Source organism: Zosterops lateralis (assembly GCF_965231275.1).
Source record: "Zosterops lateralis genome assembly, chromosome: Z".
Taxonomy (NCBI): Eukaryota; Metazoa; Chordata; class Aves; order Passeriformes; family Zosteropidae; genus Zosterops; species Zosterops lateralis.
This window is the reverse complement of record NC_139800.1, coordinates 55,413,919-55,479,923: the sequence shown is the minus strand read 5'-3', so window position 1 is coordinate 55,479,923 and position 66,005 is coordinate 55,413,919. Positions and strand designations below refer to the sequence as shown.

The 66,005-nt window shown below is 37.1% G+C and overlaps 1 protein-coding gene across 8 annotated transcripts; it reads right to left on the bottom strand.

Moving 5' to 3' along the window:
- Positions 1-6,125: 6,125 nt before the first annotated feature.
- LOC310922471 (uncharacterized protein) lies at positions 6,126-35,520 on the bottom strand. 8 transcript variants are annotated; one of them, XR_014592434.1, is made up of 4 exons: positions 35,418-35,509; positions 27,831-27,967; positions 9,781-9,886; positions 6,126-7,578 (listed from the first exon to the last, which is right to left on the bottom strand). XR_014592434.1 is itself a non-coding variant. In XM_083883053.1 (4 exons), exons 1-4 carry the CDS (start codon positions 35,434-35,436, stop codon positions 7,332-7,334), a joined length of 447 nt encoding a protein of 148 aa, XP_083739179.1. In that variant the 5' UTR covers positions 35,437-35,496; the 3' UTR covers positions 6,126-7,331. The 8 variants fall into 8 exon arrangements, 2 of the variants coding, with proteins under 2 accessions (XP_083739179.1, XP_083739178.1); XR_014592435.1 differs by having other exon boundaries at positions 9,792-9,886; XM_083883053.1 differs by lacking the exon at positions 9,781-9,886 and adding an exon at positions 28,538-28,579 and having other exon boundaries at positions 27,831-27,969; positions 35,418-35,496.
- Positions 35,521-66,005: the final 30,485 nt, after the last annotated feature.

The window sequence follows — 66,005 nt, the reverse complement described above, 5'->3', positions numbered from 1 at the left end:
CGGGTGAGGAGACAGCTGAAGTCTTGTCCAATCACTCGAGGCCCTCACTGGAACTTTCCAGACTTTTGGGAGAGACCCCAAAGTGACAGACAAGACTCAGGGGCTGGATAACTTATGATTGACATAACATTGGGGTTGGGGTGAAACCAATGAGGGTGGAACATGGGTGGCATGGAAAAAACCATTACAACTTATAAAAAGAATATAAAACAAGGAACAAGTACATACATAAAACTGATAAAACCAAAACCACACCACTACACATATCTTGGACAATGACTTTTATTCTAAAATTTTAAACTTTGGATTAAGGATCCTGCTTGGATTGTTCATCCTGTATGAGTATTTACCTTAGATGCTAGATGCTAGCTGTCCTTAGCTTGGCACTTCTGCATTAAATAATGTCTGAGATGAGGCCTCTTGCTCTGTGTTCTATGTTGGATCTCAGACCTTCACCTGTCTTGCATATTGCATCTTCTCTGTGGTTTGCTAATGATAAGGTGACTTTGAAGGTGATCAAAGCTAGAATTTTTTAAAATAATCTGAATTCTGAGTGCGATTTCTGAAGCGTATTTCTATATGAATGAGTAACCCTGCAACTCTGTATGCTGTATTTCTCAAGAGAGTGCTAAATGTTCCAGCACTACAGTGATGGGCAATGTGTAAAAAACCCAGTCAGCTGAGATAGCTATAATTTTTTCTCAATTAAGCTACTAAAAAAAAAGAGTTTTTAAGAAAAGTAACCAGAAGTGCTGAACTTGGTAGCATCAAGTGTAGGCTTTCTTCAGAGAGGACTATAGTGTTTTAATTTTAAGGTGATTCTTGGGATGTATTGGTTGAGGGAGATGCTTGTGATTTCAGTGACAGAATCAAGCATTCTTAAATGCTCAACAGGCTTTGCAATCTCAAAATTTAGTTTTAGTCTCAGTGGCTGAAACATCTCTCAGTGATCTGGTGCTCCTTTTGGAGAGGCTGTTTTGGCAGACACCATAGTTACTTGCATTGTTTTACATCTAGATTTGCTTGCTCCATGGTGGTCTAAATCCTGCTTGTTTTCAGCAGTAAAGTTTTAATGGGCCTGTTGCTTTTTTTTTGTTTGTTTGTTTTGTTTTGTTTTGTTTTGTTTTTGTTTTTAAAATTGTGTTCTAACTGTAACTTCCGCAAAGTCAGTAGAGTTATCTGGAAGTAAAAGCAGAAGAGCATAATTGTGAATTGGAGAAGCACAGGAACATCTATTTCGCTCATTAAATTCCCAATTAAACACATCATTGGTCCAAATCATTTGCAAAGGCCAGTGCAAGGTCATGTACTTAGGCAGAATAGTTTATAGTTGGCATATCTGTCCTGCTGAGCAGATGATATTCAAATAGGAAATATCTAAGAATTTTAAGGGGCCCAAGCAAAATACACAGGAATGCTTTAGGCTGAAGAAACTCATTAGGATTTGGCACATAATACATGTTTAGAGACTGTTTCCTTCCCCTTCCCCTTCCCCTTCCCCTTCCCCTTCCCCTTCCCCTTCCCCTTCCCCTTCCCTTCCCTTCCCTTCCCTCCCCTCCCCTCCCCTCCCCTCCCCTCCCCTCCCCTCCCCTCCCCTTCCCTTCCCTTCCCTTCCCTTCCCTTCCCTTCCCTTCCCTTCCCTTCCCTTCCCTTCCCTTCCCTTCCCTTCCCTTCCCTTCCCTTCCCTTCCCTTCCCTTCCCTTCCCTTCCCTTCCCTTCCCTTCCCTTCCCTTCCCTTCCCTTCCCTTCCCTTCCCTTCCCTTCCCTTCCCTTCTCTCCTTTACCCTGCACTTCTTCTTTTTCTTTTTCTTTTTCTTTTTCTTTTTCTTTTTCTTTTTCTTTTTCTTTTTCTTTTTCTTTTTCTTTTTCTTTTTCTTTTTCTTTTTCTTTTTCTTTTTCTTTTTCTTTTTTTCTTTTTTTCTTTTTCTTCTTTTTCTCCCCCTTCTTACCCTCTCCTTTTCTTTCAAACTTATATACTTCTATGGATATTCATAACACTTTTAGTATGTCATGGCTTATATACTCACAGTTTTATGCTAAAATCACAATGAAATTTATAAAGTAGAATTAGTGAATATGTGACGTATCCACTTTCTGCATTAGCTATTGTGTTTGAATGGTGTAGCTCACTGAGTTCACTGAGAATTTGCACAGACAAAACCAAATTAGGAACTGAGTTAATCCAAATGAAATTATATTATACATGAGTTTAAAACTGGACCTCCTGCATCTTGGCCATTAACACCTGTCTCTTTGATTCAAAAGTAGCTTCATCTATATTATGAAGTGTTTCAGCTAGAAGGGATAATCTATGTGGAGTTACAGAAGCTTAGAAGTAATAATGCAACATAAAACTCCAGGGTGTTTGTACTGCTGCTTTGTCCAAGAGACACTAGTAGGGATGAATTTACTAGTGGTAAATTCATGGGGTTTTGCGGGGTGCTTTAACGTGCTGCAGCTTCATGTTGCAGCCTTTTGCTGGTCACTGTGCCCCTTTGCAGAGGCTGCAGGAGGGTCCACAAGTGCATTGCTGAGCAGCCTGGAGGATTGTCCTTGGCTGCAACACGAACCCCTGCGGTGCAGCCGTGACCTCCCGGCTGGGGTCAAGGCACCACTTCTTGAGCACCAACGAGTCTGGCAGGGCAGCTCACGCACCGCTGCTCACAGCAGAGCTGCCGAGCCCCAGGGGCACAATAGCAGCTGACAAAGCTGTTTGAAAGTCCTCCTGCCTTCTCTGTGCAGGCTGCCCCATGAATGGCACGTTACAACCGTAAAGGCTTCTGACATTTGCATTTACTCTAATGCAAGTGTGGCTATTGACTTGCATATATTAAGATTACGTTGCACTGGGACCAACATTGTTTGGGCTTTTTTTGATTTTCACTTCATGCTTTACAGAGAATATTTTTTACTCTGCTTTAATTAGTTTGTTCTTCTGTTTGGTTTAGGAGGTAAATGATGTATTTTTCTAGCAGCAAGCATAAGTTCTGTATACTCCAGAATGTCGTAGCCAATCCACAGCATTTAATTTTCTAAACTCACTTTTGAGGGGGAAAAGAAAGCATAAAAACAAACATCAAACAACAAACCTTTCTACCTTGCAAAAAGAAATAAGACCAACCTAAACTCAAGATAGTTGAAATTATGATCTACTCAGATTAAGTGGGTGAAGGAAAAGCTGCTCTACTGGCATGCCCTTATTCCACCTCCTCTTATCATTAGTAATTCTATTCCATTCTTATCTGATTATGCGGGGACATATTAACTCACTGGCAAATGAAAACGCTATGGAAAAAACTCCCTCAAATGCAAATTAAACACGAGTTGCTGATACTGAACACAAGGAAGCTTCTTGTACTCCTACCCGTCTGCTGACAAGGAGCTGCCAGCCACCCTTCCTACAAAAATAAAAGCCATAATCTAGCAAATATTGCAGAAATTATGTCTTTCTCATCTCCTTGGTTGAAATCTGATATTCAGTAAACTCTTAACATTCACACTTATTACTTATCTGACATTATGCTTTTGAAATGCCACATTCCAACCTTTAAAATAAAGCAAAGAGCAAGAATTAGGTTGCATGTTTGCATCAAGAACAGTTGTTGAAACCATAGACACACTTGGGACTCAGAGTTGCATGATTTTTCAAGGGGTTTGTTGATGTCAGGGGGCCAGGGGGCTCTGGCTAACCCAAACACCAAGGGGATAACACGAACAAACCATAACTCATCAAAACTTATCAAAAACCCACCACCACAGTTTGTCATCTCTCCCACATCAGATCAATAACAACAGTAAAACTTGGGCATCTTGCAGGGTCTGACAGATAGGACAAGAACCAAAAATTTTATGTATTTTTCAGGGATTTCACTCTAGCCATCTTTATGAAGTTCACTAACACTCCTTCTCTTGATCTTTAAGTATAGAAAGTGTCATATGTAGAAGAAAAATGGCAATCAAAACAAAGAGGAAAAATGACACGAAAAGTTTAAAGATAATTCCAAGTAGACTATACATCAAAATGCACACTGGAAAATTACTTGTATCTTTTTCAATTTTACTATTATTCAGTTTTTATTTTTGGCCCAGGACAAAGTCATGCTTAAGTTGTTTTTAGAACTATACTAGGTAATTTATAATTTATTTTTTTTAGTCAACCAGTGATTTCATGGTGAGCATACCACCATATTTTAGAAAAATGACACTTACTATTATTTTTTCATAGGGTGAAGGTTCAGGTGGGCAGGAGAACATGTGATGTAACATGTATGCATTTCTAGGCTGAGTACTTACTAGGTCTGATTTACAGGCAAAACAAGAATTGCCTCAAGCCAATGTGTGCAAAGCACACTCATTATTCAGGAATATTTGGTTTTGAAAATACATGCAGGTCTTTATGTTCATAAGCCATTTGTGTTAAGCAGATACTCATGTTGTAGAGAACTACACCCATTGAGACAGCCAAAACCCACTGAATATGTTGCCAGGTTCACAGTCAAAACTCCTATTTTGTATCTACAATACAAAGCATTTAGGTAGCAAGCATAGAAGATGAAAAAACAAACAAACAAAAAAAAAAAAAACCCAAAAAAAAAAAAAAAAACCAAGTTACAAATTGCTTGTGTTCTTTGAACTGATTTCAGGAAAAATAAGCTGATTTGCTGAGGTTCTATGTAAACTCACTGAGTGAAAAAAATTATTTACTGTTTTCTATATGTCATGTCACATTACTCATACCTCTTTATTTTGTTATGTTTTATCTAGCATAGCTGTACTTTACTTCATCCTTCAAATTAAAGCAATGAAAGCTAAGAACTGGCACAGTATGAACTTACAATTTGTTTAATACTTTGACTTTCCAGAGCTCAAATACCTCTGATACATTTGTTTCATGTTGTTAGTTGGCTTAACCTTTTTAGATTTCTCCAAACAAAATAGCTTGAGCTGCAGCAAGCTGTTTGCCAGGGATTTGAACTCTGTAAAGAATGGGGAAAAAAACTCACTTAGCTCCTTAGTGTGTTGAAGAAAATATATTTACTCTCATTTGTATGTTAGTCTCTTGCTCACCTGGCTTCACTGTTGTAACTATGTCAATTCTGCCTGTACAATATGCTCCCACTTCTCTCACTAATCCTGGCAACTGCTTCTTGAAATGTACAGGGCATTAATTAAAATAATAGCAAAAATAGTATTCAATATGAATGCCCTTCTTCTATAAGGTGAAGTGTTAATATAACAATATAAATACAGAATATAATCCTTATTTATTCAGTGGAAAAACTATTGAAGGTATGGTAACTGCATGAAAGGATCTCCTGTATTTGCTCACTCAGTTTCTTTACACATAGTCTTTTAAAGCACGGCTTATTTCATTTTGACACAACACTATGGCTTTTCTTTTTCCAACAAAAGGAAGGAGAAAAGAACCAGACATACCATATAGCAATTCAGCTCGGAACAAATAATAGAAGCCAGTATTTCAGGGTAGAGGACTTCAGAAGCTCTGAAAATGAGTGGAGGCCTATGGGGAATAGTCGACTGAATAACAAGGCTGGGTGATTATCAAATAAGGTTCAAGATATTTTTAGTAGGATAGTTTGTATAGGAGCACTGTGTTCAAGTAAGCTGTTGATATTTCAGAGAAAATGCAGAAAGAATTAGAAGACAAATTGAAGGACTGGCCTCATTGTGTAAGTTTTGGGGTTTGCTGTCAGTTTTATTTATCACAGAGAAGTTGAATGAGAGTGTTGGTCGTAGGCACAAATTCCTATATGGAATCAGAAATTTGATAATATGGTACTCCATTAGAGATATAACTGCATGGAATGTATTTGTGATAAACTTAGGTAAACTCTGATCACTTCAGTGCCATCTTGATAGGCAGCATTCCTTCTAAAAATAAAGGTCATTAACTATTTTTACCCTATGTGAAGACTTGATAGCTTCTCCCTTGCTGGTCCAAGCACTCTGGCCCAAGCAATGAGAAGAATATGTTCCCAGTTCTAGTCATGACTTACAACCACTTTATTTGGCTTTCTTCCTCCAGGCTTCCTGGTCTACATCACATCATCAGTGTGCTGCATGACGTCTCTTTCAGAGCAGCAGTGACCTGATAAAACCGTCTTCTCAAGGCAGAAAGTGCCAGTGATCACATAGCACATGCCTTTCTAGAATAGAGGTGGGGAATGGCAAGGGGTGATGCAGGGATTGCCAGCATATCCTGGCCCTGCTGCCACCAAGAGCAGCCCTCACTGCCGTCCACAGCCTGGCAGTACCCACGGGGACCTGGCAGGGCTGGGGAAAGTGCGGCATGATGCTGGATCCAGGATGTGCTGTGTTTGTCGTCCTAAGGCAGCGGTTCTCCCACCCTGAGACCAGCAGCATTAGCTTCTGTGGAGGTGGTCTAGCAATCACCCAGTCCTTGCATCAGCCCGGGGAAACAACAGGTGTGTTTCTTGCCTGTGTTTTAGTTTAGTTTTTCTCTGATACAGATAAATGACTGAGAGAAAAAAGAAAGAAAAAACCATCAAACAAAAGAGCACCAATTCATTTTATATGAGTCAGTAGGCAGTCTTCAAGTCGTGATGGCGTTGAAATACTAGTGACCCTGCTGGGATAAACTCAGCTTCTAAATGAAATGCCCATGTTATTTGAACATCTTTTTGGACAGCTTCATTTAAAATGGGCTGTCTTCAAACTATCAGTGCCATTCAAGAGCTCAACCTAAGTCTCCATATTATCTTCGGGTCAAATTACAAACCTCATTCAGCCGGTCATTGTGGCTGGCTTAGGGCAACGAAAGTTACAGTCAGAGTAATAGGAAATAATTTCAAATAATATCTTATTACTTCGATGAATTCTGAGGTTTTGGTTTTCTGAAATATATGTAAATATAAAAACATGCTCACATGAAAAGGGAGACTCTGTCAAACATAACATTTGGTATGTTTTCCAGCCTTTTACAGCTCCAGAAATATTCTGTGGAAGATTTTATGGTGAGTGTTTGCCAATATAGCTTAGTTATAGCAACTGAATATTTGACCCGTTTTCCTTGGAGGAGTATTTTCAATGGATCCTTATTCAGCAACAGTCTGTCTATTCTTGTGAAAACTGTGGGTTTGGGCTTAGGTTTTTTGTTTTGTTTGTTGGCTTTTTAAATTTTCTCTTTTTTTAAATTTAATGACTGCCACATTCCACTGCAAAAACATTATCACTGCACTCCTCTTTCTCCCTTACGTCTCTGCTCCTTTTCATTTCAGGTGGGTGATGTAAAGTCTTATTAATGAAGAAGCAATCTGTGATCGGCATCTGAGAGCTCTTTATACCCTGTGCTAACAATGTTTTGATATAGTCTCCCTGCTCTCCCTCCCTCCCTCCCCCAGCCGGCTTCCCGTGTGCGGTGGAGCCCTTGCTGGCAGCCTGCCCGGCCAGCAGCGCTCCTGTAGATTCCAGCCTCTCTCCAGGAGCTGCCTGCCTGCAGCATAATGGGCAACATTGAAAGCAGCAAGGCGTTCGGTCGGCAAGGTCAGAGTGCCTTTCATTCCTGCAATAATCAACCAGTGTAGCTCTTCCTCAGACCTGGGGAGAGAGAAGATAGAGGTCAAAAGAGCAATTACATTTCACGTTGACTCCAGGAAAGGCTTGGAACACAAAACTGAAAAGAAAACAGCGTAGAGCCTCCCTCTCCCACATTCCTTTTCCTGGTCGTTATTAGAACAGTGCAGCAACCATGTCCATTATAAACGCTATAACATGAAGAACCATTTTCCTCCGGTGGATGAGATCTTTCTTCTCAGATGTTTAGTGCTGTCAGCATCTTGCAAAGGAATGTAAATGAGAAACACCATGTATAACCAGAGACAGAGAGTAAAAGCTATTACATTTAAATTTTAACACTAGCCAACTCTGGAGCAAGTAGTTACCCTAGTTTCCATCTGTAAGCTGACTTTGAATCGTCGTCTCTTTATTTATTTAGTGTTAAGATGATAATTTAGGGAATATAATTTAGATGAAAATATCAGTAATTTTCATTTGCCATATTGTCATTTACAGAGCTGTCTTTATTTGACCCTACAGCTGCTGGGCCTAATTACTTTAATGGCATTAATTGTAGTGACCATTGAGGTACTTTAGCTTTTAATTGCTATTACTCCACAGCCAAAATCATTGCAAAATCATAATGTTTGTTTCACAGACATCTTCTGTTGCTTGCTTGTATTTTGAAAGCATAACCTGCCTGAGATTTAGAAAAATTAAAAAAAAAAAAATCCCTGTGAAACATAAATTTTAGACAGCCCTTTCAACAGAGCCACCTGTAAACTCTAATGCTAATGTAGTGCAATAGTAGAAGAATGTAACTGATCCATTTACTCATTGCCCTACCCTGTCTTTATGAAAGCTGAATTAGCTCAGTATTGACAAAGGATTAAGAAACTTGGTAGTGACATTCCTCACAGTAAACAAAGCCTCTCTCACTCCACATTTCACACTGAAGGCAGCCACTTCAAGAGTATACACTTCTTTGTTTCCAGCTATAGAGTGCAAACATGGCTTTATTCCATGGTTTCCTATGAAACGAAATGTGAGTACAATGTCTCTATCCCACAGAACACCTGGTATTATTCACTCCTCTGTTGAAAGCACTGTATCACTAACGGATTGAAAAACATATTTATTTTATCAACCATGGACATTTTTCCTTTTTTTTTTTTTTGGTGGGTTTTTTTTTTTGTTGTTGTTTTTTTTTGGTTTTTTTTTTTTTTGTTTTTTTTTTTTTTTTGTTTTTTGGGGGGGGAGAGGGGTGGGTGGGTGGGTTTGTTTGTTTGTTTTTTGTTTGGTTTTTTTTGAGGTACTGTTGCATGGCGAGAGGAAAAGAGACAAAATTTTGTGAAAGATCTTTTGAGTTCAGGTCTCTTCAAGTACAATACAATTAGCAGCCAGCACTTAAAAATCACATGAAAACAGAGCATTGCTCTAGGCAAGGTCCTAAAACTTAGACCTCACCAAGGCAAAACAAACTGAGGATTCAAGAGCAGCTGAATCAACATGAAATAGGGATTTGTTTAGATGGTGGAAGCTGTTCACACCCCAGTGGACTGAACTGCTCTAGCCCTACTGGTTCTGACATCTCCCTGGCCATGTCAACATTTGACCCATTGGGAACAGTGGTTAAAATCAGTTGTGTGAATTTGAACCATTTTTTCTTTCATTGCAGTGACGTCTGCTAGAAACAAATGCTGTTCAAATGGTTCACATAAGCTTTTGCAACTGTGGGTGGTGTTGTTCTCTGTTTATTTGGTCGGATTTGTTTGTTTGTTTTCCAGTGGCTATCATTTGCTAGAAGAATAATTACGAAGTGGGAGTTCTGCAATGTGTATCATCACGGTGTATCACTGTGAAAGACAGGGCCTTAAAAGGAAGCTTTAGGATGCTATTGTAATAGAAAATTCTGTTCTTTTCCCTTCCCTTAAGTACAAGTGAACTTTACTGGTCTTTCCTGGACAGGTCATGGGAAATAAGGCATTTGTAAAAACATTCCACTGGTAACAATCCTCCAATTATAATCAGCTAGATAGTCTGTGTGGAGAAAGATACAGGAATATAAATGTTAACTTTCTCATTACTCTTCTACTATTTGCACACAATCCTTTCAGAATATGACAAGATGTATCAGTTTTCCCTTTCTGAAGATGTTTCCCTACCATGATGACTTTTTTGTGAATTAGTAGAAGTATACATGATGAAAACCTTCTCTGTTGAACAGATATATAGATTGCTCACCTCGGCATTACCTGGGATAATCTTGAGAAAGAAGATCCTGCATCCATGTATTATCTTTACTGTGTATCGATTCTGTCATTAAAACAGGTCATAAGAAAAAGCCCTCCTGTACAACAAAGAAGAGATTAATAAAGAGGGGGCTTAACTGAATGGCTTAGTGCTGTGAACAGAGACAGAAAGGAGAAAAATGTAAATGGTAAATTATTGCTAAGTCTGTGTTGCCTGTGTGTTTCCATTCCTAGTTTATTTATAAGTTCTGTACCAGTAGTATACAGAATTTTTCAGTCATAACTAATTCATAAGACAAAAGAATCCATGGAACCTTTGTGTCACGAAGCCTCATAATTTTTTGACAATCTTAGGCTGCAGGATTAGGCACCTGTAAACTGGTAGTGCTGCCAAAATCACAGCCATTCCCATGCACACCTCGTATTGCCCATTCCCTCCACTCTGCTGACCAGCCTGCCAGAAGCAGCACTTGTGAAGCAGAGATTAAAGCAGATAAAGAAACTGATCCATCTGAAACACATGGAGACAGACATGGGCTGTCTCTGAGCTGTATCAGTTTCCTGATCCCAGCTCACGGCACAAGCACATAAGCACTTGTGGTGGCTCTGGCTGCAAGGTGACACTAGTCTGGAGAGGATCACCCAGCAGCTGAGAGGGCAGAGACCTCTGCAACAGCAGGAGTGGCATATGGACCTCATAGTACAGCTTTAACCTTCTGACATACTTCTGTGATCTCTTCCCTCAACTCTTCTCTATTTAAGGGAAGCTGACATTACAGCAAACAAAATCCAGTGTGTAATTGGCTAAGTGTATCTGACCAGAGCATTAGAACTGCTCAGAGATACATTCATGGCTGTGATTCACCTTGCCTAACTTCATCCCTTACGAGATGTAGTTTTCTGAAAAGTGCATCCTACTTTATATGTCTCATGGTGAAAGTGGAGGCATTCAAACTGGTGATCTCAGTGCATGAAGAGATGACAAGCAAGGCCTTGATGTGGACTAGCCACAGGAAGGGCAGGTGTCCCAGCTGACCTCAGTGACTGTAGCAGAGCTCCAGGGAGACCTCATTTACTGAAATGAGCTTTTGGGATAGCTGACTGACAAAAGTACTTCTTCCTAACAAGAAAGTCTATTAAAGTCTACTTATAAGGAATAGCTTAAAAAAGTGCCAATCTCTGCAATCGCACAAGATGTAGTTCAGTCTTAAAAAAAACCCCAAAAAAACAGTAAACCAAAAAAAAAAAAACCAGCCCAAAAACTTTCCTATAAAAGTCAGGAAAAAACCTCTCATCGACATTGTTCAGAACAGGAGAAAGATCAATAGTCTGTAAAATGTGTGTATGTGCTCTGTTTATGGAAAGCTAAGCAATATAAAACATATGGAAATGCCACATGGAGAGAAATGTTTCAAAAAATATTTACTACAGGAATAAGCCTGTTGAGGGAGGAGTTAGTGATGGAGCTCTTTATATAATGTTAAACATTTCAATCCAGACTTGACCTCATTTTGTACCTTCATCTCTTCGTGATTGGAATTATTTATTTAATTCCATTTTATTTTATTTCCTGGTAACTCTCCAGACTTCTTGGAATCCTCTAAAGTTTAATACTCAATCAGAAAATGTAGCATTTCCCAGTATAACCCCTTATTCATTAAATTGCCTATTATGAATTTTCCTGTTGACAGATTCTCAGAGACTCCTGAAAAAGGTCTGGCAATAGCACATCGTAAAAAAGCAGGAAAGTCTCCTATAATCTTCAGCTCATTCTCTTACAATCTTCCAGACTTGCTAAATACCTACAAAAGTTAAGAAGGACTTTGTGGCATGCCCCAATAAATGTACAGTATGGGATGTGGAAGAAACTAGTGGGCTAAACTTCTGCAAAGTCCAGTCTTTTATTGTAGGAAGCTGCATTTGAAACTGAAATTACTGCCTTTCAGACTGATTTTTACCTGACTATGACAACCTATACAAAACTAGGATGGGAAATTTTCCTTGAGGATGACTCCAAAACAATTCAATGTGGGCAATCCCTAAATCTCCAGCGATGTCTTTCCAATATCTCGGTCTCCATAAATTGCATCAAGACTTCCTTTAACAATGCCAGTTGCCAGTGTTGGTTCCCACTGCTGTAGTTCAAATGGATTCCTGACCTCTGATCACATGGAAGAAGACGCAGCATCTAAGAACACAAGTCTGGGAGCACTATAATAAACAGGATATGCTCACACTGAACCTTCTCTGCCATTTCACCTGCATATTGTCAGCAAGCAAAGTTCCACCTCCACTGTACAGACTAAAATAGAAAATGGCCTAGCTTCTGCTGTCACAACATTTATTTCAGTGCTTCAAGTCATGGCTTCATGTCTTCTCATGTTTGCCTCACTGAAGTTAAAAGACAGGGTAACCTGCATATACTACAGCTTGGAATTACATTGCATGTTTGATGGTGAAACAAGCTGAGATGTTCTTCCCTCCATCCTTGTCTTGGCTGTCCTTGGCTGCTTGCTTATACTTTCACACAAGCAGGAAATTACAATAATAACAAAAAAAAAAAAAAATACTGTTTAGAGGACATTTCCAATATTTAGATGAAGAAATTGCCTTCAGATTCATTGCTGTAAAAAAACAGTGGTTTGGGATGAAGAGAACTGCTGAGGAAAAGTGCCATGAAAACCTAGAAGAAAATGTATGTAGGGAAAAATCTGCATATTGTGTCCCAGCATACTTTGTAATATTTCTGTTAATTTAAGGCTGTTTGATGAAAAGCAATATACATTTTAAATAAATTAATTCACAAGTGGTGTATCAAGGAAAGTTCTGATTAATTTTCTCTGGTGGTTTTGTTCATCTTAATAGACAGTTATGACCTTTCAAAAATAGATTTCCATATACTATTGTTTTTCCCAAATTATAGAATAAGAGATTGTTATGAATTCTGCTGGAGCTATTATGGACACTAGGAAGTCCAGAGAAATAAGTAACAGCCCAGTTCTTACACCATGAAGTGCAGTTACCTCAAATATCAGTCAGGACAAAAGATTTTAATTTATTAGAAATAAAAGCAGTGAATCAGCAAAGTCTTGGAGAAAATGAAAAAGCTGTGGAAGAATAGTGTCTAGATGAACACCACAATGCCTGAGAACAGACACTATTACTTTTTTCCTAATAAATGTAGGCATGCAAATGATTCAGAGGGGGTGAGCAAAGATGCTAAAGTCTTTTCAGTGACTCCATATATGGTTGCCAAAATTTCTGCAGCTTCTTCTTTGTCCTGATTTCTCTCAGTCAGCATTCTTTAGTCCCAAATGAAATCTTTCTAAAGACTTTATAAAATCCAGGAATAATATAATTCACTTTTTATGTGCAAAGGCTAGAGGTGCCTCTCAGCATGGCTCCTCAAAAGTGTGACTTGGATGTCAGGCAAGAGTATCCTGCTGGGCATTGAATCCTGAGCTTTCCAGAATGTGAAGGGGAGGTTTTCTCAGACTCAATGGACATTCATCTAATCCCTAAACCAATGAATGAAAAACACAAAGATAAAATTGATATGCATACTAATAATTTTTATTTTACTGTTTGTTTCTAGATCATATTTTGATATAACTATATTTAATTTATTATTTCTTAGTTAAATATTTTCATTATTAGCTTACTCATTTTAATATAAATGTAAATAATTAATAATAAAGCTAGTTAAAATAATTTGAGGGATTTTTCTTTTTGGAAGACAAATCTTGCTGGAGACATCATCTGAAGAAAGCCTCAGTGGTTCTTTAAAGCATTTCCTGAGACTGAAAATACTGCAGTAGAATTTATTATGTTGATTTGTTCCATTTTTTTTAGCAATAAAATGTCCAGAATTGAATTTTTTGTTCCATATTGCTGTTTACAAGACTATTATTGAAACATCTTGAACAAGAAGCAATTGAAACAGCAATTAATGTCTGAGTGTATCTGCCATCTTCAAATTTTCTATGCTTTACTCAAGAGGAGAAGTAGAATTGAAAATACATCACAAAATGTGCAATGAAGCTTGGTCTGCTCATTTAGAAATTCAAGCTTGTGGTATGATTTCCTCACCTCCTGGATTCAATAGCATCACAGACAAAATTGTCTATGATGGATGGTACTCAGTCTAAAAACTTGGAATGGTCATTTTCCTCCTCTTTCAGTATATAAGTGACAGAAAGACAAGAAAAGAAACTTCAAGATAATTTCTTCAGGTGAGTTTTAACAATCACAGAGTGGAAAGGTATTTCTCCAATTTCCTTCAACAATTTTCTTGTAACTTTTGAAAAAACTGAATCATTATCCACAGAGTAGGTGGTGTAATTTTCATTATTATCCACATTTGCTCTTTTGCTTAATAGGTGGATGTAAGACTCATCTTATCAGACAAAGCCAATCCTTCTTTTAACAATGAAATCACTAATGGCCTGAGAATTTTTCATAAATGTTTTAATTGCTCTCCTATTCTCTTTAGCGCCTTTCTTATTGTTTACAGCTTTTGGCTTTTATAGCTTTGCTTTTCTGTATTATTTTCAGTTTTCTACTTTGTCCTTTCTTTCTGACTAAATGTCTTCTGATGCTCCCTGGTACTCTCATCAGTTTGCAATTAGCTTTACCTCTCTATATTTCTCCTTTTTTTACACTAGTATTTCATGCACTTACAAAGTCCCACTGTCTTCTAACTCTGGCTTGTGGACTAGTACAACAAAATTGTCTGTTTAATAAGGTATGTCTATCTTTGGTCCTTTCCATGCTTATATGCACAGCACCTGAAGAAAGAATCAGAAAAAAATCTAGACAATCTGTTCCCACTTTGTGGTCCTGGTAATCTTATATTAGTTTCTTTTAAATAAAATAACAGCAGCAAAAAAGGCGTATGAGTGCCTCAGTCTATAAATGCCCTATCATTTGGTGATTTGTGTGGTGGAAAAGAAGAGGGAGGTGATATTTTAATTTCCCTCTAGCCTGATGAGGACACTTGATGAGATTACTTTCTGTGCAAGTTTTACGGTTCCTATCTAAAGGGGAGAGAAATGAACCTCAAAGGAAGATTTCAGATAGCCTTCCACAGTAGGGTGTTCCAGTCTGGAGATTCAGAACAAGGATGTTATGCCAATTGTCTGGCTAGGATGGTAATTCCAGTGCTCTGTGTGCTGGCTGTGCTGCACCCTTTTGGGATCTGCCTAGTTCCCCCCAAGCCCTCCAAAGGCACACCATGCAGCTTACTCAAGGATCCTTCTCTAGCAACCTGGGCAATTTAAAGTGGTCTAGTGTGGCTAGAGCTGTTAGGAAAATCTGGCCCTAAATAATTTTGGCAAGAGGTGTCATGACAAAATTTTGAAAAAAAACCTGAATTAAAGCACTTGGTTCTGGAAGGCTATTTTCTCTACCAAAAGGAGAAAATTGGGTTCTGCCTGACAAAGCAGGTACTTAAACAACTGAAGTCCAACATTCCAGTTGAGGGACTTGTGGTAGAAATACAGCACGATACATAAAGAATACTGCCCTTAAACTCTGCCACCCTGGGGAATTAAATTCTACTGATAATCCGTTGTCACTTTTTTGATAAAATGCTTGATCTTACAGTAGTAGTCATAGTTATGAAAACGTATATTTTGCTTTTAATATGATACTGCAGTAGCACAGAAGTAGGAGACAAGTTCTCTTTGGTATTAGAACCATATTCTCTTCTGCAACATTTAAAATAGCTGCACATGAGCAAATGCAGGTAGGCGTGTACAATTCTGACACTGGTGGAAGAAAGGAAGCCCTAATGTCAATATTTTCCCAGTAAATACTTACTGGGTAAATCACTGTATTGAGTATATGGAGGTTTTATATAACATGACCAAAGGCTATCCCAAATGCAATTTATGCATTTCCTATACATAGTCCATGCTGAAAATTATACAGGAATTCTTGTGTTATAGATTTAAATTGAGGTTTCTGATTGAAGATTCCAATTTTATTGTCTAATTAGGTAAATGATTCACCATTTGCAAGGATTCAGGGTATGTTGAAGGTGTGTCTTCATGTAAAATTGTGTCTGGCTAGATATGTTAATTGCAGATGAAGACCTGTCCTCAAGGATCATCATATGGTCATTTTATTTTTTTGGTACTCTTCATGAAGAAACCTGTGAACAATAGTCAAATTTTACCAGAAATGTATTGACAGAATTTTATTTTGCTTTGCAGACTTTTGGAAGGACTGGGAAAGGCCTAAAATATCTTGCAATGGTAGACAATTGTAATAAATATTATCCAAGTTCTAGGGGTGATCTATAACTTTTCTACACAACTTTTCTCAAGTTGCAGCTCATTTTTAATTTAACCACTTGAATGCTACATAAAAGCTAGCATGGTCCAGATGTCCTGGTATGAAAAGATCAGTGAAGAAAAAGAGATTTTTCTCCCATTCTTCCAACAAGAAGGAGCGATGTTTCCTGCACAGGGAGCAGAGGACACACAATAAGAAAAGAGATGAACAGATGAAGGCAGCAGCAATGAAGGAAGCAAAACCAACAAACAAACAAACATTCTCCATGAGACAGATTACAGTCCAGGTTTCAAGAACGCTTCTGTAAAAGAGTGCCTTCTTCTCAGAAAAAAATCCTCTGCAAACCAATTTTGTCCTGGCTATCCTTTGAACAAACAACTTATGGAGCCATAGACTCTTTAACTGTGGCTACTTACCACAGATCCACTATGCCTTATTTTTGAGTCATGCAAAGGAAAAAATGTGCACAATAAGCAAAATTAACATGTGTAATACAGCAAGCAAAGGTTCCTCTAGAATCCTGGGGTTAACCACATATAATAATGAAAACAAAGAATAGTAGTAAAAACAATTACACCACTAGAGTTGTATAACAAATAAAAATATTTATCACTGACATTTCAGGCTAGAATTTGAAAGGTCAAATGTGCAATCATGCAGAAAAACCTTGCATGTGGTAGCTTGTCTAACCTGTTGTGAGTTGCCATAGCTGAGAGTGGATCAGTCTTGCTGCATGCAGTTTTCTCCTGACAATTTCGTAAGTCCCCACCTGCAACTATCAAATTCACATGCTCGGTATTTTTTTAGAGAATTTAGAGAATTTAGAGAATATACACACTTACATGTGCAATGTATTTCTGACTCTTTAAAACAATCAGAGTACTCAGCCTGTATTTTATGATGGAAGTTCTTGTCCAGAAAGTGGCAGGAACTTGAAGGCCTGGGCCATCACCCACTCTGTTGGGATTATGGGTGACAGAAAAGCACTGAGTCCTACCCTCCATGACTATGACCTGCCCCAAAGTACTTTGCTGTAGGAAGGTAGCAAGCCTTTCATACAGAATAACAATGTGAGAATAAATTACAGGAAAAGAGTAAAGGAGATCAAAGACAGTTCTAGTCTCCATTTTAATATCTTACATGGGAGTGCAAACAAATAGCACTATTATGGCTACTGATTAAACGAATGTACTGGTTGGAAACCTGCAGAAACCCAGGTGTCACAAGCAATAGATGTGCAGCATAATAAAAACCTCAATGCTACACAAGATTTCACAGTTTTCTTTGGCCCCCTCTGCTTGTTTATTCACTAGTATTAAATAGTGTGACTGGATGTACTCTGATGAAGTTCTCCATTATCTCTGTGAAAAAAACCAAAGCTTTCTTTAGCAGCTCCTTGTTAATATGAGGTCTCTCTTCAAACTGCAGGTTTCAGTAGAAAATTGAAAACGCCTAGTGTTTTTACTCTGTAAAATTAAGTGACCTAAGTTCACAAGACCTTTGTAAGTAATTCAAGAGAGCAGTCAGCTGATTTGGATGCATATCTAAAGTATGTATGACCCTCTAGATACCTGCAGAATTTGTGTTTGTAAGCCTATCTGGGGTCTGCAAGTTCCTGTTTGCACAGACTTATGTGGGTGTTAACGTGTCTCAGCAGGCTAAATCTGCTAGCCAACTCTACAACAAAGATGCCCTCAGAAGCCCTGTGTTAAATAAGACAGCTTTGTAGTCCTCAAGCAGCACATCAGAGATTTGTCACTGGCCTGAAAGGATAAGCAAAGGCTGGCTGTGGATGGACTGCTTGACTCCAATGCAGTTCCTGAGCCAGAGTGCTGCAGGTGAGTGATTTTTACCCTGGGGAATGGGGCAATAAGTTTGAGAAAGCAGCTGAACAAGGGGCCTGTGACTGATGCCATGGCTCTATGGACCCTGATGGCATGAAGGTATTGTGACTGCATGGATGCCATGCAATCCAGTCTAATCCTGAGATCCAGGGAGCTTAGTGTGGTTTGCTGGTAATTACAAACCAAAACAAGTCAAGTAATGTGACCTCTCTAACTACAGCAGCCCTGCCAAGGGCCCTAGGTTGTTTTACAGAGCAAGAAAGGGAAGGAGGGTGCAGAGATTATTCACAACTATCTCTTCATAAAGCAGAACCTAGCTGACCCAAAGGCATAGTTAAAAAAAGATAAGTATTGGAATCTGCTTAGCTTTGTCTTATTTGTGCCTCGTAAGCATAATTCTGAGGTTATGCAAAATAATTTTGTGTCAAACTCACAGAAACCCACCCTGTGGATCTAAGGTTTTACAGTTGTTTTTGTGAAGGAAGTCTCATGTGCTGTTTTCTTAGAAAATGAAGTTCAGTTCATAGCCATATGATTAAAACAGACTCTTTTGTCTCCCCTAAAAAAATAAAATCACATGAGCTCAATTACAAAAGCAACAGTCAAATCCTGGGGTTTGCTGTAGTGTATAAAAACACTTAGCACCATTAACCATATCCTAGGAAAAGAAACTCATGCAGCAGAAGGGTGAGTAAATGAGTGAAAGGCCTCATTATTTTTTTAAAATTCCTTTTATCCAAAGCCTGTTGTAGAAGTGTAAAAGGAAATGTTGTAAGGACAGTTTAATAAGCAAAGAAGCAAAAGAAATCATAAGAAGGAGGAGACCGATTAGATTTGGAAGGGGGAAAGGCAGCAGAGGAATGTCAAACAGCAAAAACATGATTTCAATTTTTTATGAACATTCATATGTGACAATAGTACATTTTTGTATCTATTAGTATTTTTATTGTCCTTGAAATATTTTTAAAATTCTAGGGTGAGGGCAAAATATTATTATTTCCTTGTAATTTTAAGAAGTGGTTTGGGTTTTGGTTTTTCTTTTTAATTTTTGGGGCAGTGGGATTTTGGAGTTTTTCTTAAATTCTTGAGGATATCTTTGCTACTGGCCTGATTTTATGTGGTGCTGGGTGACCTCCTCTGTCACTGAGACATTGAAGCACTCAGCAGCATTCACAATGGACCTTTTTTCCCACCTATATGTATGAAAAAATACTCAGTAATAGCTATTAAACTAAAAAGAAGAGAAGAAAGCAGAGAGTCTCATAGCTCCAATGTCTGTAGTGGCTGTAATGCCAAATGCTTTATCTTACAGTGGCCTTGGTTTAACTTTCATGTCAGGACTGACTGAACTGTGCTCAGACAGCTCTGCCCACTAGTGCGCAGGCTGCTTCAGAGAAGACAGAGCTGTTCCTTCACCCCAGCTTCATCCTTTACCATGCTGTGCCATTGTGCAACATCAAGAGGTGCTGATTCCAGTAAAAGTCATGTTGCTAATAGGGGGGAAAAAAGAAGAAAAGTCCTCTCTCTGCAAAACCTGCATTTTAAACCTGTGATGTTTAATTTGATTCTGCCAAATATGGGCTGGTATGGACAGTCCCAAACTCATATAGTGCAGTATTTAATGCCATTAGGAGATAATGAAAATCTAATCTCCACCCCAACGTCTCTGCAAAGAAAGAGAGCCAGGGCATAACTGGCTCGAGTGCCAACTCCCTGCAGTGCAGTTCCTGTTAAGACAATGTGTTATCATACAAAAAATGGGTGCTGAAATTTTTATGTCAAATAAGAAAGTGTATGAGTACTCTTACTGAAATAAAACAAAACCAAAAAGAGGCTGTTGAAAAGGCACATTGCTACATGCTAAGAATCCTCACTATCTGTTCAGAGTTTCTTTGTTGCTGAAGGAAAGGGCAGCCAGCTGCCCCAGGCAACTTCTCACCTGAAGTGGGAGTAGGTGCAGTAGATGTCCTGGAAATCTCCAGGGCCACACCAATTTACATCTGCTGGGCACTCAGTATGTCTGTAGAACAGCTGATCTGTATACACATGCTCCATTAGAAATTTAACTAAGTCTCACAAGTTATGGTATTTAAGTAATTGAAGTTAGAAGTTAGAAGAAGTTAGAACCATAGCAAACCTGTGGAGTTGTTCTGAGCTGCCTGGTTGGAGCAAGCCTGCTCCCTCTGAGTGTAAAGCAGCAGGTATGTTTATTGTGCCAGTAACAAGGTCACTGACTGTTCAGCTGTAGGAGCAAACTCGATTAAGACTGGTGATAATCTTTTGAAAGACTGTAATTTATCTCCATTTGAAGAGTATTATGGTTGTTCTACAGCTATCATGGACAACAAGGTTAACAAATATTCCGTGATGAATTTTTGAAAGCTTTAGTCAGATCTTGTATATTTAAGCCTTTCTAAATGGCTGTCAAAGGCAGGGAAACAGAGTGTCAAATTTGTACACAGACCTATCTAATGGCCTTTATCTGAGAGAGTGGTTTATGATTTATACAGTCTCTACCTTTACTTAAACAATTTCTCTTTTGCTCTGTAGTGAAGGCAATTTTATAGCATTACTCACATGGGAGAGATTAGCCTCAAAGACTGATCTTACTGAAGGAAGTAGGAGATTTAAAATACACAGAGACATGATGCAAACCATATGATAATCAGCTTTTATTACTAATAGCTTCTGAATTGTCAGTTGACTGTGTTTGGATATAAAAGTTATAAGTGCATTCTATTTTAGAAGGGATTGTGCTTATAAAAAGCTTTCAATTGTCCTTAACATTTAAGTAAACCATCACCTTCAATGGTGTTGCATAAATATGAATAAAAGTGCCTTCTTTTTATCCTTGAATAAACATTAGCAACATAAGTAAATAAAAGAAAACTCTCTACATGATTTACAAAATCATAGATATCCTACTCTCAGGAAAAAAGGAATGAAATTAGCCTTGGATATGCCTCCTGTATATTTTTTCTTAGAGAATTATTTTTGTAGTGTCTTTCTGGGAGTCTTGTTGCATACAAGATCAGTATCTCGACAACAGAAAGAAGCCACAGATGTAGTTAAGCATAAATATGAAATATATATATATATGTGTATAGTTATGCATGTGATTATGTGTGTATATATATATATACATACATACACACACAAACATAATATATATGTGTTTAGGCATCCATATCCACAGATGTTATGTCTATTTAATCACAAAGTCTTTAATTTTATATATAAGAAAATTGAAAAGTAGAACAAATGAATCAAGACTGTAGGTTTCTTTGCACATACTCATTCTGCTGACAATCCTGTGCAATTTGTCTGAAATCAAATTCCTTTAACTGGTTTTGTCACACAGTAGATTTTGCTGGCTTTAGTGAAAAAAGATTTTAAGACTACTTACAATGAAGACACTACATTAGTGCCACTCAATCCAAGAAGTTGTAACTCCTCTGTTTTCCTCAGGACCTAGCAATGAGACTGTGGCTAACCTGATTTTGACTATGCCAAATGGCTTCCTGGTGAACCCTGCTGCCAGTTCCAGCAGATCTGTGGTTGCCATTTGGTTAGCACTTGTTGAAAGTGCATTAAGGCTGTCTTGCACTTTAACACAGAGTTTTTCTCTGCATCTTTTTTGATTGGCTGTTCTACTACAGATACCTTGTGGAATTGCTACAAAGGATTACAGACATAGATAAAAATATAGTCCCATGGTACAGGTGCACTAATGTATCAAGGATCATACTTGTAATATGAAAGAGAAATTGTTAGACCAACACTTTCCATTTCCATACTGTCTTTTTTTTTTTTTTTGCTGTCACTGCTGTAGTATTTGGCAGCGAGAATGCAATTATTTTCAGGTACTTTAATTCACTCCACAGTAATTATTAACAAATTATGAGACCAGAACAACGAAGAAACACTATGTTAACATTGAGCTTGACCTCATCTCCAGCCCTTCAGACTTCCAAAATCTTACTGACTTTCAATGCAAGAGAAGTCCAAAAATTACAACAGCCTTAATTTTCTTAGGCAATATACTTTTAATGCAATTTTTGTTTCTTTAAAAGTACGTAAACAAAGGTGTAGTGTCATAGAGCCCACACAAGGGAACAGACAGCCAATGAGAGGTGAATGTTCTTCTGCAAGGGGACATGTCTGGTTCACATAATCTACTAGTTATGATGTTTGTGGTTTTGATTCTGTATTCTAGAAGGCTGAAACAGAAAAATACACCCCTTGCGTATATTAATATACTATAACACTTTGTAACTTACCCTGGAGTTACATAGCCACTGGAACTTGGTTATAGTCCAATAAATAAGACCTCTCAAACTCTGTTTGAGAGGCTATACTTTTTTAGCTTAACTAAAACATCTAGAAATAATGGGAAATGAAACTAATATGTCAGTATTGACAAGAAATATTATCAGTCCTGACTAAAATCAATGTTTTCTTCACGAATTTTATTTTATCTTATTTATAGACCTTCCTGTTGCTCTCATCTCCAAATTATCTATGGCTTTCATAGAAACCAATGAGGTTAGCATCAGACATCACCTGGGAAATTAGAAGAATTAGTGTCTTCATTTTTCAGATGAGAAAATGGAGTCACACCTTGAAGACATGGCTTCTTTCAGACCACAGAGAACGCAGGAAGCTGAACAAAATTTGATCACCATGACAATATGAGTTGAATTTCAGTTCTACTTTTCAATCCCACTCTTTCTTTTTAACAATCTTTTTTCAGACATAGTTGACACATAAAGTTAATATAAATTGATTTCACTCAACACACCTACAGCCGTTAAAAGAAAAATAAAAATCTGCTGATTGAGAGGAAAAAAGGGTAAAAGAAAGAAATATGACATATTTTAAGATTTTTAAGAATGTAGGGTAAATGTGACTATTCATATTCTTATGTTCCAAGCTATAATTATTAGTTCCACATTCAAGAAATATGAACTTAGTAGACTCATAATGTCTATTTACCTGTTTTCAAACATTCCTTACATTACATTTATTATGATGCTTGACTGTTCTTTCCCCATTTTTGCACTAAATTTAAATCATAATTTTTTACTGCTTCTGTGAATTTATTTTATTGTGGACTACATTTTTTTCCACACAATAAAAGGAAAATAATTACCTAAAATTTGAAGTATGTGTATGTAGGACCTGTTCAATAGCTCTCATCAAACACATTCCTCTGGCCTTATAAATGCAATGGGTTCAGTTGCTCCCCATGAAAAAGAGAGAATTAAAAATGACCTGGGATTATTTAGATGAGGAGAAAGGTAATTAAATGATAAATTAGTGTTAACAATTTTGCTTATGACATACAAGCTTCATTCCATCTCATCCAGCAAATACAGTAATCCAGACAAATTATTCATTAGGAACTAATTGGTGCCATTGTTGAGAGGCAAGATTTTAATGGCCAGTTGGTTTAAAGAAGGATTATCTGAAAGGAATTGGTCAACTGCCAGAAGCTGTTTGCAATGACAAATTGCTCACAATGAATTGTTTAGAGAGAAAACACTACTTTTTTGTTTATGAAACAAATCTGCATGTCAGTCAGTCAAGCTCAATATGAAGGATGTTTGGTATAAGGTCATGAATGCAAGAATGGTTTGCTTTTCTTAGTATGTGCTGTTTATTTCTCTTGAAGTTGTAACTGCTAAATAGCAGAAAAAAGTAGTTAGCAACTCCAGAATCGGGTCTATTATTGTACCAGAGAAAGGCTGCCTAGCAGTCTTTTCATATCTATCTCTTTTTTTTTTTTTTTTTTTCATTGCCAGTCTTTCTGTATTCAAGGGGTAATCTGAAAATACCTGTGTGCAATGACTTGTAGACATTTTCAGGATTTCTAATGATTGTACTGGATCATTTAAATTCAGTAACCTATCTTCCACTGTTGCAAAGCCTCTCTTAGTGATTCAAGCCATCTAGCTCCTGTGAAGAAACAATATGATTGCCAGTGCTCCCTCACAGCTGCTAAGAAATAACCATTAAAATTTGCTTTCAACAGTGTTTCTTGCAGCAGAGTAATTTAATGATATGGGTTGTTCACAGATGTTGAAGAGGTAGATGTTGCACAATACTCAGTACAGTCAGATTAATGTTTTTACCAGCAAATGTTATTGTAAATGTACTCAGATGACTTCAATCAATTTTCTGCACAGCACAAAACACAGCCCATGTCCAGTTGCACAACACTGCATGACATTCTCTTCTTGCCTACACAGAAACAATTTCCAAGAGGCCATGCTGCCTTTCTGGTCCATTTGTCTTTGTCCTAGTCTAAACATAATGTAAGCCTCCCTATTTTTTAAAGACAATACTTTCACACATGGAATAGCTTTTGTGCAAGAAAGTTGCTATGGAAATCCATTATAACCCTTTTTTATGGCTAAAAGCCCTTCCAGATAGCTCTGTATAATGTTATACCTTGTATGTCACACAGTGACTGCCTACAAGTGTATTAATACACATCTGATGGGCAAGGGGGATGTTGTGCAGTAAAATCATCTATGTACTTCTCAGCAGAGGGGAAAGGTACTCACTGTGGTCAGTGAAAGAAACAGAATCCCAGACTGGAGTGCATGATAGACTAGGGAGATGCAACTCCTGTGGTATTCAAATGTTCTGTGCTATACAGAAAAGAGAAGGACCATTCACTACAGCTTTAATGGTTGTAACATAAAGCTGTAAGGGAAGTCAGCTCTGCAGCTGACTTTATTGAGTACACGGATTGAGTACTATGGCTTTCTAAGTGGTCCCTATCCCCACAGTCTGGACTGTGATATGAGCCTGTATTTTTCAGGCACTAGATCAGCCTGAAATCCTCTCAAAAAGATGGAAGAAGCAGACAATAAGTGTAACCAGTTGAGCACCAAGTCAGGGCAAATCAGTCAGACATTAATCTACTGTTACCAGTAAGCTAACTACAGAGGCAACCAATCATCAGGCATTGAACACTTCAGCAAGGAATCTAATGACATTTAAGTTGAAAATAGTTCAGTGTGATGTACTTCAGGAGTAAAATTATTCCAATAATTATTTTAGACATTTATCCCTCAGATCTTTTCTTGAAATCTTTTTTCTTAATATTTGAAGTCATAAATACCGGTCTATAGAAAATGGAGTGAGTGTGGGACACAAATCTATGAAGTTCACAAGCTGTCATGCAGTGTGCATGACATTAAGTGTGCAGTTTCTAAATGCACAGATTTCTATGACAGTGAAAGCATCAGTGACCAGGGGTTTTTTTTTACATTTTGCAGTTTTTATGCTTCTAAGCTAGTCTATACATTGGCTACCAGGACAGATGTGATTTTATATTTGCAAAAAAAGCAGTGATGTAAAGGGAGATCCAATTCAAGACAGTGTCTTATCTCAGTGTTCACCTCTACTCTGCTCCTTTCTTCTGCTGTAGATTACTTACTCAAATGTGTCAGCTCAATTGTTTGCTCAACATGTTTTAAAATATACCTGCCTAGTAAATATATTTTGGATAAGTGTGGTAATTTCACAGAACCAGCATAGAGCACAGTCACCAGATCTCTTCCTCAATACATTTTGGTGAGCATGCAGGAGCAGATGTGCACTGATCTGGTCTAAAGATTCATAGAGGAAAAAAAGAAACCCTCAATGTTCATCCATACATTTACCATGAAACTCTTCACTGATTTCATTTACACTGCTACAGGCAGTAATGGAGGATTTAGATGCTTCCCCACATAGAGGCTGTTTCTGTGCACCTTGTGTCACAGGAAAACACTCATAATTGAAGATAACCCTCCAAAACTTCAAGACAACTGTTGAGCTTTGACTACAAGGATAATCAGTTTTATAGTATTCTGAAAACAAGACAGGTCTCAAAAGTGATATTCTAACATCTGTCACTAGGGACCAGATACTTTATTTTTGTCTGTTCTCTCATTCCTGATAAAATGTACCTTTTGTGCTGAGTTTGGACTGGAAAGTACTTATCAGGTCATGAGCTCTGACTTTTCTGAAATTTTCACTTACTTAGAAAGCTCAGAGATAATTTAAGAATGTGAAGAAAAGAAATGAGAATGCTTCTTTAGTTTCTGAGCTGATGTATTTCCTGAGAGTATTTTTTGTCCTGACTTATTCTGAACATTCATTAAATGGATAATAGTGAAGAAAAAATGTGCGTTGATTTACACAGGCATAATTACTCTTGTGAAGTGGAAAGGTCTTTGGTATCATTGTGTACCTAACTTTTTTTTAGTGTTGGGAGCATGTTGCAAACACATCTGGCATGGAAAGCTTGAAACACTACGCAGCTTTCCTGTGACACATTAACAATGTTTATGTGTATAAGAGCAAGTTCATGTAGAGCCCAATTATGGTCAAAAATACTGTACCGTGAAAAGTCATTGTTGATTATAATCATAATCATTACATCTGAAGCAGACTGCAGCTAGGAATGCCTGTTTTTCTATTTTGTTTCTGTTTCCTTTCCAGCTTTCACAGGCTTGTCAGCTTGAAAAAAAAAAAAAAAAAAACCACAACCACAAAGAAAAAAGAAAAAAAAAAAAAAAAAAAAAAAAAAAAAAAAAAAAAAAAAAAAAAAAAAGGGGGAGGATTTGTTTGCTAGGCAGAAGGGTCTCTGTGTCCTGCAAGAGGGAACTTTGTTCACAATTATGGACAGGCATTAGGAAAAGACAGAGAATTTCTGAAACATAGTGCATTACCTTGTCATATTGAAGTACTGAGCTGCAGAGAATGGCATCCATTCCCAAGTCTAGGCATTACAAAGTGGGCTGATTTTTTCCCCCTTTTTGAGTATCACACTTCTTTGCAACAGTTGAGTAATGGCAGGAATGCAAAGCAGAGGTCCCTGATCTATGTAAATATTAATTTTGTGCCTTTTTTAATACTAATTTTGACATACTCAGCTATAAACAATTTTCACAGGCTTTCTAATTGGGTCCATCACAACATCCCAGAAAGTCAAATAGGTTTTCTGAGTAGGGTAGATAAGCACAACAGAGAAAAGGCATCTATAAACAGAGGCAGGAAAAAACCAAGTTCACATCTGGGTCAGTGAACAATCATTGGTGTTTGGGAAACAATGTCAGCGAACAGCAGCACTTAACATTGCTTTAAAAAATTAAGTGCTCCTGGTTTAATAGAACTGTCTTTGAAATCAAAGGGAATTTTCTCCTGATTATAATGGAAACTGGATAGAAATGTAATACCAACATGATTACATCCTTAATACATTCCAAAAATCTAGCTATTTATTAGAAACACGGAGCACTGCATATATCATTATCTGGATAAATCATTATCTGAAATTCAGAATGCCTTTAGACAAAAAAACCCACAAGAGCAAGAAAAATAGTGAATTAGGAAAACCAGTTTGTCATTGGCAGAAGAGCTGAGTCTACTTACTAGTTCTGTTTATGGCACTTGCAGAAATGTCCTAGGGGTACATATGTTCCCACTTTGCATTTAAAAAAAAAATGGTATGCTAATTCAAAATAAAAACTTGAATATACACCAGCATTTTTCAGCTCTGCATGAAAGGTGGTATTGCAGTGGCATATAGCTAGAAACACTGAACTGGCAAATAATAGGAAACATTTGAAACCTTCTCACATGAGTCCACGTTTGCATCTGGCAGGCATATACAAGTGCAGGGTTTTGCAGATCCACTGCATCTCCGGTTATGACAAACTTTGAATATGAGTCCTTGTTTATAAATTCTGCCCCATCTTTCAAGATGAAAGCACATGAAAGTGCTAATTCCACAGGACAAGGCATGCTTTTTGGCTCCCAGGAGCTTTTCAAATTTCTTTTCCCCTAAAAGCTCCAACTACATTTAGTATTGAAGAAATGTCCTATGAGTGCCTGGACCTACCTGCAAATCCAATGACTAAATGGGAGAATGAGGCTCGCTAGTGACAAGGGAAGAGGAGCTGGCATTCTCACATGTGGGCTGTTGATGTCTTTCTGTCCACACACAGCACACTGAGCACTCCAGTGTGACTGGTTCATCTGTAATGAGGAGAATTTTTAGATCCGTAAAACAGCAAGGAGTATTAGTTTCCACACAAAAACATCTCCCTTGTTCCCTGTACATATTGGTTGCTTTTGACATGTAAAACATCAGGCAGAGGTCAGGCCTTTTCTTGGAGGGCATAGCTTAACCCATGGCACTCAGCTTCTGTTGAGTCTCCCATGAACTGTTTGGACACTCAGCCAGTCCAAATGGACAATCAGATTTGCTCCCAGACTGGTTAAAGCCACCTATTTCAGCTGACTGAACTGTCCTGATCATGCTACCTTTGATTTTGTTTACTTTATGGATCCCAAAATCACACCATTACCGAATGAGCTGCATATACCACAGTGATCAGCCATGTACTTTCAGCAGATGAAACTTTCAAACAGTTATCTCATTGAAGTATTTGATGTTTTTCTCATATTAGTCTATTTTATTCCTGTCACTTTTCTTGTTAATTAACTAGGAAAAAAAAAAAAAAAGACAAACAAAAAACCCAAAAAAATACTACTGATTTTTCTGAATTTTGATTACATTAGGTAGAAATTAAGCTATGCTTATCTCAAAGAAAGTAGCCATGGACAAATACATTGCAACTGGAAAAGCTGTGATAGAAACAAACAGAAAGGAAGGGAACACAAAACCTTCAGGAGAGTAACAAGAGAGAAAACAAGAATAGGTATTGCTTCATACACAGACTAACAAGTCAAAAAATAAAAATATGTAACAGTCTACTAGGTGTTCAGAAGTTTTACACATTGGATTCCATTTTCTCATATTTATTCTTTCACTGTAATATTGTTAAATGATACTGTGCTCTCAGTTGCGTTGTTCAGGGCTTTTTCTGAAAATTTAAAGTATGTGTTGCTACAGGGAATCTTAAGGTGAAATTTTCTATGGTTACTTTTTAGAACTGGAAAGTGAAATCAGATAATACTTGAATATTTCACATTATTTCAGCCATTTAAGTTATTTACTGCCTAGTAGATTTTCCTTTTCTCTCTGCATTAGGTAATATTGATAGCATAATTAAGATGCTTAAATCTTTTCATTACGGCTTCTTGGTGCATTTAAAATGTAATTAAATCATTGTGAATTTGCAGCCTTCATTAGTTCTTTTTCAAAGAAGTGGAAGAATATTGCTCTATAAACAACATATATTCCATGACTGCTGGTTTGTTCTGCTGCCTCATGAAAAGAAGATAAAGTCTCATGGAGATATTTTAATACATCACATTGAAATCTGTTTCAGAAATTCGTAAAAAAAAAATTCCATAATTTCATTCCACATTGCTAATTATATTACAGCCAAAAACATCAGAATACTTATACTAATAAAATTTTAAGATAAACTGCAAGTCTAAAAAGGAATCCCATACTGTTCCCAAAATCAGATACCACATTAGCAGATAGCTCTGTTAGGTACATTTGTTCTTTCAAAAGTTATTCTCAATATAGTTATCCTTTAGCTTACTTTATTTTACTATTGATTCCCCCTTTCTGTTAATCTGAGGCTGATTTTAGTTTTGTAGAATGTGCAGGAATCTCTCATTTATTAATATTATTAGAACTTAGATGGAATCCTGGTGTATTTAACAACAGTGGGACTCTCCTAATACATTCAGAGTAAAAGTTTATTATAACTCATATACTTCTGGTGGAAAATGCATCCTGCTCTGTGCTGAGGTCAGTCAATTAACTAACCTTGAGAATGATTTACCAGGTGGCAGCTTCATCATGTTAGGAAAGTTCGAAAAAGAAAGAAACAGAAAAAGAAGATCTCATAAATGTGGACCTGCATCAGGACTAATTTTATTTTTTAAATTAGCTCTCATATTGTTTTCCCAAATAGAGTAATGAACTTACTTTTGCCTTCTTTTGGTTTTTAGAATGAAAACAAAAGAAGGTCTTAATGTGTCTGTCCCTAAGAGCTTCCATTTTAATCTACAGAAATTGAGAATAAAAGAGATGGATCAATTTTTTTTTCTTCCAGTAAAAATTTTTAATTTCCATTGCTCTTTGAAGTTGCTAAATGAATGATCCAAGTGTCTAGCAGTGGATGCTGAGGTACACCTGAGCTGTTTTTTTGTGTGTCTACAAGAGTAGGCACTGATATTTACAGCTAACCCAGTAATACCACAGTGGAAGAATGAACAGCTTTCCACAGGTCAAAGCAGGGCTAGGAGCAAACCCCAGATTTCCAAGTCCCATCCATATGGTAGTTGTAACACTATCACTTTATAATAGATCTAAAATCTAAGATCTAAAGTAATTACTTTAACTCCAGTTTTTAAAACAAACAGAGCCATCAGCCCCTGTTCCTATGGCTTTGTTGCAAGTTATTGTAGCTGACTCTTCAAGAATTAACTCTACAATACAAAAATGAAGTAAGCGGGCAGAAATATAGTGATCACTGGATGCTCAGTGCATTTTTTTCTTTTTGTATTCATTTGGAAGTAACATTCATCTTGCACAGTAAGTGAAACAGTACTCTTATGGTCTCTTACTCCTTTCTTTTCAGTTTACTATTCTGACTTCCAAATTATAAGCCATTTTTCAACCAGGAAATAATATCAGCAGGCTAAATACTTCACATGGAGATGCCTGTTCTACTAATTCTGTACTTTGTCAGTATAATCTCCTCTGTGGCTGATTTATTTTGCAGCAGTACAAAAAAACCTAAAACCCAAAACCAAACCCAAACACTCAAGGAAACATATCTCTAGTACATGCCCATGTTCAGTTTCTATTATTGTTTAAAACATGCAATTCAAGTTCAAGTGGGGTTTTGCAAGCAGACGGAAATCTTAGAGCTAGAAATGAACTCTCCATAACCCAAGACCTTTCTGCCTCTTGTTTTCTCACTCTTTCTTTTTCTCTCCAGCAAGCCCAAAGCCAGATAACACTTTCCTGCTGTGAATTTTTTAAAGTCACCCAACAGCTCTGGCAAATGAGAGCCGTCATAGTTTTTGGATGAAAAAATCATCTGCAGCTCACACAGATCTATGAGCTGATAGGAGTTAATTGACAGCTTGCAGGATTTCATCTCCAGGCAGAGTTAGAGAGAATGAGAGCCCTGTGGTTTCATTTGGGCAGAGATAAAGCAGGGTTTTGTTCAGTGCTCATGGAGAGAGCATAATTAACCTTTTAGAAGTTTTAAGAATGATCAAATTGTTATTCATTTTTGCAAATGAGAAAAGTGAGCTTCTTTCTCTGCCAGGAAAATACCAGTGCAGATTTCAAGGTCATTTGATGATTTCCTTCAACTGAAAAGATGGAAGTTAGAAAAAAAAAAAAAGGAAAATGAAAAGACTGAGAAACGGCATCATAAAATCAAGCATCATTCAGGATGTGAAATGAACAAATGTCCTTTTCTAACATAATATACTTTAGCTAACATTTACTGCATGTTCACACTATCCTATGGGATTCTGTGTGTGATGAAAGTTTCCCTTGATATTGTAAATAAGAAACTTGGCGCTAGCAGCTATTTTTTATGTTGCCCCTATAATTTTTTAAAAATATTTTCTTACAGGAGAAAATGGGCCATTATACAAGGTCAGTGGCTTGGTTTTCAGGATGTCTGATATATTTTCAAGTGCTGTAAATTCCTAGACTGATAATATGAGTACAGAATAGGAGAATTAAAGCACTGAAAATTATAAATGAATATACCTTAAATCCCTTTTAATGACAATATATATATGAGAAGGTAAGACCTGAGAGTTCTGGTGCCCTAAACGTTCTTTGATGGAAAAAACAAAACTCTCAGATTCTTGCTTATTGTCTAGTCAGTATCTTTTATAAAACCTAAACTAACATAACCATGCATTAGTTTCTGTCTGACAGTTTCACTTTTCTGGAGCAGCTGGGTACAAGATACTTTGCAAAATTATAACCTGTTTTCTTTGTATAATTTCTTGGTAATTTTTAGGACAATGAGAAGAGTACAAAAATAGATCCAGACTCTTGTGTTCCATAGAAGCAACATGGCAGTCAGTAATAAGAAGCTATGAAAAAGAATATCAGAAAACCTATTCTACTAAACTGCAGACCTTATGATGCTGTACTAATTCCAGTCTTGTAGAACACCCTTTTTTGCCCAACCCTTCATGGTGACATTATCTATGCGAAGGTTGACAGGCTTTCTTCTGCTTCTCCCTGCCCCCATTCCCAGATTCCTCTCTGCCTCCCCTTCCATTCCCAGAATTTTCAGACCTGAGATCCACACAGTATGATAAAAAACATTGCAACATGTCACATACTTTTTCTGGTGTGGAGGTTCTTAGCACTTTTCAGCAACTCAAGTTACAGAAGCTTTTCTACTATGATAAATCTACCACAAGAGTTTTGAGAGTCTCTTCGGATATGTGCTCCTGTCCCCTGCACTCTAAGCTGTTTGCTGTAGGATGTGCTCTCTGTCCCCTTTAGGTTTTATTCCTGGATGCAAGTGCCAAAAGTATGGAAACTCTTAATGCATTCTTTTGATAAAAACCTTGCAAATAAGTTTACTTAAAGAAATCAGCTTAGGCAGTGAGAAATTACACACTTTTTAAATAGTTCTTTCTTTTAACTCACAAAGATTATCTTATCTTGTTTTGCTTAGAGTAAATTCTTTTAATTACAGTATGTTAGGAAAAGATTTTTTGGCTTCCTAAAACCCACATGAGAGGACAAGGTGTTCTTCATGTGATTTCTCTTTATGTTATCTGCTCTTTATAATGTGTTAGGCTTTTTGTTTTCTAAATGCTATTGTCCTTTTGATTTAGGCAGGCTGGAAGATAAACTGATACCTTTGGTAACACTTAAGAAGTGCTGAGACTGTGACTGTCTTGAGCAACCTCTTTATTGTTAAAATATATTGAAATATGGCAGGATAAATAAGTCATAAATAGTTGTATTTTGTTTTTTGTGGCATGTTCATTGTTGTGCTATTGACTTTATTAACAAAGAATGTAGAGGGTTAGGCTATAAAAACATTTTTTTTCAAGTCTTAGTATTCCAAAATTCAAGGCACCATGCTTCACCCAAGGGAATGCAAAAGCTTGCACACTTTACCTACAACATCTGTGTTTTCCATTCCCATTCTTTTGATATGCCAGAGCACCCTGTTAGTAGGTACAAATCATAATGCTCAACCAAGACAAATATGAGTAGCTTTTCAGTTTGCGTGCCAGTGGGTCCATATGAGGAGAATACTTCTAGAAGCCTCCTCTAGGAGGCTTCCCAGGTAAGTCCTTTAATTGCCAGACTCAGATAATGGATTTTAATTAAGAAGATTTGGCAGTAGTAACACTTACAGAAAATTAAATGTTCAACTTTACATTTTAGACTAAAATGCACAGTTTTTAAAAATGTGTCTGTCATATCAGTTTCAAAAAACTAATAATGAGCTAGCTTGTATCTTCAAACTTGCAGCAGGCCTTTAGGTTTTTCATATTGTAAAAGCTTATTTAGTTTTTACAATATGAAAATTATAGACATGGTGACATTTAAACCTTTGCTTTTCATAGCATTTCACACTTACACCATTTTAAAAGACAGCTATTAACATTTACAAAAATCTTTCAGAAACCAAATGTTCTAACATGCAGAATTCCAATTATACTGTGTAAGAGGGTTATCGACTATTCTTCTACAAGAATACTTTGAAGTACTTGGTATTAAACCCAAAGCTAAAATGTCAGTTGCACGTAGACAATAAATTAAGGTTTATAAAAGCATGTAAGATTTATTTAATATTACAATTTTGACCTTTAGACTGTCTTAACCATAGCTTGCTTAAGTTTTCCTCCCTCTTGCCTTCCTTTTTTATCTGTATAATCTTGCTTGAATATTAAACAAAGGTTGCGATGCCAGTTATGCAAAGTAATATAAAGCCTTCATAGCATTAGTACTTTCCTCCAACTGCTGCAACACAGCCACATAAGCCATGTTTTGTTCTTCAGCAGAAATGTTTTCTGAATTGCTCAGGGAGTTCAACGAGCAGCATTTCCAAAGCTGTCAAGACACAGCTGTTTAATTTTCAGTTTCTCATTGCAAACATCTAAAACTTTCAATTAAATGCAAGCTATAAATTCAAATGCAGGCTTAGCTCTTATGTTGTAGCAGAAGACATGGATAGGAAGACAGGCAAAGTCAAAAGAGGGGTGGCAACAGCAGGACAACATGAGGAGCTCAGTGTTGAAAGGAAAAACGGTGCTGGCAGAAGACAGGTCTAAGTGAATGCTGTTTTGAAACACACTTGAACTCACAGCAAACAAAGGGCTACCCTGTAAAAGTAGGGAATCATTTAACTATTTTTTCCCTTTTTTTTTTTTTTTTTTTTTTTTTTTTTCTGGCTTCACACTAAGGAGTCTCCCTCTACCCAGACAAAGAAGTTCCTTTGTCAAAAGCAAAGTATCCAAACTATTTTTGGCATCTCTCAGATCAGTAGTATTATTAATTAGTAACAGCCAGAAAAGTCAGGAAAGCAGTTAGGGAAAGAAATAAATTCTGAACAATCTACAAACAATCCTCTCCACCAGTACTACTGAGGAAGTGTCTACTAGAAGCAAAGTACTGAGGAATGACCATAGAAATATATCTAGAAATTCGAAACTCAGTGTAATGATGCCTTTTTTTTCGCTGAGCAACACAGACAGTGCAAAGGAGACTTCATATAAAATACATGCCAGAGCTTCTGATGAAGGAAATGGAGGAAGCAAATGTAGAAAACTGCATTGAAGCTCTAGTCTAGATAATATTCTGCTATAAGCTGAGCTGTGAGACCTAAATGACTGAAGGGGCACACAAAGTGTCGGCACAGAGTCACCACCTGGGAGCTTTCCCTAGACACTTTTCTTCAGATGTCTCAACTACAGAGATAAGGTTAAAATGTTGAGATTGGCTGGACAAAGATCAGAAATTAAATTCAACTCCATGTTCATTTCATTTTATCCAGACTGTAGTTTAAAGATACAAAGAGGTCACGGTTATTTTCTGAAATTTGAAGAAAGTTCTCAGAGATCAAAATATTTACTATGTCACAGCATGCTTCTTTCTCTGAAGTTGAGACATAAATGGGAACGCTACATTTTACAACTCTACCTGACAGCAGCTTAACATTTCAGCTTGACCAGTGTCACAACATTGTTTCTTCTACCTCACCTTGAAAGTAAGGATTTCAAAACAACTTGTTTTGGTTTCTGTCGTGGTTTAACCCCAGCCAACACCAAGGCTTAGCCAATCTCTCGCTCAGTCCTCCACTGACAGGATCGGGGAGAGAATGGGAAGGGTAAAAGCCAGAAAACACATGGGCTGAGATATAAACAGGTACATACAGAAAGCAAAATTCATGCACACAAGCAAAACAAAACGAGGAATTAATTCACCACTTCCCATGGGCAGGCAGCTGTTCAGCCATTTCCAGGAAAGCAGGGACCCAATACAAGTAGGACTTACTTGGATAGACAAATGCCATTGACTCCAAACATTCCCCCCTTCCTCTTTCTTCCCCTTAGCTTTTTGTACTGAGCATGATGTCACATGATCAGGAATATCCCTTTGGTCAGTTGGGGTCACCTGTCTCAGCTGTGTCTCCTCCCAACCTCTCAGGTACTCCCAACTTCCTCACCAGCATGAAAATAAAAACAGCAGAAAAGGCCTTGGGTCTGTGTAAGCCCAGCTCAGCAATAACAAACCATCTCTGTATTATCAACCCTATGCTCAGCACAATTCTAAACACAGCCCTATACCAGCCACTGTGAAGGAAATTAGCTACATCCCAGCCAAACCCAGCACAATTCTTTTAGTTTTCCCTGCAGCTAAGTATTGGATAACTAAGCAGAACAAGATTATGCTGTTGTGAGGTAAAGTATTTTTCCTCCAATATGGATGGCAGACTTGAAAGTTGGTTTGTGTTTTTTTTTTTCTCATAGAAAGTCTTGTTGAAGGCATGCGTGACTGATGATATAACTAATTACCTTCCTCAACATCAACACACAACAAAAATCAAATTCTCAGCTGTAACTTATCCATATGAGTACACACAGCTCAAATAGAATGATTTTGCATCCCTAAAAATCACATACCAAAACCCCCTTTTCCAACACTTACCACCTTCTCAAAATGTAACTTTTTTTCACCTTTGTTTTCCACTGTGGTGGAAAGAGAAGGCATTTCTGGGCACAGCAGGGTTGTATTACCTTCTCCCATAATCTTTTCTTGCCCCACACATGTCTGTTTTAATTTGTCTGCTGATGTTCATTCTGTCTTTCAACAGGCTGCATTCTCCAGAAGGGCTCTTTTAGTTTCCTCCCTGCAATCCACAGTTACCTTGTTCTGCTGTCAGATGAACAAATAGCCACCATGGCAAGACAAGTATCAAGTCACTGCAGAGATTTAGGCACAAATGAACATTTTTGTATGATGTATTTAGGCATCTATCCCTCATTGTTCTTATTTGTCTTAATGCCTTAACATAAAAACCCTGCTATGCAAATTTTTTATAACTTAAGGTTCAGCATTCCTAATGCTATGTTAAGGAAAATTAAGAGTCAGATCATGAAAATAATTTTAACAAAATGGTTTTCTTAAATTCCATGACAGATAATTTCATTCTGTCTGGCACTAAGATTGGTAGCAATTATTTGCAGAATCAGGGTCCCAGAGGAAACTAATCTCAGAACAATACATTGGGCAACTTTTCCCAGAACAGTGTAGCACCCAGCAGAGAGGCAATATTAGGCAGCTGCAGGAGAGACAAGAAAGTGAAAAGGTTTATGTTATTGATTGCAGAAAAGAGAAGCCTTCAGTCATATACCAAATCAATCAACCACTCTATTTCAGTTCAGTACATTATTCAATCACTACTTTTAGTGCCATCTCTAATTGTTTGCAGTATTATGAGATTTGTAGACTTTTTGGGAATTTCCAGAAGATTAAATCTAGAGAGCTAACAGGTAAATCTTTAGGGTGGCTTGTTTTGCTTTGTTTTGTTTTTTAATTTCCTCTCTATCTCTCCTCCCCCCACCTCAACCGCCTCCCTCAACCAGTACTATATGAAAAGGATGAAGGCACTCAATCAACTTTATTAAGCCACAGCAGTTTCCATACCTCTTGAGTGTCTGAATTTTATTGGAAAGTCTTCCACTTACAGAAATGTGAATTATGGGCTATGTGGTGTTTTCATGTTCTGTTCCAGTTTTTGCTCTATGGCCACTGATATTGCAAGGAGATATAACTGAAGGCCTAAGAAATGCAGTCAGATTCCTATGAGTTAAATCCATTGTGTTGACTCAAATACTGTACAAATTCTTCCTGCCATCTAGGACAGATATTGATTTAATGAAGAAGAGGAAAATACAGAAAACAATTAACTAATCCATCTCAACTTATGTCTCCAGCATCACCACTTCCATGCCTAGAATTTCTTTATGTATATTGGGCTGGTAATGACATTATAATACATTCTGTAATGATAGAAATATAAGGCTAAATATATTAGAACTGAGATTTAAATACACCTCAGCACAGATTTAGAGAATAATTAATACTGAGCATTATGGAATTAAAGAACTTGAGGACCTTGGTGTCATTTGACATGTGTGGTTATTTATGTGCATTTTTAGTTTTTCTCTCATTTACTCTGGTATGCTTAACTGCATACTGAGCTAAAAAATAAGTGAAAGAAATTATCTGCATCTGGGACATAATAACTTTCCATTCACTATGTGGTGCATTGTTGAACATTAAAGGATGTCTCTGTTTCCTGGATGCTAATGAGGATACTGTTTGATTTAAATGCACTGCAGTCAGAGGTCCTTACTGTTACCATATGCTTAAGACTTTCCTTGTATAATTCCTATGACTGTAAATCACTAAAACCAGCCACTAGAACACCTGTGCATTACTGATTGGAAATAGAGGCTGTTAATTGAGCTGCAGTTCAGAAATACTTTTTTGACAAAATTTGATAGGATTTTCTTGCAGTCTTAAAAAGCAGAAGAGGTTAAGTAGATAAAATGAAGGCAGAATAGAGAAAGTTGCTTCAACCAAAGGCAATTTGTGTAAAGGGAAGCTTCCCTTCATTAATGCAGTACATTATGAGCAGGACATGCCAGGTAGCTGGTGGTTTTTTGGTCGTTAGAGTCATATTTTCTTATCCTGCACATGTGAATTGAACCTGCTGTGCAGGTGCAATTGAGGTGGCCGTATATATGAATAAAATAACCACTTGAGCAATTGTGCTCACATTTTTCATACAGACTTTGGCTTTGTGTCTTTGAATCGCTAAACCACCTGTGGTCTGTGCGGACTGCTCCTTCCATCTTCTGCTTTGATCAGACAAAAAGTGGAACTGTGGCAAAGCCATATGTAGCAATTTTTTGCTAATATTTGGAACATTAATGAATGCTCTTTCTCTGCAGTGTCAAATTCAGCACACTAAAATGAAGAATGTTGCATTTGAACAAACGAGGAGGTAAATGTAGTCAGAGCAAATGTAACTGCCCTCCAACGTGTCCCTGGAGCCCTCTGTGAGCCACAACCTGGGTGAATTTTCCGTTCAGGCTTCTGTCCCCACACTGGGGCTGCTTTTAGGAGACATGGCTACCCAATACACCATGAGGAAAGTAATCCATCCAGGAGAGCCCAAAGAGAACCTGGCATGAAGGGCATGCAAAGCCAGGAGTGCACTCATACCTCTGAAGTCAAAAGGACATGGAAGGGAGCCTGAACATGAAATATGAAGAGGAGGAACTGCAGAAGGTGTAGGAACAAGGAAAGTGTGATGGAAAGCTGATGGCAGTAAGGAATCAAGGTCATGCAGGAGAAGAAGCAGACGGTCAGTATATGTTAATAAAGGGGTGAGTGAAATATGGAGGGTGAGAGACCATGAGGCTGAGCAGGAGGCTTTGAGGGAATTAATTCAGAGAAGCATGATAGTAAATAGAGAGGGCAAAAAACCAGTCACAGGATAAAAAAAGGAAGAAATTTTCCTCCAGGACATGAGACAGGAGTAGAGTAATGCTCTTCCCCATAACCACTGCATGGGACCACACTCTTGTGTAGCTTTCAAATATAAAGGCTTCCATATATAGCCTGTTAGTTAAATGGTGGTGGTGGTGTTTGTGAAATTAAAAAAAAAGGACAGTGAAACTTTCACTGGGTGGACACCTGCTATAGCAGCTGAGGACTAGGCTGGCTTATAGTTGTTACAAGGGTTTTCACTGTGCTTAACTTGGAATTATGCCAGGAGACCCACATTCTTAGAATAAACAAAGGGATATTAATGATTACGAATGACTGGAAGATCAGGTTTCTATCCAACAAAAAATGATACTGCAGTAACAGTACGAGAAGATGACAAAAGCTGAACATATATTTATTTTTTTTCCAAATAAGCTGGTTTGTTTAGCTCTTCTTGTCCTCTGCATTTAAATACTTTAGGCAGAAGTAAAAAAGCAGATAAAAAGTTAACTTGCAGTAATCAAAATAAAATCACAACACGCAATCTCCTGCTTGTCTGTCTTCATTTTAATGTAGCTTATTTAAAAATGCACTACTTTGTATGTATGGGAAGCTGGAATGAGTTCATCTAAGTGCTTTTTAAGCGTAGTGTAATTGTATGTCTCCCTGCTGTAAAAGGCCAACAGAAAATTGGACACAGTACACAAACAAGATTTTTAATTTTTTTTCATTCTGTATAACCACCCACTTTCAGAACTGGAAACTGCTAAACAAGATAGAGTGGAGTGAAAATCACTTAACTTCAGATTTGTGCATTCTGCTCTTTTAGAAGCAGCTTTTTCAGCTTATGTTTGTATTTTTAGATCCACCACTGGGCCAGACCCTTCAGTGTGCTGTAACTGAGAGCAGATTCAAGAGTAACATCAAGTACTTTTAAAAACTTCAACCCAGCAACCAAAATTGTTTGATCTTTTATTGGCAGAGTGTGGCTGTTGTAAAAATAAATGAAATATAGTAACCAGTCAATGCCAAGTCACTGTAGATGAATCCAACCTAAACTGGGTTCAGATAATTCTTGGAGTATGCTCTGCATTACCATCAGCTTTGGTTCAGACAAACACATGTGCATATGCGTACATTCATTAGTTCATGATATTTTCTTTTTTTGTCTTTTTTTTTTCAAAAGGATACTTTTCATTTTTAACAGACACAGTGATATTCTTGTACTAGCAGTCTTTTTCACAAAGAAGTTATTTCTGGAAGAGTCTTCCATTTTACATGCAAGTAAATAAATCGTATGTAGTAACATGCACATATGCCTCCTTTCTAACTAGAAAAATGTATTATCTTCTAAAAAAGATCCAGTTAGATAAATGTAGAATACACTGCAATAAGATACTTTAGGCTATGCAAAATACTGGACTGGAGCTACATTTAGTCATGGCATAGCAAATCCACTTAAGAGTCCCCTGAGACAGCCTGGTGGGCTAGAATAACAGCTCCATTATTTGGAGTTTCATGTCTATCACCCTACTTATTACCATAGTTTTGAGGTTAAACAATGGTGTTAGTTTTCTCTGTGCATCCTCCTACTTATTCATAATCAAATTACTTTACATTGTTTGTTTAGACTGATATCATCTAGTTTAAGTGTATCAGGTCCTAAAAACGCAATTTTCTCAGTAACAAGATAATTTTCAGTGAACCGATTTAGTGTCTACCTTCAGCATGGAACTAGAGTCACACTAGAAACAGGTTTTTAAAGTGGTTTTTCAAGAATGAAGTACCAAGCTTGATAAACGGGGAGCAGTGGAAAGTCTTTCAATTGTTACAGTGAGTTTTGTATGAAAACTAAGGTCTCATTTTTTTAAAGTACTTAAGTATGTGGATATATCTGCCCCCTTACAACAAACACATTTAAGAGCATAGGCCAGAAGATTTTATTTCATGTTTAGAGGCCAAGAAGACTAAAAAGTGCTTTCCTGATCAAATATTCAGTATCAACTAAAATATCCAGGACTAAAAAATCAACAAACAATGAGGTCTCTGTCTAGGCATTTGTCTATACTACATTAAAACGAAGGAGTACTTTCCCATGTTTAAGAGAACACTTTGCTTCTAAGATACTGTTTACTCTCATCACATTTATTCAGATCTTCAGCACTTGATAGAAGTATTCCAGAGTACTGCTTGCCACTCTTTAGCTCACAAGTAACATACAACTCCCTTCACCTGTTTAAGGAAATCAGGATTTTTTTCTGTAATGCCTTCAAGAGTCGCTCTATCTATCCACTCACATGGTCCTGTCTAAATAAGTTAAAAAGCCCTATCCACTTGCTCAACCAAGAATTAGTAACCTTATGGAATCATCAGCCCCAATTTTTATTTTGCAGTAACTTCAAGCTTCCTAGTAGCCATTTACTAAATTTGCATGATGCGAGGCCTGATGTGTATGTGTGCCTAGCTGAGTGGTGGCACTTGATAAACACAGACAGAAAGAAATTACTGTGATCCTAAATTATGAAATGTAGACAGTGCTCATTTTCCAGGTAAATATCTATAAAGTACACACATGCCTCTGTAGGACATGCATTATTTTGACCCTTCTCCATAAGCAGCTTACAGTTTCTGGGAGTGGTGCTTGCTTCTCCAAAAACTGGAATGGCAGAAAATGAGAACAGAAAATTTCTCTTGTTCAAGCCTTCACTGCTCTTTCTTGCTCCTCTGTTTTGTTTTGTTTTGTTTTGTTCTGTTTTGTTTTGTGGTGTTTTTTTTTTTTTTTTTTGGGGGGGGGGGGGGTTGGTTGTGTTTTTTTTGGTTGGTTTTTGTTGTTGTTGTTGTTGTTTTGTTTTGTTTTTGGTTTTGTTTGAGTTTTTGTTTGTTTGTTTGGTTGGTTGGTTGGTTTATGTCCATCAATAAATAGCTTAAGAAAAGTCTGAGCTGAGCTAATTCAATTCATTCCTGTGTTCAAACTGAAGTATAGCCAAGCAGTATATGATAGTGTTCCCATGGCTTCTCTGAGAAGCTACAAACAGGGGGAAATTGTAGATCAGAACAAAGCTCCTGTCAGCTGTCATTTCCCACTGATATATTTTACTGTAATTATTACTTTTTGAAAACTGGCATACATTGTAAATTACAAGGTTATTTATGTTCTGAAGATGTACTATATTCTTTCTATGAAGTTTTTGAGGAAATTATTTCTTTTTATGTGTTTACAATAAAGCTGAAGTCTATCAGAGAAAAGCTATACTACATTTTAAAGTGATGTGTATGAAATGCATTTCAAATTCTCTCTTTGGTATCTCTCCACAATGGTTTTGAACATATGTCTATGTACATGTATATGTATATGTATATGTGTATATATATATATATATATATATATATATATGTATATGTATCTCTATGGCGCCAAACTAATATTTTTATAGAATGGTTTCCGTAACACCCAGCATACATGATGATGAATCTATTTAACATGCAGGCTTGCCAGAAGTACAAGTTTTTTTTTATGTTACACTTCTCTAACCTTATGTTTTCAGGCAACACTATGCCTTTTTAGCACTGCCTAGGAAATCAGATTGAGTATGTCTGGGGATACAGTTTCACATCGTGCATAATCCTGGTTCTGCCACTGACGAAAATCAATGAGGGTGAAGCATTGATCTCCTTGCAGAGTACAAATGCAGTTTGCACTGAAACACACTGCTGGGGATTTTGTTATTCAAGTCATTCGACCCTTCAATGTGTTTGCTAACCAGGTTCTTATCATGCAGCACCTCACTAGCCTAAGCTTAGCTTCAGTTATGAATATAGCAAAACCAGGTCCCTTTTGGAAGAAGAAAAAGCCTTTACATATGCACAATTCTTCTAGTACGTGCATGTTTGCTCAAGGCTAAACTGAAATGCCTTTTCTTCAATGACATTTCACAATGTCACCAAATATATGAAAGTCTCACTGAAGGATGTGTGAATATGAATAATTCCAAGAAAATATTCTTTTCTGTTATGGATTTTATTTTAGTGTGTGCTAGGTTAGTACATTTGTTTTCTTTTTACTTTAGAAAAGCAATTTTTATTGAGTATTTTTTGATGTGGCCAAAACGTGCACGTGTTCTTCATGTAGATTACCTACATATTTACAGGTATGACAAATACATGCACTCACATATACACACTCTCCCTAGATAAGAGACATGGACTTATTTTTTTATTTAGATATGAACTATATTTCATTCTTGACAGAAAAAATATTTTCTTTAACTTACAGCCTCCAACTGCAGACAATAAATCAACTATTTTAAAAGTGATTGAAGATGATTCATTTAGTGCTGTCATACTATAGTGTTTTCTTTATTGAAAATTTATATTATTTCCCCTGGAATAAAACTCAGTTAGATAAATTTCTACAGAAAGATGCAAGAGAACTGATTCCTTCTGTGGTAAACACTGGCTGGTGCTTGACAACAGGCAGGACCCTGACCTTCAGAAGTACTCTGATCTTATTTAATGCATTTGCTCAGAATTAGGATTTTCCATGGTGTTGCCATTATACAAATATATGTAGCTGAACCAGATGGCATTTATATTAAGACATAACACTTGCGGACCAACATTAAACTCGAGCTATATAAAGAAGTTCCTCAGAACACTAACAAGATTAAAATAATGAATTCTGCTTTAAAAAATACGAAGATCAGACAGCAGTTCTGGTATTAGAAAGAGAAAAAAAATCCAAACCCCTCTGGCTTTATTGTTGTTTGAGTACTCAATATTTGGAAAGATTAAATAATAATTTAAATAATATAGGAAATACAGTAGATAAAATGGATGCATTACAAACAAATGTTATGTAAGACACTAATACATATTATTCTTTGTTTATTAAGGTGACATATTTGTTATAATTACAGTGAAAAAAATAAACAATATAGGAATGTTTCAAATGCAACATTTCCTCTGGCTATTCCTCTCTGTTACACCAAGAGCAGTTGAAGTTCACAGGACAGCAAAATCGTCTATGTTTGAGCAAAGAGCTTCTTTATATCTGAATCAAATGCAATAAATCACCGAAAGAATTGTATAGAACTCAACCGGTGATGAAACATTCAATACCAATCAAGCAGCAGAATGCAATTAACAGCTGAACTTTTCATCTATCAGTGGATTAAATCCACTCAGTTTAAAATGTGAACATTTTGAGAAACGCTGATATTTCATAATTACATACTTTATCACAATGAGGAGCACATGTATATAATATAATTCCTGTCATGCATATAGCAGTGCCTTCAAAACACATATCACAAAATACAAAGAGTTAAAATAGAAAGGAATGAAGTACACAATTTAGTAAAAAAGAAGCTCTTAAAAAATTTTAAAACCAGACAGATTAAATAAAAGTTTTCTTTTATGCTCACTGATGTAATTGTTTGTATCCAATTTGACCTCAAAATGCACACTGATGAGACCTTCATAAATAGAAGAGTGAAAAAGAGACTAAGGCCAAGCCTAGTCCAACTTTTATCTGGGTGATAGCCATGCCCATGCCTTTTTTTGCACTCTTGAACCTCCTGTGACTTCAAGGAACAGGAAAGCTGTCAACTAGGAAAACCTTCATGTGGCAGAGTGAAACACATCAGCACTTCTCATCCTCCCTTGTCTGTTACTGCTGGTGACTCAATTATTCATTCTGCTTCTTTCATTTAGGACTTCTAAATTGCGAGTTTAATTTCTGCACTTCCCCATCTCACCCCCTATATTCATGGATACCATTTCAAGGACCAGCTAGGTATCCTTTCACAATATGTTTAAAATCCAATGATTAATGATTTTTTTTCTAGAATTAAAACTTGCATGCAAATACCTACTACCTTTCCCTGTGAAAATTGCAGTAAATACTGTATCATTATTTACATTTAACTGAAAATTAAATATAGATACATAAATACCTAAAACCCTTCAGATCAGGATTTCAACTACCAGGATGAAATCCACACAGAAATACAACCCCAAACTGAAGCTCTTGATACTTTTCTTTGAGGACACCTTGCCTTTTATTTACATTTCTCTTACTGTCTTTTTCCTCCTTCTCATAAATCCTTTTCTGTCTACTATTCTTGTTTATACACCAAAAGAAAGAAATTATTTCCTGAACTTTGAAAAGCCAGACACAGACATGCTTTTATTTTCCATTTGTTTTCCATTTATTTTCCCACACAGGTTCCCATATAAAGTATGTTTCTTCAACAGACATGGGAAAAATTGTTTGCTTCTATGAGAAATGTGTGCCACACTGAAAACAAAAAGATATATCAAATGAGATGAAAGCAGATATAGCCATTCCCTCATTTACTCTCAATAAACCCCTAAAAAATTATCTCAATGCAACAAACAAATTCCACAGAAACTTCAGCAAGGCCAGAATAAACCTTTTTATTTCACATTTAACAGCTCTGAAACTGATGTTCAAGTCCAAGGGTGTTCATCAGTATTGCTTTGCTCTTTTGTTTTTTACCCATAACATTATTGATTCATGTCGCAATTAAACACGACAACTTAATTTTCTGGGGTTTTCCCTGCCTGTTTTTAATTATTGAAAAAAAACCCAAAAAAACTCTGAAACAAACAAAAAAAATTCCCAAATTCCAAACACTGAAAATTATGGCATCTCAATATTCTCGGCATCCTTACAAGAGCTGGTTTAGTTATTGATTGTGCATTAAATATATGACGATCCCAGCTTTTTCTCATGCATGAGAATAATTTGCAAACTAATCCCTATTTTTACAAAATATCCCTTATACTTCTGCACTGAATGCTTTACACAAACAAATATTAGCCCGTGGCTTGTTTGCAAACTGCTGACTGAAGATGTTTGTTATTCATGGCATAAGACTTATCAGAGAGTTAACATTTTATTGATTTGTAGTCCTCAGGGTTTTTAAATTTTAAACAAACAATAGACTCAGAAGTATATGGGACGTAATTTCAGTGGGTAGGAGGAGAAGAAGCATAGATGACCCAGATAAAAATGAAGTAAGGATAAAATTAAACATATGAAATTAGACTATAGGATCATAGTATTTTTGACTTTGAAAATGAATGTAAATAAACACAGAAAGACATTTTAAATGTAATGACTTTAAAAACCAGCAACATTGTTAATCCACAACCCAGTGTTATATATACAGAATATACAGTCAATGTTACTTCCAGTATAGATTGTCAAGGTAATGTCTTATATACACTGAAATATTAAATTCTTTGGTTTGCAGATCTGACACTTTCATTACAGAACTAGTGTTTATTTAATTATTCAGAAGTAGTGATTAAAAAATGTAATTTATATCAGTGAGAAGAACACACACTATATAATTATGAGAACAGAACTATCCCATAAAATTTTGTAATAGTTTTCAATTTTCAATAATTTCCTAAAATTTTCCAGTGATTTTCAATTAAGAAACCAATCCACTTTCAATGGTACCTCATGTAATATTACAGAACCATTCACACAAAATTTACTCTCTGGACATGTTGGTGAAACAGATGTAGATTTTAACTTGCATAGCATTATATTAGCCAACTGAGAGCAAAAATAGATTTTGAAATTAAGAAAATAAAACCAAAAATAAATCAAATAAATCTGAATAATCATAACATAGAATATATTTCCACAGAAAAGTGGGGAATTACAAAGGGAGTGGTAGTCAAACCCAAAGTCCAGACATTCACTCACTGCCACCTTTGGAAGCAACCTGCTTCTCCAGGTTCAGCTTCGTCCCATATCTCATTGAAAGACTTCAAGAAAAAATGAGCAGGGTCAAAGTTTCATAATTTAGAGCTTTCTAGTAAATATATATAAATTATATTTTCTTCACACATAAGCCAGTGGAGATAATCTTCAGTGACATCTTCAGCTGCCATTTGTGAGACACCATTGTCTATCACCTTGATGAAATACTATTGTGCTATACTGTGATTCTGCAAGTTTTTGAAGAGGAATTTTAACATAATGTCAGTTCTGAGTGCCCAGAATGTCTGTGGCTGGGGGAAGCAGGCACTGGGAAAAAATAGATTTGTAGCATTAATGCCACAGATCAGCACTGGATGACTCTAAACTCTGTGCTGAGTGCTTGTCTCAAAACATATCAAAGAATGTCAGCTTTAAGTAGGATGGTGAATTGTTAATGAATCTTGACAAATGTAAGTCATTGTTTTGTGTACTGCACAGCAAATGATTGCTTACATTCCTAATACTGAAAGAAATACAGCATTTCTGTCTTCCAGATAAAACAAAAACATTGTGGTGAAGTGCACAGTGCCCTTGCTGGAACTCAGTCAGTGTCAAATACTTAATCTAGACTTGAACTTCATGACTGTGTAGTCACTGTGCAGTAGGAGATGCTCAGAGACTTAACAGGATTACAGGTCTAAATCTTGTGTATTGGTAGTTTTTGAACCTTCAAGGTGTTATCGAAACATAAATATTCATCTCTGGGTGAACTCTCTGCCACAGCAGCCTTCCTCAGCACAAAAAGATTTGATCTGAGTCTGTGATTCTTGCTGAGATATGCATTGCATCATTGTCTATTTTCAGCTTGTTACATTAATCAAAACCTATCCCGTTTATTAAACTGCTTCCTGCAGTTCAGGCATTCGAAATTCAGAGTGCCAGCAAGCAGCTGCCCGGCACCGTGAAGGAAGGAGGTGGAGCAGATTTGAGTAATGTACAAATTGAATTTCAAGTGACTGAGCAGCCTCTTTATCTCTTAGTGACACAACCAGTGATTGTAACAGTATTCTTAAAGGAAATGAAACCTGGAGCCGTGGTTCAATCACTGGGTACTTACTATAGCTCTTCCCAGCAGTCCTCCCAGAACTACTGATGAGTGTGACCTTTGCAAAAATGCACAAAGCCTTGATTTCTGCACAGTTAACCTTTACAAGCTGGAACCCTCCTGTGGAACCTAACCACAACAGAGGAATGCTTTGGAATGAAAACATACAGACATATATTTTATGAGCGGGCAAATTTCCAAAAGAGAAGGAGAAAAGAAATAATAATAAAGGGAGAAGGAGAAATCATTTTGGAGGGAGGCAGTTAATAATTTTCCAAATAGACAATTTCCTATTGTTGTGATAGTTATTTGTCACACTTCTCATATTCCACAGGTATGAAGAAGTCTAGCCATAAATGTGCTTTTATCAGTAAAATCTTAACATCATGTGTTCCACCAAAATCACAGTGGATACAGGTGCCATGCTCAAAAAGTCAGTGGGTTCTCACGTCTCTATCAGTACTCCTCCCCTGCACAACTGAAAGGCAAGCCACAAGAGACCCTGGTACATAGATTTGTATGTGGGAATATCTGTCATGAAAGATTTTAGGAGCAGGGGAATTACTGTTCTCCCATCCTTACACTTCAAGCCTTGAACTTAGTAATGGGCATTATTTTCTTGAGCACTCAAGAACCCATACTGCCTCAGCCATGGGTGTATGCTTCTAGCATTCCTTTGATGCTGCTTGAGAAAGAAAAAAATGGCCATTTTCCTTATGAAAATGGTGAGCAATGCACAACAAATTGTTGGTAACCATTTCAGTTGATGCCACCGCAGGTAATAGAGGATGAAGGATAAAGGCTGTTAAAATGCTTTGTAAAGTTCTCTTCTGAATAAATTTTGATGATAGTTGATTCCTCTTCAAGTCTTTTTTTCTCATTATCCTTGGTGACACTCATAGCTCTTTGGGAAATTTTAATTATGTCTCTAAACCATGTAAAGGCAAAATACTATTATTTTATGTTTTGTTGATTTAGCTTCCTGAGTATATGTCCCTGTGGATATGGTCTTTTGGGTAAAACCATTGAAAAATGACACCTTTGAAAACAAATCTTTACATGTAAACAGTTCATTCTGTAACTTGTCTGAATACATTTTAGTTTGGTGTATAGAAATCTTCTCTCTCACATGTCCTATCCCACTGTCTATACTTGTCATGCAGCACAAAACTCATGCTATTATATTTTCTTGGGTGATTCCATTGAGGCAGAGATACCAACTAAAGCATTTAACATAGAAAAAATATGAAAAATACTAAATATGAAGGGTATTAATTGACAGAAGAGTGTCCCTAAATGAGCACAAAATAAGTAACTCATAAAAGTATTTTACCTTTAATAGCAAATTAGAAGATTAATCTTGGGAGACAATATATTAATTATCACAATTTTTGTTTCCCTGGACAGACTGAAAACTCATGACAGCTTTTTGCAACACACTTTTTAAAACTACATCTGCAATATACATGGGTAAGAACAACTTCATTCTAACCTTCAAAGTGAAGCCACATGCTTGGACCACAGCAGGAAAATTACTTTAATTCATTCTAGATGACCTTTTCATTGAAAAGCAAACCTCTGCCCTTAGGCTATTTAGAAAGGTTAGATGTACCTTTTTCCTTTTACTATTACAAGGCATATATTTATTAGTACTCTGTGGGGTTTTTTTCCAACCAGCTCCAGTTAACTTTTAGAAATATCAAACAAATCCCACCTTCATTCCTCCCCTTTTTACTTTTGTAGATCATTAACTACTTTCAGACTCTTGCTTTTGAGATCTGAGTGTTTAAAAAAAAAAAAGGGAGGGAGTGAAGTTGAATGGTATAATTAATATAATTCAGCAAACAATAGGCCATTAAATAGCCAGATTTTCTATTCTTTAAACCTAGTTTTGGTTGCTATATGTAGCCAGTTAAAAAGAACATAAACATAAGTCTCTAGTGAAATGGTGTTAAATTTGCTGCTTTTCATCTCCGCCAGTAAGGATTTTGGTATAAATATATGGACTTAACACCCAGGGGACAATGCTAATTGCCAACAGAGGAAATCATGTTCTGTATGCAAATTGGTGAAAAGTCTTTATTAAATACTAAGAAATAGTTAATTCATCCTTAGTAAGAACTTAAAATCAGAGGCTTACTAACAGTAGATTAAAGTTTATGGTAGCCATAACCTCACTGAAAAATATTTGTTACCATATTAATTTTCAGGGTTTAAACCATTCATCTTCTTTTGCAAGTTAACTAACCAAATGGGTGTAAGCTATTTCTAACAACCAATATTAATATTCAGGTGTTTTAAATATCAAACAAGCTTCTTAGTGTATAGACTATAAAAACTTGTGCATTAATAGCACTAAATATGAAGGGAAAGTGCTTCCATTCCAGACACACCACGATATAGTAAATACAAAGGTATAATTTGGTTTTTAACTGCCGTAGTTGTCCCTCCAGCTAGTGCACATGTCATACAGCCTTAGCCCTTTCACAGAAATACTAGGACCTGGTGGAACACATAAACATAAGGGGTCCTTATGATGGAGGTGGGTCAGGAATCCACTGTGACTGTAACAACTGGTTACATCAGATCTTGGTGGTGGTGAGAGGAGGAACTCACTCTCTATCTGTTTTACCTATGATACAGACTTGCTCCACCTGAAAGGCTAATCTTTGTCTCTGTGGGGAGTACCATGAAACTGGTGTATCAGCCAGTACAAACACAGAGGATATAAAAGTAAATCGTAGTTTACTCTGGTAGTAATCTCCTAATCAAGCCAAGATAATCTCTGCCACATGTAAATTAATTTGTCCATCCTTCAGTCTTCTTCTGAGGCAGGTGTACTCATCATTTTTCCCTCACTGCAGATTTTCTGGAGTCCACTAATACTTCAAGTGTAAGAGAGAGAGAGGAATATGCCTGTGTAAGTAATTCCTTTGGCTGGGATTTGTACTTAGTTATTTTCAGTCTTGGAAAAATCAAACAAGGGAATGTACTTACTCTGAAACCAGTTCAGCAACATTCCTCCAAGGAGTATTTCTGGAATATGAGAGTGTCCCAGATTACTGCCTATACCCTCTAGAAATGTTCTGATTAGATTAATTTATAGCTTCATTCTGGATGTCTGTAGCCATTGGGACAGTGCCCAGAGTGAGAAGCAAGGCTATTATTAGAAACCCTGTTTGAAGGTTACAAATCATTGCAGGATGCTATTTCAGGACAAGCTACACCATGCTAAGACCTATTGCAAACAGAGCTGAAGAACCCGTGGTGTCCCACTGATGCTTTTTATAAACCCATTTTATCTTCACTGAACATGCACAGCAGAATGTACCTAAAAATGCATCAGTAGCAGCATTGTTAATCTTGAGGTAAAGGACAGATAGCCCCAGCCATGCATAAGCCCCTGCCAGCTTCCACTGAACTTAACTACTCAACTCTGCTGCATACAGCACCACCGGGATCTCAGTAATGAAGTGACCCATCTTTAATAATTCTCCAAATCACAGTAATACAATAACATTTGTGACCCCATCACCTAAGATGCTACTCTTGAGTAACAAAATAATAAAGCAGGAGCACGTGGGGTGGTTAAATCAATAGAGGTGGTAATGAGGCAAAGGTTAGCAAATTGTGGGGCTCTATTATCAGCGCTGCAAATACTTACAACCAAAGACAGCAGCTCTGAGGGATTCGATTGCACTCAGTCATTTCCTTTTCTAATGGCTATTTCATAATTGTGGGAAATTTCACATGCATGTTAATTCTTCAAATGTTCTTGGCCAGCTTCCATCCAGTAAACAAGCTTTGCTATTATCTGAGTATTTAAGTCAGCCGAGCTCTCAATAATAATTTAATGACTGGATTTCATATTGCTTTGGGAATACTTGTTAACTGAATGGCTGCACTGAGAGGTTTAAATAAAATATTCTTGTACCTATCTTGGAATGTGGGGCTTTTTCTCATTTTGAGGGTTATATTTATTGTTTTCTACTATTGATTATAATATTGCAAAAAAGAGGAAAAAAAAAAAGGAGTGGTTCTTTATACACAGCACCAAATTTCAGCAGACAAATTACATGAGGTAAGTGTCACCTAAAAGGATGATTTTCCTGAAACCAGATGCCTAGAAAACCAGGTCTTCATTTAAAGTGCATGTTCCTGCAATCTGGTGAATTTGTCCTATGGCCATTTGTGAAATAGTATTTAAATCTAATATTAGACTTTTGGTGAGGAGCTTGCACCTGAAAACGGTGAAGTGTTCTAACCCAAATTAATACATGAATGATAAGGATGGAAAATTATTGTGTAAAACTTAGGCATTTTCCCTGTCATAGTTTATGCTGATACTCGTAACATGACTTCACAACATGCATATACTGTGCAATCGATGGCTTAAATTGTACAGTTTCCTTAATGTGGGCACTGTCATGCACAGAAGAGAATGACTGCATAGATACATAATCTCCCTTCATTGTGTAGGGAATTAATTACACAAGCAGACACAGTGTCTTTTGACTGACATCAGCAGAGTCAGACTCAAAGGCTGATACCTTTGAGTGTCACCCAGTCTGGTAAATTGTTACCCCACCAGTGTGCAGTAGCACCATGACTTGAGACTTGATGAGGCCTTGCTGCTTAGCTCTTGCGATGAACTCCTTCCTAAAACCCCTTTTATGCTTTCTGTTGACTCCGTATGGCATTCTGATGAGCTCAGGCTTCTTAAGTGCTTCTCCATGAGAAAACAAGAGCAAAGCTGAAACAAAGTGAGTCATCTGTTTTACTCTTTGCTTTCACTACATGAGATAATGTGGAGGTGTTAATTACACTACTTCACTGAATGCTGACTAGTAACAGTGTGCAAACAAATGTATGTCAAATTCAACTGCAGAAAGCTTCTACTAATAAGGTAAAACTCGCAATTAAACTTGACATTGAAGTCATACTTTTCCTTGCATATTCATTTATGAAGCAGTTGTTTGTAGGCTTGCTTCTATTTTCTTAAAGAAAACTAATAGGATCGCCTATTATTAATTAAAAATGACTTAAATATAATTTGGTGATCCAGCACACTGGATTAATGCCCCTTTGTACTAATCCACTGACCCTTTGCAGCAAAGGCAGAGAACTAATGGTGTCTGAGATTTCCCAATCTGTGACCTTGGCATAATAGGAACAAATTGAATTCCCAGAAGAAGAAAAATGACACCGACCATATAAAATCACTAACCGCGTGTCTGAAACACCATTCATTTCATTGAAGTTCTACAGTGGAGCTCTTTTAGTTACAAGAAGAATGAATATGATTAGCACACTAAACTTAGGCCTGTCACTTGGACTGGGGCTTTTTACCCCCTTCTTTACAAAGCAGTTTTGACATGCTTCTTTAAACACACAAGCTTTGCATTCCCATGCTGGATGAATGCATGCCAGGAGGAAGCAGACTGCACATTCAAATCTCTTTATGTGCCTGAATCCCCAAATAAAAACAATTGCAAGCTCAAAGTCAGCCATGCTGTCTAACTTCATATCCATGGATTAATTATTGCTCTAAAACCATTTAATGATTATTAAAAATTCTATCAAATTAACTACAGAAAATTTCAGCTTTTTTTTAAAAAAATAACATTTCTAGCAGCCCTATGTAATTGACAAATTCGAAGTTATTTTAAAAAATAAGAAAGAAAATAAAATTATTCTGTTTGAAAAGATCCTTCCTTTGATCAGCATTCTCCATTTTCTCTCTCTTCTATAATCTAAACTATTCCCAGTGTCCACCTGTGGTAGCTATGAACCACTGTCAGGCATTGCTGAAATTGCTGAGGACACTACACTGCTGCTCTGGGACATCCTTCCTTGTGCTGACATCTGTCTGAGTAATAGCTGGGCTTCATTTTTAGCTCTTACCAAGAGCTAATATACCAAACTTTTCATATTCATATTCGTATTAGCTCTTACCAAGTCATATTGTTTGACTTATTCCCACATATACTTCTTTCTTTCATATTTATCAAGGAAACCAATAGGCAAACCTCTGTCCATACCTACATGCACACATTATCAGAACCTTGTGGTTCAGCTGTCATTTTCCAGCCAAGCTCAGGAAAGTTCTTCCTGGAGTACTGCCCTGGGAAAGAGAAGATGAGAGGACTAAATTTGCATGTCGATATCAGTGATAACAACGATGGGACTGATGAGCATACATCTGCTAAGGCAGAGACCTGGACATTGCTCTGCTCCGTGAGTGGCTGAAGAGTGGGAAAGTTAAACTTTTGATTATTCAAACTGTACCTACAGAGAAGGAGATATTGTAGCTCTCTTATTTTAACAACCAACTCCACAATCATAAAAATCTGACAATGCATTTTTCTAACTAGTAATGCAAGCAAATGTATTTGAAAGTAAAAAGGGGCGAAGTTAGTTAATAGAAGATGAGATTTTCAGACAGAGTTATTAGACTTCATAAGGCATATGCAGTTGGAAAATCAGTAAATTTTTAGTTTTGAAGTACTTTATTTGGCTGTGACATTAACCAAAGGTTTGAAAAAATTATTGCATTCTTCAAGTACTGTTCAAAATGTGTATCATGCAATTACACCTTTAAAAGGTGAAAGTAGTTTAATGCATGCTTATTTTATTTGCAAATTTATGAATACTTCAGGCACTTCAAACACAACAATTTTCTGCTCTTTAGCAGTGCAAAATCCACAACAGATCTCTACTGCAACATAGTTAAATACAAATAGTTTAAAGAAAAAAAAATCAGGAAGAAAACTTTCGTCTTCAGTGAAATAGAATTTCCTAAGAAGGTGTTTCTGTTAATTATTTCCTGTAGCAGGTACTGGCTGCCAAGGTAATGCATTACTACACCATTTGGAAAAAACTACAGTTCTAATTAGATGAGCAAATAAGTGTTCATTTCAATTTATTAATATAGCTGCAGGCCTTGTTACAATTTATCTCTCATTTCTGAGACCAGTGCATCGAAGGCTGGAAATCATTGTGGTAAAGTAACTGGCTTTAATAAAGGATACAGGCGGTGAATTATTCATGCAGAGGGGGGCAAGCCTTGATGCTTTCCACTCACTCCTCTAATTAACTGTGAGATGCTGATGGGCCCTATGGTATGCCTAAGCTTTCTAAGTTCATCTGCTTTGAAAAGTGAATTCTCTTGTAGCTGCAAAAATGTTGTGTTTATGAACAGCTTAATCCAGCAAATACCATCCTGACAAAGTAACTGCTCTACAGCTCTGTTGGGAAATATAGGACAGGAAGGGCTTGAGGATATGATTGTCTGGTAAGAAATACTGGAGATGTAAAACCTATGAGTGAAATAGAAATGAAGGCCAGCTTTGAGATGTGATCATGGCAGGCAGGAAAACGGTGATTAGCTGGAGATTGGTTGAAGGACAAAACACAAAAGGACCCAAGAATGCAGCCCCTCTCCACCCTGCCAAGGCATCAGGGAAAAAGTAGATAAGAAAAGTAGTCTTTAGAGCTTAGAATATAGGATGATATGGTAATATAGTAGTTCTCATAGGCTGCAGGAAAAGTGTGTAGGTTTTGTATCTCGTGCTGGTTGGTCACTGTAAATTAGAATATTCAACACAAAAGGAAATATAACGTATTGTAACAAGAAGCTTGCTCTCTCGCTCTCTTCTACCTCTCTCTTACGGCTCTTACTCTGACCTCTCTCTTACCTCTTGCTCTTACCTCTCTTACCCCTCTTACCCCTCTTAGCTCTTTTACCTCCCTTACCTCATACCCTCTCTCTCTCTCCCTCTCTCTTTGGGGCATCCCTTCAGCCAAGGCTGGTGGCTGAAGGCAAAGCTCTTTTTACACACGACCCTTGCAATAACACCACGTGTTTCTAGAATATCTCAGGTCTGCAGAGCTCCTCCTCCCTGCCGTCCACGGATGCTCCTACACAGCTCTTTATATTTTTGCTTTGCTTTTGTGTCAGTACCATCATTATGACACAAGTTTTCAATTTCAGCCCCCAAACAAGCTCAGCTGTCCCCTGCAAAAGTTATACAGCTTATAAATTCTACAAAAGATTGCCTTATAGCTTCACTACTCAAAATTCTTTCTCTCCTGAAAATGATGGATAGGAAAGTCAGTGATGAGGAATGTGCTTATTCCCGAGGCATGTCCTCAGATACCCCAGGAGCACGGGGTAAATTTGCAGTATTTGGGCTATTTTGTGCTAAGGGTTGCACCAGAGTATTTATAATGGCAGTGGTGAGGAGAAAATTCCTCCCTCACTAAGGCCCCAGTGATGAGTCCAAACAAGGTTTCTCAAACTCCTGGGAACTTCTGATTGTAATTTTGATTGTGCTTCATTCAACAGAACTGTTTCTGTGAGACAGTGTACATATGTATTTGTTGGATCTGGCTTCAAACCACGAAAATTTTGAAAGGCAAACTTTACTGAGATGTAAAATCATAAAATTAGGGACTCACAGAATACCAGGTTGGAAGGGGACCTCAAGGACCATATGCTTCAACCTTACTTTGCGAAAGCATGCTGTAGACAAGAAACCTGTGAAGCTGAATCTTTAAAACTATCCAGCACTGGGGAATTCACCATTGTCCTGAGGAGATCATTCTGATGCTGACTGTTCTTATTGTAAAAAAATACAAATAAGAAAAAATTCAAAGTAATTAATATTTTCCATTCTGTTTATTGGGCTATACTTTTGTTTATTACTGTTAGTTTGTAACTGCTTAATGATCTACAGAAGACATTTTTAGGCCTGTGTTTGGCGTAACATCAAACATTGCAAACTCATACCAAATGTAAGCACGCCAATTTTTTGTATGGGGGTATTTATGCTATTTATGTGGCCTTATCAATGTGATTTAAAGGTTTCCTGCAGGGAATCAATTATAGTTTCTTAATGAAAAAACAATAAGTAAAAAAAGTATTAAAAAAATGTTTCCTCTTTTTAACATATATTTAACATATATTTAACAACTATTTAGCATACAGCAGGTGAAATGCACTTCAGAGACACGTTCTGATGAGAAATAATACAATGGTTTTGCTGCAGTCACATTAGCAACATGATTAGATAATTGATTGTCCCTTATCTGACACATCTACATTGCTATTAGCTGTTACCAAGCAAGTAAAATATGTAGTGCACATGAACATTTATCGGGCAGTCTTCCTTTGACTTCCTCCGTTTCTGAGCTAAAGAAAGAATCTGAGGGACAACTTCCCCTATTATTTCTTTGTAGAAATTGAATCACTCTTTCTATAAATCAAGCATCATGTTAAAAGCTCAGTGAAGTATACAATGATGTATGTGAATTAGCATCGCAACTTTAGTCAATAAAAATCAAAGTGGCTTTATGAAGGTATTGATGTTTTCAGCTCTTGAAAATACATTTAAGCATTTACCCCTGGAGGGACTGTTGATCCAAATGAATCTATTCACTCTGAAACCAGACTATGGTCATGGTGGCAAATAAGCTTACATATACCAAACTAAATGTGGAATTTATACTAACCATAGTAACCGTCAAATTCATAGCAATGCAAGTGCTATTTTTAATGCAACAAGGTAGGTTTGAAAAGAAACACCTGATAGCTGTATTTTAGTTCCATTTTCCATTTATTTATGTAATTTGAGGTAAGGGTAGTGGCAGTAGAATGAAATTATAATAACATTTTCACACATTCCATCTGAAAAGAAGAGGGGTGATTGTGATAACAGATCTGTTATTTTCTCATTTTCCTTAGTAAGGCCTGGTTTAAAAGAGAAATTGTTTGTGTTGGTTTCTTTTGTGTGTGCATCTTTTTTGTTGGTTTTGAGGCTTTTTTTTGTTTGTTTGTTTAGTGTGTGTGTGTGGGTTTTTTTTAATGCAAATGTTACTCAACATGTGCCAGATCCACTTCTGATGGCATCTGTGTAAACCTAGTTAAATTCCAGCAAAGCTTTCCCTGAGCAACGGCATTGGTTTCAACAGAATTACTTGACGTTGATGTTGATGTGCCAGGTCTAGCTGGCCCTACGTGTCGGACATCGTTAGCACGAAAGCAGCGCATGGTGTAGGAGCTGTTTATTTCTACAGAAATAACAACTGTGTGAAAAATAATATCTTGCTTCTGTTTCAATAATGTAATGAAAATGGCCAGTGTACAGGATTAGCTGCAGGACAGACAACCTTATGTGTACAGTCATAAGACAGGCAGGAAATACTGCAAAATTGCCTCAAATACATGGTTCAAATACATGCTGTATACCTCAACCTGACAATTTAAAACCTTTTTCTCTCTCTACATTGCTCTGAAGAATTTGACTGTACCCGTGGGGTTAAAAGGTAACGTGTTGCCTGTGTTTCAGCATACAAAAGGGTAAACCTCCTTTGAAACCCTTTGCCTTTTTCTCCAAGTAAATAAAAACTTATAAATATCTCTTCAAACCAATCATGTTTAATAAATGTCATCTTGCCTGAGGGTGCTTGCAAGAGACAGACGTATTACTAGAGGAACCTCGCTAAACTATAAAACACAATCCCTGTGTAGTTGGAAGCAACAGATTTTTTTGAAGCACGTATGAAAAAAAAGAAAAAAAAAAATTCTTTTTTTTTTTTTCCTCTCTCCCTCTCTAAAGAATAGTGCGCTATTCAAGTGTGGGAATGTTTCTCTTAAACATGTGTAAATCACACATTTCGCCTGGCAGGCCGCGGCAGAACCGTAGCGGCGGTGGGGGCGGGGAGCACCAAACACTGGTCAAGCAGTGTGTTAATGAAACATTTACACAAGCGGTTTATGTGGTAGTAATGAAAAAGGCCTCTTTCATCCCATCCTTTCATTACTTAGCACAATCTTTAAGAGGATTAGTTAAAAAAAAAAAAAAAAAAAAAAAAAAAAAAAAAAAAGGCGGGGGAGGAGGGAGGGGGGGAGAATGCGCTTATCGGTTGATTCTCAGGGTCGGCAGTGCCGAGTTCTTAATGGATTGCCCCTGGATTTGGGATTACTGCTACGCAAACTCTTTCAGGCGTCGCTACAGAACAGAAAGCAGTTTGTTTTTGCAGCATTCTCACCCTCGGATGAAGAGAGCTATTGACTTTGTGATGAAATGACACGGGACTCTAAGTTGCTGCGGACTGATCCCTTCTGTTGCTCCATCTTTGCTTTAAAGAATAAACTACACATTCATAATGATTTCTTTACGGTGGATGATGCAGACTGCATTGAGACGTTCACTAATTCCACAGCTAATATGATTAAAAGCTGCTGACACTGTGAGTTTAGGCCCAGCGAGCAGCAGGCTCTCACGAAATCCCCGAGCCGGGATTCACCTCCACAGGCCATTTACTCTGGACCGGGCTGGTTACGGCGCCTCGTGCAAATGCGGACATTTTAGTTCTGTTCGGACCAGGAATAATTTTGTACTGGACCAGATTATGCTGGATGATGTGTCCGCACACGCCTCCCTCTCCCCAAACGAGGGCTTTGTGCAGAGCGCGCTGTGCCCCGCGGCTCCCGGCCCTCGGCCTCGGCCTCCTGCAGGAGGAGGGGCCCTCCTCATTTGGGGCCTCACAAAAGTCTCACCTGCGCCCTGCAAATAGACCTGTGAAGAGGTTTTCAATTCAAATTAGAGAAAAGAAGACGAGTCCTTGGCCCATGTATCCTGTTTCAATCCGGCCAGGCAGCCCTGCGGCTGGCAGGGTGGGGTGAGCTGCGGGCCGGCAGGGCCCGGGGGAGGGCGGGCAGGGACCCCCACACAGCCCGGCCTCGGATCAGCCTCCTCTGCCCACCCTGCCCTGTGTCTGCTCAGCTGGGCAGCTGATAAATGCGCCCATATATTTGATGGTCTCGACTGGATTTATGTCGTGTCTGCTGATGGTCGCCTTCCCAAAGTTGTCACCTGGTTACAAATCTCCGCCTTCCCGTTGGCTCAAGGGAATAAACCAGTGAGAGCAAAACAGGCAAAACCAGCTTGCTGGCTCGTCATTAAATCAATTTCTGTTCTTGCTATAATTGTGCACTGTCGTGAAAAAATTTTATTTTCCATCGGAAACAGTGACAGAAGAAGATAATCAGATATTCATCTTCAGTTGTCTGATATCTCTTGCTCGGTACCTTTAAATATGGCAAAAGAATACTGGATGACAAGAGAAGTAAAGATTTCTATTTATATTTCCATTTTGATTGGAAGTGGACAGAAATCTAAAAAAAAAAGAGAATCTTTAAACACGCTTTCCTACTGCCAGTTAGGAAATCAAACCTTTTATTTTCTCTCTAATTCTTAATAATATTGTATGAGAACAATTTTCAACAACAATGAAATAAATTGCAATTAATGATCTAGTTAAAAACATGATTAAATAAGTGTCTCGTTGAACTTAAAAAATCACAATGGACTCCCTGCATCTGGAACCAGCAAATGAGATAGATCTTCATAATTTATTAATTATCTGCCATTGTTGATAGTTTTGGAATTGGTCTGGACATATCAGCTGAAGCAGACCTCAAGTGTTTCAGTATTAAAAGATGCTGTCTTGCCCTTAAATCCTCAGTCATCTTAGAGATTCTAGGCTTTTGGCTCTTCTCCAAAAAAAAAAAAAAAAGTTTGTTGATTTTGTGAGGAAAATGGAGAGAGTAAAAAAGCAAACACTTTTTAAGCATTAAAAAGCATTTCCAGCTGACATTTTTTTCTCTTCTCTGTTTCTTCTTCTCTGTTTCTGATTCTGACATGAAATTTTCTCATTTTTTGGCTTTACAATCTGAATGGAATTTCTAACTAAGAGCGTGCATCTCACAGTTGATAGATATTTGAGCCATCTATTTTGCAGCATTAAGGATTTTCTTTTTATGTTGCTCAAAATCTATACTTAGGAGAATATTATGGCACCATGGTTAAGTTCTCAATGGTCAGAATGAAAAATCTCAGCTCTGTGTTGTGAACATTTTAAATTATACTAGTCCTTAATTACAGAATTAGTCTTCAGAATTATTGAGCATTTCTTCCTCCAGTTTGTGTACAACATATGCTAAATTCTCTCCCCCGCCCCCCATGAATATTTTACACTCCATTTACTTTAATATGATAACAATTCTATGCATTTTACTGAGTTGAATTCCAGACTACAATGTCTATCATCCAATGGTATTTCAAGATGTTTGTAAGGTTTCTAAGACATACACCACAGCCATTGCTACATGCACTCCACACAGGTGGATTGATGCATAACCACAGCCAGCCAAAGTATTTGGAAAATTCCACAGATTATTCACACAGATATGCTTCTGTATATGTGTATGATACACAAAAAGGTGTGCACATGTGCACAAATACATGCCAGTGATATTTTTAAAACATAACAAAACCAAAACATGAGTTTTACCAGAAACCACACTATCAATGGTGCTGGATACAATATGAATATTTTAGACCTTATTCCATTTAATCTAATTTAAATAGTGTTTTTAATTATGTAAAGAAGTTTTATTAAAAACTTATTCTAAAAAATAGAAATAAAGGGTTATAGAGGTGCAGATCACCACCAAATGAGCAGTCCAATGTCATGGTGTTGTGGAATTGAGCAGCCTCATCCTCTCCATACCTCATTCTTTCTTTTGTTTTCCATGTGCATGAGTAAGTTCAGCTGACTAAATCCACAGAAAACTGACTTAGTGGGGGTAAGAGAATACATTATTAACTAAATTAACTTCTTGGGATATCCTGGAGTGGGTATGTGAGCGTGTTGGGATTACAGAGCTAAATACAGAAAAGTGAAAGGAAATGAAACAAGTGTGCGAGGATGAGACTTACTCATTGCAATGGTGTTGAGATGTTAGAAGAACTCAGCTGTCTCAGAAAGAGAGCAGTGTTGAAAAAAATAGATGTATTAAATGCATGTGTTGTCAAAAAGCTTTTTTTTAATAAGAGGTCTTTCTGTTAAAGAAATCTGCAAGCTTAACTAGTTTTTGCTCATTCATACTTTTCATTCAGCATTTCCAACACAAAACTTCGAGGTATGGTTTTGTTTAGTAGCATTTATGACATGGCATCCCAAAACACTATGCACCTCTGTCTATAACAGTAGTCTTGCAAAAATGTACACTTCCAATTTGCTTTATATGCTGTCAGGTTTTGAAGTTGTGCTGTCTCAATCTCTGGTGGGTTTCAAACCTAATTGAATGAAGCCTTGAGCATCCTGCTCTGACCACAGAGCTGATCCTGCTGTGAACATCACAGTGGACCAGAGACCTCCTGAGGTCCCTCACAATTATCTTATAATCCTAAATTGTCTCACATAATTTAAACCTAAACAACTACACAAGGCTTTTTTAGGTCTGGGACAGGAAAGCTCAGAGACTGTGGCCTAATATCCTAAAAAAGGAAACGATAAGTGAGCACATGCTCAATCACCAGAAGTATGTATTAAAGGACAATAATAACATTAGAAATATTATTATTAGAAACACAAAGAAATTCAGAAACAGTCAAAACAAACACAATCTGAAAAGACAAACCCTATGCCAAGTCAGAAAGTAATCAATATGACTGCTAAGAACTCCTGATTTTATGTCATAAACTGGCCCTATTTCTGCACACAAGAGCAGAAAGGATAATTGAGAAATTCTTGACATACCATAGAAAAAAGGAGTCTACTCTGCTCCTTCAAATGCAGACCATATGAAAGAAAGAAATAGCAGAGAGTTCATTTTATATGGCTGGATCTATGCCCAAGAAATATACAAATGTAAATACTCTAAGAAGTTTCCAGTTTAAAGTCTAATTGTTCAGTTCAGAAGGAAACTGAAGAAATTGTAGACAAAAGACTTGGAAAAGATACGACAAACCAGTCACTGTCTCAAGAAGAGCTTAAATTAATAAAGTAACTTGGATTTTGATTAAATTTTCTAAAGAACTCAAAGTCCATGGCAAAGAAATCTCAAACCTTTCCATGTTCTTCTCATACACTTGCAAAAATCTCTCCCCCTGGTTTCACCATTCATCATATAATCCCCTGGTTCCTCAGACTCTTTCACAGATCAGGAAAATATAGTGCAGTTCCATTTAGCTCAGGAAAAAGAAATGGCAAAATAAATATCCCAGTGTCATCACAGCACAAAAAAAGAGCACATTAACCTGGGAGTGGAACTGCTGACAGCTAGACTGGATTGAACTGACTGGGTCTTCTGGCAAAGATACAGACATAAATGTCAATTTATTCTACAGATGCCTTTTAAGGGAGCAAATCCAATACACATCCTATTTCTAATCCTGTCTCATCCATCTACCCTAAACTCAAGCATCTGAAAGTATAACGTGGTCAAACTCTTTACTGTGTGATGGAGCTGCACAGCATTCCTCTACCTGGTATTCCCTCCATGCAAAGATGCAAGCAAGGCCAGAAAATTATCTCCCTTAAACACAAATATATCTTACTGTGCATAAAAATTATGTTCTAGAGCCCTTATACAAACACAGCTTGAGAAAATAAAACACTGTAATGTTCTCCTATTATTGCAATTAATATTTCAAGGCCAAATGATTCCCAGCCTTGGATCCAGCTCACACTTAATGTGACAGATGGCTCACTTTTGTACTAAGAATTGATGCAGAAGAGCAGGTGAATAAAAAACTCCAGTTACACCATTTGTTGGCGTGTTATTTGTCCTAATCACTTTGATTGCATATGTCATAAAGTTAATTCACCATGACATTAAAAGACCATGACTGGGTCAAAAGTAAGTAAAGATGCAAGTGACCCTGTTGAAGGTGAAGAATTTTTTCACCATGTTTTCTTTTTTTATTTTCCTTTTTTTAACTGATTTTATTTCTATCTTTCTTGCACTAAGTAATTTCTGCTCCACATATCTCTGCTCACTTTATTTTCCATTCCTAAAACTATATTAGAATAAAGCTTTTGTTCTGCAGGCATTCCCATTCCTGAAGTAGCTTCCCTGTTTCATTCCTACAGCACAATTCTTCACCAGCAATAGAGGATGATAGCTTTGTTATGTTTAGTAATAACAGGGAATAAACACACTTGATTTATATTGACATGGGGAAGATTGTTAAACTCTTGGTAGCTTAATTTCCTTGTTGGTAAAATGATTTTACAGGATTACTCTGAGGATAGAATGGTTAACCTTTGCTTTGATACTTTGAGATTTCTGGATGGTCAGAAATACAGATCTATCTTAATGCATAAAAGACATATATACATTGGTGTATATGTGTGTGTGTATGTCTATATGTATCTATATTATGCATGAATGCATGGATATACATACATGTACATAAACATCACAGTGAAAGTGCCATTTAATTGATGACATGTTCTGTCTCAAAAGCTGTTTGCAATGTATTTTCCTTGTAGAGTGGGAATAAACATTTTTCCTCTCTGAAAATCACCCTTAATTAGTTTTCATCTTTCTTCAACTCCTGCATACTCTCAGGAACTACAGTAGAATGTTTTGTTTTGTCATGTGTTTTAGCTTATTAATTAGGAGATACATTCCTACTGCTCTCCCAAGCTGCTCTGTTCTAGAGCTTGTTGAAGCTATGTTTCCCAAGCTTCAAGCTATGCTTGGGTTGTTAAGATGGCCTTTTTGAACCAGAAGCACAACAATTTTACAGTCTTTGAGATCTTCCATGTGACATAGCCATGTCTTTCACAATGGTGCTCTTAACACAGCAGCATCTCAAGCAAAACTTCAACTCGTAATTTCTTAAAAAAACAAATGCACTAAGAACACAAAATCATTTAAAAATTTAATTCTGAAGTTCCAACTATTCATGCATTTAGACATGACTAGCTTGTTGCCAGTAAGTATTTTTGGGACAGTAGTGCAGTATCAAAATGACCTGATAATGATAAGAGATCCCTCTTCTAGAAGAACCCATGTATTTTTAACACCTGGTAGTAACACAGAGGGGCTTACAAGATCGTTTTGCTTTTGACAAACAGGTGCAAGACAGAATTCAGTTTGGGAAAGAAGACAGAATTGTAATTTCAGAATACCAGTGTAGGAGCCACAAGTACTACAGGAAAGGGAGGGTAAAGTAGGATGTTATGGTCAAGTGCTGCAGTGAACAGCTTTTAGATACTTTGAAATGATTTTCAGAACTAAGTACTTTTTCTTATAAAACTGATTTAATTTTCCTCAAAATTTCCTCACTCCCACACCACATAGAAAAGTATGGGTCTTTGTATTAATTTGATTCATTATGACAATACAATCACAGTCACAAAGTATAAAGAAATCCCCAACTATGTGTTACGTTTTATACTATCCTGCAAACCACCAGTAAGAGAAAGAAGATGCAAATAGATGAGTGATACCACCCAAACATACTGGTTTTCCAGAAAACAAGAACATTAATAAGCTTAAAAGAGGAACACACAAATTTTTCTCCCACAGAATGAGTAGTTGTTCAAAGACAAATGACAAGACATAAAGTAACATCCATTAAAGCAATGAATTGTCTAACTCTACAGGAGTTTACCAGCATCATGCAGCTGATAAGTGAATTTCCATTTGTTGATCATCTATGAAAATTTCTTACAAAAACATCAAACAATTCATAGGAGTATTATGATCTCTGTGGGTGTTTTCATCCACTGACAAACGTGGAGAAATTCCTTGAAAGGCACTAGAAAAGAATGTGCTAATTTACACCTGCCTCCCTATTTCTGTAGTACTCTGCTCTTTGGTCTTTGAAAACTAACACAGGATCCTGAGCAATCAGTGGAAAGGCTCTAAACATAGATATAGAACATATCCTGAAGAAAGTTTTGTAGCATGGCTAAGACATTTTCATTTAGATCAGAAGGAGAGTAGGAAGAATGCTGTATGAAATTCTATGAATAGACATGAAATGATGTTGCTATGATCACCCACAAAGACAATATAATGCTGAAATATGCTTTGTCTCTTGCAGTTCTTTACAATGTGTTAGAAAAAGCAACAGTTAAATTAAAGCAACAGTTGAAAAGTCAGCACTGCATTATAAATCTCGCCAATGCTTGTCACTAGCTAAAGAAACAAAGCAAATCTGAGAAACAGCATTTATTGCTGTGAAGGGAGGTGATGTGGCATCAAGCTGACTATTGTACGAATAAGCAAGAGCAATTTATTATAGAGGAATATTTCTTCATCCAAGTCTAATGGGCAAGTATATTGATTTTTTTTTTTAAATTCAGTGGTGGAATAAATTACAAAAAGCATAACAGTCACACTGACAAGCCCATCACTGAAGTTCCA

Excerpts from the sequence above, each read along its gene's own strand:
- LOC310922471 (XM_083883052.1), bottom strand. Across the intron at positions 27,970-28,537 it reads GTCCATGGCTACTTTCTTTG|AGATGAACCAGTCACACTGG; the intron begins AGATAAGCATAG and ends TCTCCTCATTAC. Across the intron at positions 7,579-27,830 it reads TTTAGTCATTGGATTTGCAG|GTCTGAGGAAGAGCTACACT; the intron begins GTAGGTCCAGGC and ends CTCTCTCCCCAG.